Source organism: Salmo salar, chromosome 05 (genome assembly GCF_965601325.2).
Source record: "Salmo salar chromosome 05, fSalSal1, whole genome shotgun sequence".
In the NCBI taxonomy this organism is placed as follows: domain Eukaryota; kingdom Metazoa; phylum Chordata; class Actinopteri; order Salmoniformes; family Salmonidae; genus Salmo; species Salmo salar.
Window position 1 is genome coordinate 58,750,023 of NC_138295.1, and position 72,089 is coordinate 58,822,111.

The following is a 72,089-nucleotide window of genomic DNA, read 5'->3' on the forward strand; positions in this document are numbered from 1 at the left end:
GATGACATGGCTCTATACATGACTGAGCGACGCATTAAGTCTGTTTTTGGTTGGGTACCGGTCAGGTGAGGTGAGGAATGAGGACGGGTGGGGTGCATTATGGGAAAGCGTTCTTAGAAGAGTTCTTTGAAATCCAGCACTCTATATAGTGCCAAATAAGGGTTATTTGGCTTGTAACCATAGCAGATCCCTTTTTTTGTGCTATGTATAACCTTTTTTTTAAAGGTTCTATGAAGAACTTTGTTCATTTAGTATTTAGTAGGATCTCCATTAGCTGCCGCCAAGGCCGCAGCTACTCATCCTGGGGTCTCAACAGGGTTAAAACAGTTACAGCTCAACAAAACACAACAACCGCCATATTTAAAACAATACATCATACAATACATTATTACTCTATTATTACACATTTACAATATAAAATCCACAATACCACAATAGAATGCATGTTAGAGTGTGAGTGCGTGTTTGTGTGTGTGTGTGTGTGTGTGTGTGTGTGTGTGTGTGTGTGTGTGTGTGTGTGTGTGTGTGTGTGTGTGTGTGTGTGTGTGTGTGTGTGTGTGTGTGTGTGTGTGTGTGTGTGTCTCTTCACAGCCTGCGTTGTGCCGTGAGGTGTTGTTTGGTCTGTTTTTACTGCTCACTTGAGTTACTTGATGTGGACGAGAGTTCCATGTAGTCATGGCTCTATGTAGTAGTGCCTCCCATAGTCTGTTCTGGACTTGGGGGCTGTGAAGAGACCCCTGGTGGCATGTCTTGTGGGGTGTCTGAGCTGTGTGTTAGCCGTTTGAACATGTGCTTTCAACATGTCAATACCTCTCACAAAGACAAGTCGTGATACAGTCAATCTCTCCTCTACTTTGAGCCGGGAGAGATTGACATGCATGCTATTGATATTTAGCCCTCCGTGTACATTTAAGGCCAGTCGTGCAGCTCTGTTCTAGGCAAACTGTAATTTGCCTATGTTCTTCTTTGTGGCACTTGACCATACAACTACAATGTTTCAAGATACTTTGAGGTTGTAACATACATTGTTTTAGCCCAATAATGCTAATGCTGGTATTTAGTGAGAGGAAACTAGGAAAGCCTGTATGTCCATGATCTAGCTAGCTGGTGCTGGACAACTATTCAGAACACCAAACAAATGAAAAACAAAAGTCAACCAAAAGCGCTCTAGAATTTGGTAGACTACGCTCAAACCTTTACGCTAAAAACTGTATGGAGTCTTTCAGCATTTGCTTTTTGTTTGATCAGGCAGTGTTTGTTTAATCTTTATTTTATAAGGCAGGTCAATTAAGTACACATTCGTACTTACAATGACAGCCTGACTGACGGTGTGTGTGTGTGTGTGGGGCACAATACCTTTTGATAATATGTGTAAAACATCATTCTCTGAGCACACTGAAATGAAATGTGTTATTCTAGGGAGGAATTGATGCTCATTGTACTGGAGTCTGGCGTAATGGTTGGCCTCCCAGACTCCGAAACACATATATCCCTGGTGACTTGGGTATGAATCCCATCTCAGCTCTTCCTGTCTCCCTTCTATATTCTAACTATCACTGTCCATAAAACTATACAAATATTACATGTAAAAAAAGTATTTCTGCTCATTATTGCTTCTTCAGGGGCATTTTAATGCAAGGTCTTACATCCATTAAGATACAAGCTATAACTTATTCATAAGTCAGAATTGTATTGAATTGAGTGTACTTTGTTACTTACCTTACACTCACGCATCTGTAAACCTGGCTGGCGTATAAACCAGCTACAAAGACTCCACTTCTGTTGATCTCTGGGCAGCTCCTCTGCTGAAATAATCATCTGCACATTTCTACGCTGTATTGAAATCAGTTTCCACCATGGAAATAGTGGTACGACATAAAAATGTGGACAGCGCACCCTTGTGGAGGAACCTTAGTCATTGCATTTCAGGTCCACATTTTGGTTACGGAGTTGGGTGGTCAATTTAAGCGAGGGTTGTTAAACTCATTCCATGGAGGGCCTAGTGTCTGCAGGTTTTTGGTTCTTCCTTTCAATTAAACCCTAGACAAACAGATGTGTGGAGTTCCTTACTAATTAGTGACCTTAATTCATCAATCACCAGACACTCGGCCCTCCTTGGAATGAGTTTGACACCTGTGGTTTAAGCCAATTAATTGAACCTGGTTTGTAATATGGAAAATCACTGTACAATACAGTACCCCTACAAATGATATCGCAATGTAACTAACCACAAACCTACAGTTCTTAATGCTTTACCCCTCATAGACGCTCATATTAGATCACAAAATGACTTCAAACATATTGCACACAAAAAACTCAAGACCGTAATAATTTCACTTGTATTTATTTATACTACTTTATACATATATATATATTATAGATATAGCATAACTATTTATTTACAAACTGCAATCTTGTCAGTAAAATGAGACAAATACAGACATTTCCAAAAAAAACTACAGATGGGAAACAATAGCAATTTTAAAAGTCAGTGCTGTGCTGAAATGCCAGGAGGTAAAGTCAAAACCACCCAGTAACTCCTCACTGGGAGGAAGGTGGGGAATCAGTTAAGGGACACTTCAGTATCATCGTGTTCACATCATGCGCACATGATGTGGGTCTGTGCTGGCATGTGAGATTTTGGAGGTCGACAGTCCACAACACAATGTGCAAAGTTGCGTTGCTGAAAAAGTGTACTATCAAAAACTCCCCAGAAGGACGGGTGGTAGAAGCAGCTGACAATGACAGGCAAAAATAAAATGTTCCAAATATTCAGACAAATGAAATACCCTATGTACACAAAGGACAGTAAAAATGATAATGGAGTTGAACAATTCAAAAATAAAGAAATGACTCCTTCCTCGGAGGGTTGGGAGCGACAATGTCAAGTTGTTCACTTAAGGATAGCCATGCAATTGCAGCAATTATCTGATTAATCAAGCCTTCTTTTTGATATAGATGTTTACATTGAGTCTTGAGGGCTTTTATCAAACATATTGGGTCGAAAACAGTGACCAATTGATATTGCGCGTCGTTTGAAACATCCAATAGATAGTATAATCATCACATTCACACTGCTCGTGAGCAATACACTTTGTAATTAAATGGTTTTAACAAACAAAACCAAGTAGTTCTGCACTTCATCATTTCAAAAAGCCGGTATAGTATTTCTTCATTTGTTCAATTTAAAAATAGAAAGGAAAGGTGCCTCTAACTTGGTAAAACAACAAGCCTCTCACACAGTGTCTGTGCAATAGCTCAGTTCTCAAGCCTTCTCCTATGACTAGAGTACAGTATCTTCTCTTCTTTGACCTTTGTCCCTATCAACATAGTCCAAAAGAAGAACTTCTCAATACATTCTGGTGAAATACACTGAGTTGGTTGACTGCAAACGGTAGGTCCCCAAGGTCTCCCCTTGGTCCTGGTATAGGAGTGGCAGAGGAAGTCAGTCCTGGTTTCAAAGTGTGGAAGGAGGGTATTAGGAGTCAGATGAGCCCTATTGTGAGTGCCCCATTACGAGTGCACTTTGAAGGCCAGCAGTTCTTCAGAGTGTGTGTTGTTGAGGGAGCGCAGCTCGGGCAGCTTCAGCAGCAGCTTGGTGAAGGTGGTAGTCTCGTTGGCGTGGTTCTTCATGATCAGACACCGCAGCGCTCGGATCAGCGTGTCCTGCAGCGCCTCCACTGACTTCAAGTCCTGGATCCCCGAACGATCTGATCACAGAACAGAGCATAAGAACAGTCAGTATTAAAGAAGGCTTTAGGTTTAATCGTACACATAAGTATTGTGTGTTAACACCAGTGGCTGAATGGTATGTACAGGACTGCGTTTTAAATGGCACTTTTAACCAAAGTAGTGCACTATATAGGGAATAGGGTGCCATTTTAGACAGGACCATAATACAGTCAGCCAGCCAGCCAACCAGTCAGACAGAGGACAGCCAGCCAGCCAGAGGACAGCCAGCCAACCAGTCAGCCAGTGATATGAGGACAGTGTGTTTACAATTACAGTGTGTTTAAAAGGACACTGTGTTTTACAAGGACACTGTTTACAGGGACAGTGTTATTTACCGGCGGAGACGAGGACGACGGCAACGAAGAGGCTCATCTCATCCTTGTCCAGCTGCAGAGCGGCCAGCTTCTCGCTGAAGTCACACATGGAGGTGAGCAGCTCCCCGGCCCGCAGCGAGCGCAGCAGCTCCAAGCTGTAACACTTCCCTGTCAGGAAGGTCACAGTGCGCTCGGCCATGTCGAACAGAGAAGCGAAGCGCACCATAAGCACCTGGAGAGAGAGAGGTGGGAGAGAGGGTGTGTTAGAACGGGGGTTTATGGTGACTAGCACCGGGCAACATACTGGCAGAATTCAACAGTGATAATGCCCACCTAACTGGGTTAGAGAGAATTCAATGTTGAGTTAAAATGCACTGATACTCTACCATAACATATTTACAGACTGTAATATATGTAGCCAATTCAACACTCAGTTAAAGAGAGTGCAATGTTCAGTTGGAACACGACAGCCAGAGTTGGGAAAGATCTATTTTTGGTATCAGAGAGTCCAGGGATTCTTACTTCAAACGTTCCGTTTTTGAGAATGCTGACTTGGTCGTACTCGGAGAGGTCTCGGAAGCCCGGGATCTTCTTGGCAAACCCCACCACCTCGCGCACGGCCGGGATGAAACTCAGGGAGAACTCCTCCCAGATCTCCTGGCTGCGCTGGCTGGGGTCCACATAGAGACTAGGAGTGACCTGGGGTGACAAGAGATGAGAACAGGGCCCTCAGTTATGGAAAACAGGATACTGGAGTAATAATGCAGAAGAAACAAAATGGAGGGGATTTAGAGGATAGGCGTTTTTAGGTTTTTTCCATGTGTGCTTTAGGCATGGTTATGGGGTAATTTCAGGTGTGCAGTATACAATGCATTTCTACTGTAACATTTTGTAAAGAGACCTTCAATCTCCTCAATGTTTCAACGAAGGCTAATTAAATCATAAAAGGGCACTCACCAAGTTTGTCTTGTGGTCCTGTAGGCTGTATGATGGTCCACTGTAACCATTGGAGACGGTCTGTACTTTGTGCATTGTGTTGTGGCTCCTGTGATGGAGGCTGTAGGAGTCTTCTGGCATTCTACCACTGGGGGTGCTGTTTAGCTGCGCAGGCTGCTGCTGGTAAACAACTCTCTCTTCCCGGTAGGGACCGTTGGTGAGGTGTTGATGGCTGTTGCAACTAGGTTGGTAACCCCTGGCGTCTTCGTTGCCGCGGTTCCAGCTCCCCTGCAGTTCCTCCATGCGGCTGTCTCTCCTGTCTTTCACAGTTTCCCCGGCGACCGGCGAAGGTGACTCCTCCGGTTCCTCTTTGATGGCCTGTTGCTGCTCACGGCGGTACGCGAATGTGCCCTGGTGACACACCCTGGAAGGAGGAACCTCGTCATCGCCGCTATCCGATGAACAGGAAGAGGTGGAGCTAGAGCTGGTCTCCATGGAGTCTTGAGCGGAACAGGGTGAGGAAGGGTTGGAGCCTGATGAAGACGAGATAGATGAGGAAGAAGAGGCGGGTGAAGAGGAGCTGCCGTCATCGGGGAGCCCTCCCATGGGGCAGGGTGGGCTCTGGGTGGCGTGGAGCGTACTGTGGAGCTGGCTGTTGTTGTTCATCATCATGTTGTTCATGGCGTTCTGCATCTCCAGCAGCATGCGCTGCTTCTCTCTCTTTGGGATGCGGCCAAACCTAACAGCTGGAGAAGGAAATCGAATATAACACACATTAGTACATATATCACTAATAAAGGGCTCAGATATCCCTACAGTCAGTCAATCCATCCAACTTGTAAAAGGAAACCCCTCACACTATTGAGCATTGTATTTCGCTGTGGGGAAAAAAATCTGTTATTATTTTCTATGTACATTTAAAAGTGGAGACTCACAGTCTCTAGACATGCCCACAGCCAGACACTTCTTGAAGCGGCACTGCTGACAGCGGTTCCTGTTGATCCTTATGACGGTGCAGTTCTCCATCTTCAGGCACTTCTTATACCGGATGCTATGCTGGATGCTCCTCCTGAAGAAACCCTGAGAACAATCACAGAAAACATTGTTTGTGCACGGTTATTACCTAGTTGAAACACGAATGACACTGTCAAAACACTTACGACACAGAGCCATTGAATAACATGAACGAAACCTTGGACTGGCAGTGTGGCATTCCATGAGAAGCAGTCAGGACTAGTCTTACCTTGCAGCCCTCGCAGGCGTGGACGCCATAGTGAAACCCCGAGGCCACGTCGCCGCACACCTTACACAACAACACCATGCCGTTGATCTCTGTAAGGCGAAACGCACCGCAATGTTACTACTAATTCACACCTCTCTAACAAATGTACTGTTCCACCTGTACATGATGATGACTCATGTAGACTTGAGAATACAAAATGCACCTATTACCTGGATTAGTGTGGCAACTCATACAATGCATTTCCTATCCTTTGTCATTCTGAATATAGCTAGTATCCTTGCCATACTGAATGTATTTCCAGGGCTGAAATTCACTCACTGGTGATGCTGCTCTTGGCGGAGGTGGATCGCCCAGTCTTGTCTGTGCCGTGGCTACGTGGGTGCTTGGCTGTGGTAGGGCGGGCGATGTCCACCATGATTCCTACTGCCCGGCTTGGCAGTGAGGGATGAGGCGGAGAGGAGCACAGGTAGCCGCTGCTGCAGCTGTCACTCAAACAGGACTCTGGGCTGGAGGCGGAGCCAGAAGAGATGTAGGCTATTACACCACCTGAGGGGAGAAGGAAAAAAAAACACTAAAGGTTAGTGGAATATAAGTCAAATATAAGTCATATCAAAAACATAATATTGACGTGATAATCTTGATGTCTTAATATTTTGTTACAACTAAGAGGGACGTTTTTACCCCATTGTAAGTCAGAGTAAGGTTATAATAGTGATGGAAATAGACCAACTAGGTCAAAGGTAAATAATAAACCATATATAAACATAATATAAGCCATAAAATCTGATAAAACATCTGCCTGTTTGCCCTTGCCACACCCAATATAGAGCAGGACTTATGCCAGACCGTTTACCCCCTTCGTTCATTCATCCTGGTGTTGACCTGTTTTTACTACCTCATTCCTGGCAATTGAATAACACCACTGTTACATAACAAGTTGGCTCTATGGGTGTGTACAGTTATACCAAATAGTACAGCAAAGCCTGCAGTCCCAGCCAGGGTCATACATGTCACCACTATTGAAGAAAATGTTTGAACAAAAACACTTTATTTAAAGGCTTTGGGTCAAATATACAGAGAGGTGTCTTTTATACAGGTAACGAGCTGAGATTAGGAGCACACTCTTAAAGGGAGTGCTCCTAATCTCAGCTTGTTACCTGTATAAGAGACACCTGTCCACAGAAGCAATCAATCAATCAGATTCCAAACTCTCCACCATGGCCAAGACCAAAGAGCTCTCCAAGGATGTCAGGGACAAGATTGTAGACCTACACAAGGCTGGAATGGGCTACAAGACCATCGCCAAGCAGCTTGGTGAGAAGGTGACAACAGTTGGTGCGATTATTCGCAAATGGAAGAAACACAAAAGAACTGTCAATCTCCCTCGGCCTGGGGCTCCAAGCAAGATCTCACCTCGTGGAGTTGCAATGATCATGAGAACGGTGAGGAATCAGCCCAGAACTACACGGGAGGATCTTGTCAATGATCTTAAGGCAGCTGGGACCATAGTCACCAAGAAAACAATTGGTAACACACTATGCCGTGAAGGACTGAAATCCTGCAGCGCCCGCAAGGTCCCCCTGCTCAAGAAAGCACTTATACATGCCCGTCTGAAGTTTGCCAATGAACATCTGAATGATTCAGAGCACAACTGGGTGAAAGTGTTGTGGTCAGATGAGACCAAAATGGAGCTCTTTGGCATCAACTTAACTCGCCATAATTTGCAAATAAATTCATTAAAAATCCTACAATGTGATTTTCTGGATTTTTTTTCTTCTCATTTTGTCTGTCATAGTTGAAGTGTACCTATGATGAAAATTACTGGCCTCTCTCATCTTTTTAAGTGGGAGAACTTGCACAATTGGTGGCTGACTGAATACTTTTTTGCCCCACTGTAAATATGAACTTGATTGAACAAAACATGCATGTATTGTATAACATAATGTCCTAGGAGTGTCATCTGATGAAGATCATCAAAGGTTAATGATGCATTTAGCTGTGGTTTTGGTTTTTGTGACATATATGCTTGCTTTGAAAATGGCTGTGTGATTATTTTTGGGAGGGTACTCTCCTGACATAATCTAATGTTTTGCTTTCGTTGTAAAGCTTTTTTGAAATCGGACAATGTGGTTAGATAAAGGAGAGTCTTGTCTTTAAAATGGTGTAAAATAGTCATATGTTTGAGAAATTTAAGTTTTTGCATTTTTGAGGTATTTGTAATTCATGCCACTCTATACCATTGGATATTGGTCCCTAACAGGTTTTAACATGGCATTATTTATTGTTGTTTGTTGAAACAAGTATCAAACTATATGACACTGACAGCCACATACAAATAAATGTATGAACTCAAGTTTGTGTTAAAAAGAAATCGTAATTCCAGTGGGTGTACCAAGCAAGAAGGCAGTAACTGCCGTCAGGGTCAATTTCAAGATAGGGCTGATTTCAAGGTTTTACTGCTAACCTACAACGCATTATATGGGCTTGCGCCTATCTATCTTTCCGATTTGGTCCTGCCGTACATACCTTCACGTAACGCTACGGTCAGAAGACGCAGGCCTCCTTACTGTCCCTAGAATTTCTAAGCAAACAGAGGCAGGGCTTTCTCCTTTAGAGCTCCATTTTTATGGAATGGTCTGCCTATCCATGTGAGAGACGCAGACTTGGTCTCGACCTTTAAGTCTTTATTGAAGACTCATCTCTTCAATAGGTCCTATGATTGAGTGTAGTTTGGCCCAGGAGTGTAATGGTGAACGGAAAGGCACTGGAGCAACAAACCACCCTTGCTGTCTCTGCCTGGTCGGTTCCCTCTCTCCACTGGGATTCTCTGCCTCAAACCCTATTACAGGGGCTGTCACTGGCTTACTGGTCCTCTTCCATGCCATCCCTAGGAGGGGTGCGTCACTTGAGTGGGTTGAGTCACTGACGTGATCTTCCTGGCCAAATTGGCGGCCCCCCTTGGGTTCGTGCCGTGGGGGAGATCTTCGTGGGCTATACTTGGACTTGTCTCAGGATAGTAAGTTGGTGGTTGAAGATATCCCTCTAGTGGTGTGGGGGCTGTGCTTTGGCAAAGTGGGTGGGGTTATATCCTGCCTGTTTGGCCTTGTCCAGTATTTATGCTGCAATGATTTGTGTCAGGGGCTAGGGTCAGTCTGTATATCTGGAGTATTTATCCTGTCTTATCCGGTGTCCTGTGAGAATTTAAGTATGCTCTCTCTAATTCTCTCTCTTTCAGAGGAGCAGGACCTGAGCCCTAGGACCATGCCTCAGGGCTACCTGGCCAGATGACTCCTTGCTGTCCCCAGTCCACCTGGTCGTGCTGCTGCTCCAGTTTCAACTGTTCTGCCTGCAGCTATGGAACCTTGACCTGTTCACCGGACGTGCTACCTTGTCCCAGACCTGCTGTTTTCAACTCTCTAGAGACAGCAAGCGTGATAGAGATACTCTGAATGATCGGCTATGAAAAGCCAACTGACATTTACTCCTGAGGTGCTGACCTGTTGCACCCTCGACAACCACTGTGATTATTATTATTTGACCCTGCTGGTCATCTATGAACATTTGAACATCTTGGCCATGTTCTGTTATAATCTCCACCCGGCACAGCCAGAAGAGGACTGGCCTCATAGCCTGGTTCCTCTCTAGGTTTCTTCCTAGGTTCTGGCCTTTCTAGGGAGTATTTCCTATCCACCGTGCTTCTACACCTGCATTGCTTGCTGTTTGGGGTTTTAGGCTGGGTTTCTGTTCAGCACTTTGTGACATCAGCTGATGTAAGAAGGGCTTTATAAATAAATGTGATTGATATGAATACAAAATAAACGTGAAAAAGACAACAGTTAACATCTCCAATGATCTGACTACAATTAAGATGGCTCGACAATTAAAAAACGCTTTAGTCATTTTTCAAAGTTTCCATTTATGAGCAGTTACTGCTCTTTTGCTTGAAAGGGCAGAATAATATATCGTATTTTAGTTTCTGTCAAAAGCAAAGTTATTCTTGTAGTCATTTGCTGTTAAATCACGTTATTACAGTGCCTTGCGAAAGTATTCGGCCCCCTTGAACTTTTCGACCTTTTGCCACATTTCAGGCTTCAAACATAAAGATATAAAACTGTAATTTTTTGTGAAGAATCAACAACAAGTGGGACACAATCATGAAGTGGAATGAAATTTATTGGATATTTCAAACTTTTTTAACAAATAAAAAACAGAAAAATTGGGCGTGCAAAATTATTCAGCCCCCTTAAGTTAATACTTTGTAGTGCCACCTTTTACTGCGATTACAGCTGTAAGTCGCTTGGGGTATGTCTCTATCAGTTTTGCACATCGAGAGACTGAAATTTTTGCCCATTCTTCCTTGCAAAACAGCTCGAGCTCAGTGAGGTTGGATGGAGAGCGTTTGTGAACAGCAGTTTTCAGTTCTTTCCACAGATTCTCGATTGGATTCAGGTCTGGACTTTGACTTGGCCATTCTAACACCTGGATATGTTTATTTGTGAACCATTCCATTGTAGATTTTGCTTTATGTTTTGGATCATTGTCTTGTTGGAAGACAAATCTCCGTCCCAGTCTCAGGTCTTTTGCAAACTCCATCAGGTTTTCTTCCAGAATGGTCCTGTATTTGGCTCCATCCATCTTCCCATCAATTTTAACCATCTTCCCTGCCCCTGCTGAAGAAAAGCAGGCCCAAACCATGATGCTGCCACCACCATGTTTGACAGTGGGGATGGTGTGTTCAGGGTGATGAGCTTTGTTGCTTTTACGCCAAACATAACGTTTTGCATTGTTGCCAAAAAGTTCGATTTTGGTTTCATCTGACCAGAGCACCTTCTTCCACATGTTTGGTGTGTCTCCCAGGTGGCTAGTGGCAAACTTTAAACAACACTTTTTATGGATATCTTTAAGAAATGGCTTTCTTCTTGCCACTCTTCCATAAAGGCCAGATTTGTGCAGTATACGACTGATTGTTGTCCTATGGACAGAGTCTCTCACCTCAGCTGTAGATCTCTGCAGCTCATCCAGAGTGATCATGGGCCTCTTGGCTGCATCTCTGATCAGTCTTCTCCTTGTATGAGCTGAAAGTTTAGCGGGACGGCCAGGTCTTCGTAGATTTGCAGTGGTCTGATACTCCTTCCATTTCAATATTATCGCTTGCACAGTGCTCCTTGGGATGTTTAAAGCTTGGGAAATCTTTTTGTATCCAAATCCGGCTTTAAACTTCTCCGCAACAGTATCTCGGACCTGCCTGGTGTGTTCCTTGTTCTTCATGATGCTCTCTGCGCTTTAAACGGACCTCTGAGACTATCACAGAGCAGGTGCATTTATACGGAGACTTGATTACACACAGGTGGATTCTATTTATCATCATTAGTCATTTAGGTCAACATTGGATCATTCAGAGATCCTCACTGAACTTCTGGAGAGAGTTTGCTGCACTGAAAGTAAAGGGGCTAAATAATTTTGCACGGCCAATTTTTCAGTTTTTTATTTGTAAAAAAAGTTTGAAATATCCAATAAATTTAGTTCCACTTCATAATTGTGTCCCACTTGTTGTTGATTCTTCACAAAAAATTACAGTTTTATATCTTTATGTTTGAAGCCTGAAATGTGGCAAAAGGTCGAAAAGTTCAAGGGGGCCAAATACTTTCGCAAGGCACTGTACATAAGAATGTTGACATTATTAAACCAAATGCTTAAAAATGGGCTAAATAAGCCCAGCTAGGAAAATAACTCACCTGTTGCTTGGTTTACAGGAGGCTCAGAAACAAAATCAACATAAATGAATATATTATACTATGTAGCCCTAAATGTAGTTAATGCTCTCGAAGACCTGGCCATGATTACCTAACCAGCTATGACTATTCGCTTCCAAATCCCACCCACATGTGGAGCTGTCATGTCTAAGAGAGCAAATCTAGGTCACCAAAATTGTTTCTTTCAGTTTCACGTGGACCTGCATACAGCCCTCGAGCTTGGACTCAGAACAGAATTATGCAATGATTGCGTCACAGCCTGTTCTTGACCAATGAGCAGTGAGAGTCGAGAAGCATTGGCACATGGCTAGGCAGCTTGGTCCATGTGAGGTGAAGCAAAGCAGAACATTGTAGAGTCAAAACAAAAAAAAACGTAGCACAGTGGCATTCCTAACCAATATACATGGCTTGACAATAAGCAGACCTGAAAAGCTAAATAATCTATTAGAAGGTTTCTAATTGTGGTCCATATATCACTTATAAAAATCACACAACTAAATAAAATGTGGACAGATATTAGCCAGATTTTACAAGCTTTTTCTAGAACAGATGCTTAGAACGACACATTAATTATTGACAGCAACAGTAACACTAGATTTGTAACAAAGTAACACATTTGCAACAAAGTAACTGGTCAATGTAGCAAGAGGTGGACACTTTCAATTACATGACAAGATACATTGTAACATTGTAATAGCACGGATAATAAAGCCGGTCTTACCAGGCTTGATTGAGCCCATGTCTGCAGGCACCTCGATTCTGAGAATCTTTAGAGAAAGCAAGCTATGCTGACTAAATGTCTTGTCAATAACTCGCCTGTTTCACAATGTCAATTGGATGTTTTCTGTAAGGATTGCAAAGTGCTATTATCCTTAGTAGCACCGCGGTTAAATTCAAATTCAAAGCGTCGATCATCTAAATCTCAACACTGTTTCTTATTTTAGTCTCAACTACATTACTGTAGTAAATATTTGTAGCATTAATATAATTATCTGCACTCCACTGTCAGTATCCTGGACAAAACAAATTCTGCTCTTCTTTCAGTCAAAAGGTTCCCGCGACTTTTCAATTGCATCTAATACAACCCGAATAGTTTTTGTATATTTAAAGATCTGTAACAAGATGAGGAACGCTGGACGAACTCCCCTGTCGGATGACTGTTCTGTACGATGACTGTTCTGTACTCAATGTTCTAAATAGTGTGTTAACCATGTGACCCAGTTATCAGCCACTCCCTCTTGCGTGGGCGCTTGAGAGTCACTTTAACCCAGTGACACACTTTTACAGACCAGAGGCAGAGTTAAAGGCTCACTGCATTCAAAAACGTGAATTGCCTGTGTTATACACACAAACACGAACACTGTATATCCACACTATGAGCTTGGAATAATACTGTGAAAATGATAATGCCCTTTTAGTGTAAGAGCTGTATGAAAAGACCATCTGACATTCCAGCCTGTTTTGATGGGATAGACTTGTGGCCTGACTGGTGACGCCAACAGGCGGTAAATTAGTTCATATACAAATAAGAGTTTCAAACCCCTCTGCCAATAACAACTAGTTTTCCATTTTCATCTCCCCACTCAGACCACACCCAAACAGTCCTAGCAAAATGACTGCTTGAGAAATTGCGATTTTCTGAGAAGTTGTTTGTTTTTCATTTGTAATGGACAAAAACAAATCACAGTAAGGTACTTAATTCTTACCCAGAAATGATTTGATAGAGATAAACAAATAGTGGCTGCATTGGACCTTTAACACAATGATAAACATAATCGTGACTGCTCCAAGCCAATCTCTGGACTGCTCTCATGTTGACTGCCTCGCATAACGTGAATCCATAGGCAGTGCATTGTGATATATCCATCCTCCATTGGATAACATCGAGGTTGTACAGAATGCAACATGTAGTTCAGAAATATAACTGAAACGCTACACAAAAACATAACGGTACATAGAGGGTCTACTATTAAGGTCTTATGGCAATCATTTAGAATATGCTAGAAAGCTTAGTCCCCCTACTGGAAAGTTACAATGTGTGCGTACAAATTTCAGCACTGACAACATTAAAAAGCCTGTATCATTCCTATCATATACCTACTGCTCTAGTAGTTAAGTACCACACTGCAGGTAAAAAAAAGTGTCAACCTCAAATGCCAGATGTATTTTGACAGGCAAGAGTTCATTTGATTAAAAGTCATGCAGCTAATACTACTGATGAGTGTACTTGGACTTTAAATGACTGTCTAGGGTCCATGTGAGATGGAAATAGATATGTTATTATTGGAATGACTTGCATAAGTAGTAAATATTTTGGTAAAATTATTGTTTTTATGTATATTCATGCAGCTTAAAATCATCGTCCAACCGAGCATCTAAAACATTGTCCAACAGAGATTGCTTCTAAAATTCTTATGTCCATTTTCAACAAAAATAAATACAAAACCTAGAGTTATTCCTAATCAGATATTGCCATACCAGTTATTCATTTCATGGTTTAAACCTTAGGGCCCAAAGTTACTGTAGTTTCATTCAAATCATTTCACGTCCATTTAGAACAGCTGTTCTTTGTAAAGGATAAAACAGCCACTTATTGGACTGCTGCAAAGCCACAATTGCATGTTGTACATACAGTGCATTCAGAAAGTATTCAGACCCCTTCACTTTTCAACATTATGTAACGTTACAGCCTTATTCTATAATGGATTTTAAAAAATTATCCTCAAATCTACACACAGTACCCCATAATGATAATGTGAAAACAGGATGTTCGCAATTTTTGCAAAAGAAAAAACTGAAATACCTAAGTATTTCATCCTTGAGATACTTCTACAACCTAGGAGTCCACCTGTGGTAAATTCAATTTATTGGACAGGATTTAGAAAGGCACACACCTGTCTATACAAAAGATCTCCCAGTTGACAGTGCATGTCAGAGCAAAAAAACAAGCCGTGAGGTCGAAGGAATTGTCCATAGAACTCAGAGAGACAGGATTGTATCAAGGCACAGATCTTGGGAATGGTACCAAAACATTTCTGCAGCATTGAAGGTCCCCAAGAACACAGTGGCCTCCATCATTCTTAAATGGAAGAAGTTTGGAACCATCAACTCTTCCTAGAGCTGGGCCCGCCCGGCCAAACTGAGCAATCTGGGGAAAAGGGCCTCGGTCAGGGAGATGACCAAGAACACGATGGTCACTCTGTCAGAGCTCCAGATTTCCTATGTGGAGCTGGTTGTCATTCCGGAATGTTCTCCCATCTCTGCAGCACCACCAATATGGCCTTTATACTAGAGGGGCCAGACAGAAACCACTCCTCAGTAAAAGGCACATGACAGCCCGCTTGGACTCTCAGACCATGACAAACAAGATTCTCTGGTCTGATGAAACCAAGGTTGAACTCTTTGGTCTGAATGCCAAGCATCACGTCTGGAAGAAACCTGGCTCCCTATGGTGAAGCATGGTGGTGGTAGCATCATGCTGTGGGGATGTTTTTCAGCGGCAAGGACTGGGAGACTAGTCAGGATTGAGGGAAAGATGAGCGGCGCAAGGTACAGAGAGATCCTTGATGAAAACCTGCTCAGGACCTCAGACTGGGTTGAAGGTTCCCCTAACAAGACAACAACCCTAAGCACACAGCCAAGACAATGCAGGAGTGGCTTCGGGACAAGTCTCTGAATGTCCTTCAGTTGCCCAGCCAGAGCCCGGTCTTGAACCCGATCAAACATCTCTGGAGACCTGAAAATAGCTGTGCATCGATGCTCCCCATCCAATCTGACAGAGCTTGAGAGGATCTGCAGAGAATGGGAGAAACTCCCCAAAAGCATGTGCCAAGCTTGTAGCATCATACCCAAGAAGAACAGAGGCTGTAATCACTGCCAAAAGGTGCTTCAACAAAGTACTGAGTAAAGGGTCTGAATACTGATATAAATGTGATATTTATTTTTATAACGTTTTAAACATGTCTATAAACCTATTTTTGCTTTGACAATATGGGGTATTGCATAGATTGTTTTTTCCCCCAACCTCATCAATGTAATTCATTTTATAATAAGGCTGTAACGTAACAAAATGGGAAAAAAGTCAAGGGGTCTGAATACTTTCTGAATGCACTGTAGTAGAGGCAATGTATCACTAATCCTTCATCTGACCATAACCAAGCACCCTCGGAATGTATGAGCTTGCACTGTTCCTTTAACACCAAATTCCATTGGCTTTTCAAATGAGAGATTACCATGTTATTTTTGCAATAACTAAACACTATTCAAAGTAGAAGCATGGACAACAGAACTGTAAAAAAAAGTACTTCGATTTGTAGCTATTGTGGTACACTGTACTGTAGTTCCATATTAAAAGGTGAATTGGATTAAGGTGAAATCCATGTTTTTAAGGCACTGTTTATGCATTATATTTGAGGGATAGCCTACTATATTTCAGGAGATTAGCTAAGCAGTGGAGTATCCTACGGAGAGTAATAAAATATGACATTACATATTGTTTCATTGTTTTTCTTTATTTTCATATTTGCACAGATAACTTAATCAGGAACCAAAAAAAATATACCAGACAATAAAGTACTAAAAATCTGAAATAGAAATCCCCCCCCCCCACACGGCTGTGCTCTATGTGGCGTACCGCTTCGTCCACTGTTTGGCTGTTCTATCATGCTCGGCTCTGTTTGTCGTGTACTGGGTGGCGATGCTTCCAACCAGGGGATCAGCTGAAAGTGAAAAACAACATGAGGGAAATAACAGTTAGAGGGTGGTGAATCTTGAAACAATTACTTTGCTCAAAGTGATGAATTCTAAGAATTTTTAACTACTTCTGAGTTAAGCCAGCTTATAGTGGTATCATAAGGAATTATAAATGCAATATAAGGCATTGTATGTGGGCCTCAAAGTGATACCCATAATAAAAAATAAAAAGTAATCCATATCTGAGCACAAAATTACACCAAAGAAATGGACCGGTATTTGTTATTTACCATGTTACCAGCAGATTTAATTTGACCCTTCTCAGGAGTCAGGAATACTAATATTTGTTCTGGTATCATATTTCCAGCCTGGGACAGGTGCAGATCTGAAGAGAAACAAGTAAAAGGGGACAAGGAAGCCAGTTAGGCTCCCCGATGGATATCTTACCTGGGTTACAGTCTGTGAGCAGAGAGCAGATGGACAGTAGCACCTTGGAGATCGTGAGGGCGGGGCTCCAGTTGTCCTTCAGGATGTCCAGACAGATCACCCCCTGACTGTTGATGTTACAGTGGTAGATCCTCGTCCGAAACGTTACCTTGAGGAAAAACAAAAGTACAAAACGTACATGCTATAGGCATATTTAACATAACAAGGCTAGAGACTCTAGATCAAAATCTATACGGAACAAAAATATAAACTCAACATGTAAAGTGTTGGGGTGAAATAAAAGATCCCAGACATTCTCCATATGCACAAAAGCTTATTTTGTTGGTTTACATCCCTGTTAGTGAGCATTGCTCCTTTGCCAAGATAATCAATCCACCTGACAGGTGTGGCATATCAAGAAGCTGACTAAACAGCATGATCATTATTACACAGGTGCACCTTGTGCTGGGGACAATAAAAGGCCACTAAAATGTGCAGAATGTTCACCAGAGCTGTTGCCAGAGAATTGAATGTTCATTTCTCTACCATAAATTGCCTCCAACGTCGTTTTAGAGAATTTGGCAGTACGTCCAACCGGGCCTCACAACCGAAACCACATGTAACCATGCCAGCCCAGGGCCTCCACATCCTGCTTCTTAAAAATAAAACATGCATTTAACCTTTATTTAACTAGGCAAGTCAGTTAAAAATGAATTCTTATTTACAATGACGGCCTACACCGGCCAAACCCGGATGACGCTGGGCCAATTGTGATACAGCCTGGATTCAAACCAGGGTGTCTGTAGTGACACCTCTAGCACTGAGACGCAGTGCCTTAGACCGCTGTGCCACTCGGGAGCCCTATGGGATCATCTGAGACCAGCCACCATGACAGCTGATGAAACTGAGAAGTATCAGTCTCTAATGAGGCCCTTTGTGGGGAAAAACCTATTCTGATTGGCTGCGCCCCTACCCAGTCATGTGAAATTCCTAGATTAAGGCCTAATGATTTTATTTCAATTGACTGATTTCCTTATATGAATTGTAACTCAGTAAAATCATTGAAGTTGTATCATGTTGAGTTTATATTTCTGCCTGCCACAAGGAGTCGCTAGAGTGCGATGACCCAAGTAAAACCTCACCCCCGCCAAACCCTCCCCTAACCCAGACAACCCTGGGCCAATTGTGCGCCGCCCTATGGGACTCCCGGGAACGAACCTCAGGCTGTAGCGATGCAGTGCCTTAGACCGCTGCGCCACTCGGGAGGCCCTATACAACAGGCTTTTAAAGGACCAAAGAGTTTTGTCTGCTTCGTGTTTTCATTTTTGCCAAGGAAAAGTTGCAATACTGGTATCGTCCCTGACTTAATTCAAGCGTCAACTACTGAGGCTCAATGTGGGTCTAACCTATATTTACAGAATCATTTCAACACACAAGGCAGAAAATATCTAAATGTGAAAGAAAAAAATCACATCCACAGACTGTTCTGGCACCCAAGTGGAGGTATCCAATGCCCTCTGTTGGTTAATGAGAGTACTTCAACATGTTAACCTGTTAGGGCTAGGGGGCAGTATTGACACGGCTGGATAAAAAACATACCCGATTTAATCTGGTTACCACCCCTACCCAGTAACTAGAATATGCATATACTTATTACATATGGATAGAAAACACCCTACATTTTCTAAAACTGTTTGAATGGTGTCTGTGAGTATAACAGAACTCAAATGGCAGGTCAAAACCTGAGAGATTCCTTTACAGGAAGTGGCCTGTCTGACCATTTCTTGAACTTCTTTTCCATCTCTATCATTTACTAAGGATCTCTGCTCTAACGTGACACTTCCCACGTCGTCCATAGGCGCTCAGAGCCCGGGAAAAAACAGAATGTCGTCATTCCAGCCCCAGGCTGAAACACATTATCGCCTTTCTCAAGTGGCCGATCAAGGGACACTGGGCTTATGCGCGTGACCCCGACCGCCCCCGCCTTTGGGATTTTTTCCTCTGTTTGCCGAAAAGGAGATTCCCTGTCGGAATATTATCGCTTTTCTACGAGAAAAATGTCGTAAAAATTGATTTTAAACAGCGGTTGACATGCTTCGAAGTACGGTAATGGAATATTTAGAATTTTATTGTCACGAATTGCGCCATGCGCGCGACACTTCTTTACTATTTCGGATAGTGTCTGGAACGCACGAACAAAACGCCGCTATTCGGATATAACGATGGATTATTTTGGACCAAACCAACATTTGTTATTGAAGTAGCAGTCCTGGGTGTGCATTCTGACGAAGACAACAAAAGGTAATCAAACTTTTATAATAGTAAATATGATTATGGTGAGTGCTAAACTTGCCGGGTGTCTAAATAGCGAGCCCGTGATGCCTGGGCTATGTACTTAGAATATTGCAAAATGTGCTTTCACCAAAAAGCTATTTTAAAATCAGACATATCGAGTGCATAGAGGAGGTCTGCATCTATAATTCTTAAAATAATTGTTATGCTTTTTGTGAACGTTTATCGTGAGTAATTTAGTAAAATGTTAGCGAATTCCCCGGAAGTTTGCGGGGGGTATGCTAGTTCTGAACGTCACATGCTAATGTAAAAAGCTGGTTTTTGATATAAATATGAACTTGATTGAACAAAACATGCATGTATTGTATAACATAATGTCCTAGGGTTGTCATCTGATGAAGATCATCAAAGGTGAGTGCTGCATTTAGCTGTCTTCTGGGTTTTGGTGACATTATATGCTGGCTTGAAAAATGGGTGTCTGATTATTTCTGGCTTGGTACTCTGCTGACATAATCTAATGTTTTGCTTTCGTTGTAAAGACTTTTTGAAATCGGACAGTGTGGTTAGATTAACGAGAGTCTTGTCTTTAAATGGCTGTAAAATAGTCATATGTTTGAGAAATTGAAGTAATAGGATTTTTAAGGTTTTGAAAATCGCGCCACAGGCTGGCAGTGGCTGTTACGTAGGTGGGACGCAAGCGCAAGCGTCCCACCTAGCCCATAGAGGTTAACAGGGAAATCCTGTCAAAATGCAGGGATGGTAAGTACCTGTACATATGCTGCCGGCTGTGCCTGCTGTGTTCTAGAAACTGGAGGAAAATAAGTCATCCTCATTTCCCCATTCTCAAAGAGAAATTCCATATTGTAATGAAATTATCAAATGTGACAAAACAATCCAAATATAATACAATTTCATTTGAGCAAATTTTTATGAAACGTTTGGATGTGTTTTTAGCACATGGAATTAAACTAGCGAACTAACTAGTGAGCTAACTAGCCAAGCTACAAGCTATGTTTCAAATTGGATATTTAGTTAGTGTTTGTTATGTATCAAATTGCATAGGCTACCTTACAGTCCCCCCTCCTTCTCTGGCAATGACCCGACTCGTACTGGCAAACACACACAAAATATGCACATATGGAGGCACACATGCAAATAGCTCTCTTGCATCTGGAAAATGAGTCTCGTTTTTTTGTTTTCTTTTTCGCTGTGGTGGCAACAATTTAGCAGCAGCACAATATGACAAACACTGTGATCATCGCCGCTCAAATTTTTTGCTGTGTATAGCCTGAAGAACACGCAAATTAATGCTAAGTAAATCTGTCCCATTTATTGCGTGGGACTAAACCAAGATGACCATTTTGTAGTGTAGTGACTGGTAGCTGACGATTGCCCAGTACCTTGGGTGGTTTGAAGGGGTAGTCGGGTGTGAAGGCGATGTCCAGGAAAAAGACCCCTCCCTCGTAAACAGAGCCCGGTGGTCCCAGGATGGTTGACCTCCACTCATAAATGTTGTCTCCTTTGGGACCAGCGCTGGAATTAAATGAGATAAAAAGTTACAGATTATGTTATACTATTAGCCTGGCCACAGATCTGTAAGTGCTTTAGCCAACTCCTTTGTCGTTACCCACCCGGAAAACCAAAGGAGAAGTGTCCCTAATTGGTGTAAACTGGACCACGTTCTTTGTTATTGTTATGGCTCAGGTCGCTTGTGTGTGTACTTCATCTCATTTCCACAAGGGACAAATAACTTAAAGCGGCAATCAGCAGTTGAAAAAATTACAAAGCATTCTCCCCACCCATTTAGGTAAAAAGCTGAGGGAGAGGGCTAGAGAAATGTAACCGCTCAAATTCATAGACAGATATATATATATATATATATAGTTCTGATGGGGTACAACAGTTGAACTAAGCTCATAAGGTTATAGAATAAGTTATGGGTACATTTATTTAATTTAGAAGTCCCAAACTAGATTAATCGATTGTCCCTTTAAAACTACTGCACCTGCAAAAATGTTGTCTGAAACTGTTTAGAGCCTATTATCCCTTGGGTTTGTACTCACATGGTGACCACACAGCTTTATATTGCTTGAGAGAACAGTACATTCTCTCTCAAGCTTCACAGAAGAAACCTCCATTCACAACCAATCCCTGATGACGTGCCTCTGTACCGCAACCCACATTGATTTCCTCAGAGCAGATCAGCCTTCATCCTTGGTACATGCTGAACACGTAGTGGAAATTATCTAGGGAGTGATGACTACAAGGCTGATCCAACACAATGTGGGAGATGTAAAATTCTGCTTCATGTAGATTTCTAAACACCAGCAGCATTTTAAGTCAAAACATTTTGATCAAAATAGAAGGTGCAGCTTTATTTTATCAGCATATGGGACAACATGAGAAATCAGAAAGTAACGCAAGCCTTTATGAATAAGTGGTAAAAATCATTATTGTTTGGAGAGTCGCCTGTAGGTATTGACCATGGCAATACGCAAGACACTGGGGGCGGATTGGAAAAGAGAAGATGAGCTCAAATAAAAACAACCTGCAGTTTGGCGGAGGGTCCAGCGTGATATCTGCCAGCTCTTTCTGAATCCTGCAGAAACAAACATGCCTTCAGATCAATCATTGATTGCCCAGCCATACCTTACACATCTTTGTTTTCTCAGCCATGGACTTCCAAAGGTAAAAAAAATTAAAAATGGCACAGATATTTTGGTCCAATACAGTGAGGCTAGAATATTTTGAAACACAAATAAAGCACAGAGAATATCTTAGTGCTAGCTACAATCATCTAGGAGATTAACCCACCCCTCTGACTAAATGTCACATTGTTGGTGTTGTGTGTAACAACCAGCCAATATTTCATGAGGTTTGGGTGTGTTACCTCTTTGCGCTGGTGGATAGCAGCTTGGAGGTCTTGCTCATACTGGCTTTGGTCTCTCGTTTCTTGCAAGGTGTGTCCTTCGGTTTGTTTTGATTGGAGGAAGAAGACGAAGAGCTAGTGCTGACACACGAATCCTTATCCGACATACCGGTTTGGACAAGAAATTAGAAGGAACCTACAATGCGATTGTGACGCAGCAGTTGAAGAAAAAAAAGCAGTAGCTTTGACAAATGAAATTGCTTTCAAGCCATTGCAAAATTAAATAATGTTACAGTTATGACAGAGCACCTTTGACGTTCTAGGAAAAATAGCTACCTCAACATAGCTTGCGGAGATTACCTAAAAACAAGCCACTTCAACACAGCTATGACTGGAAGTGACTTTTTCGTAGCAGGTTAGGAGAACATACGCAGTAGGTTAGGAGAATTAACATAGCTGGTTAGGATAATTAGGTTAAGGTTAGGAAAAGGTTTAGTGAAAATGCTCTCATAACATGCTAGGAAAAGTTATTTCCGGTCATAGCTGTATCGAAGTGGCATGTTTTTAGGGGGTGCCTAGGCTTAACGGAGATGCCAACAACCTGATGCATCTGGTTTTCGGGGATACAGCTTATTCAACCTAGCTTCCTTTTCTGCTGAAAACCAGATGTGGGAAGTGCACTCAGGCGTTTTATTTTACACCTGCTACGTTAGGTTACGGCAGAGGTTTCCAACAATTTTCGGTTACTGTACCACCAACAGAATTTTGCTCTGCCCAGAGTATCCCCTCATGTGCATTTTACCAGTAGGCCTATGGTCTCATGAGTCTTTAAGTACCCTCTGTGGTTAGGCCAAGTATCCCTGGTTGGGAACCACTGGGTTAGGGAGTCCCATACAGCTTGCTGCTTGGCTAGTGCTCAGTTGAAATAAAGGTAATTGGCTAGCTGCCACCCCCATCCCTGCTCTGGCAATAATGTTGTGATTATGGATGGTTGAGCAAACAATGTTGGACAGCCCTGATATGGCAAGCCTCCATTATTCCCCAAATGTAATAGATCATGAATGATGTGAAAATATAGCTAATTTACCGTCAGCTAATACTAAAAGCTCCCAGAAGGAACAAATGGATCCATGGTGGTGAACAACAGCTAGTTAGTCTGTGCGGCCAACCACCATTTGATGGGAACATTCTCGGGCCTTCTTCACAATAATTAATGTTAGCGAATATCTCTGGTCTGGAGTTACTTGCTATAGCCTATTCGCTCCGGGAGACCTGAAACGTTAAGACAATGATCTCACACATTGATTTGTGTGTAAATTACAGTTCTCCCGGAGCAAAGAGGCGATAGCAGTTTGCTAGTGAGTTCGCCTACAGTAGTTTACGTTTGCAATTGCTTGTGCCAAGTCAAGCTGGTTGGACTAGGTTTTGTTAACTAGGTGGACATTAACAGCTGGCTACATAACCATCTAGCTAGCTAGTTAACGCTAGTCAAACGTCCGACCTGCTGATTTTCTCGCCCCCCGTTATTAGCCGACAGTTTGACTGCCCAGACCTTAGCCAACGTTAAGCTAGAAAGTTGGCAAAAATACTGTAGTTACATCAACGTTTACGCCCACCTCAACCTTTCAACATTCTGAGATATTTAACTTAGCTAACGTTAGTTGGCTAGCTATTTGGCAAACAACGTTACACCATAGTGAAACTAGCTTAGTTACTACTAGCTTGAGCTAGCTAACGTTAGATTTATTTCCTGAGCCAGGCAGTGTCACCACAAATGTGTCTGTTGAGTCGTTAACTAGCCGTCTTTTCCAATACAAAACAAGTTGAATACACTCAGAGAACTTCAATAAATGTTATAGCTCATGAGACATATTCAATATTAAAAGTAACGTCAGCCAAGTTGCAAATTACCTCCTTTGTGTCTGGATCTCCCCACTGCCTGAGCTCGTGCAAATCGCCTTCTGTGGAACGGAAGTGCCGCGGGTGCAGTGGAATCATAATTGCGCACTCACAATAATGAAGGCAAATCGGCGCACAGAGATCATTCAACATTAGGCCATCGTAGACTGATATGACATTTTGATATCATACATTTTAAAAAAAATGCACGAAAAAGCACATGTCGGATGAGGGCCAAGATAAAATTTGGAGTATCACTGAATATGGGGTCACCAAGTCAGGGTGTGTGCGAAGTTCATATATGCAGAAGGCAGATAGGTTCAGAGATGAACATCTTAACGCCTGTCACCAACCACAGGGGGTTCACAGTTACAGAACAGAAAAGTATAATCACAAGCCAACCAGTGTTGTATTGGGTGCTTCATTAATACAAGTGCACAACAAACCACCCTGCCATGCCAGAGTAGCCAGTAAATGTACAAGTCCTGCCTCTTTCACAAGCAGACCTATATTTCTGTGGTCTGCCTCAAAAGCGTTTGAAAAAATACATACAGTACAAACAAAACCAGAGAGCATAGAAGAGCATGACATGTCAATTGATGCAAATCTTCCTCCTGTTCCATGCAGATACCATTGATGACTGGAATAGGAAATTAAAAAACACACAATAACCTAGAGTAAAGTAAAAAGAGGATATAATCTGCATTTTGTTCCTGGAGCCACTATGAAAACAAGGATACATACTGTATAGTTGAGGGACAATGCTCATCAGAATAATAGTCTTTTTTCAATACAATAATTCCAACATTCAGATATTGGAAAATAAAATCCCAATCTACTCTTTGTATAAAAAAAAGAAGCTTTCAAGTCAACAAGGAACAAAGGACAGTTCTTTACAAAGAAAAGGTAGATACAAAGTTTGGGGGGGAGGGGGAGAATTACAGGTATACCATTGCACTTAGTGAGTGTGCTTTGAAAGGCTGGGGAGAGAGGTAGAGAAGTACAGTGGGGGGGGGAAAGGGTAACAGTGGAAAAGTCAGACGGGGATCTATGTGGCGTATCTCTTCGTCCACTGCTTGGCTATTCTGTCATGTTCCGTTCTGTTGGTCAGGTATTGTGTGGCAATGCTCCCCACCAGAGGGTCCGCTGCAATGACAAAAAAAAAGGATGCAGATCAAAGCATACATTAATGAATAGAATTTCACAGGTGTATGGTTTTTGGACTCAGAGAGAGTTTAGAGCATATTATTACATTGTATTAAAAGATGAATAAGGGCTTCTTTTTTTAAAGATCATTTAAATTACATCAACAGGTTCAACAGCAACAGAGCTACTGTCCCTGGGGAAGGGAACGCTGGAACACCACTAGAAGAGCTGCAGACAGTCACCATCTCTGTGTGTAGATGTTTCATGCTGTGAGTCTACACTATCTACACAGAGATGGTGATCATGTTTCATGCTGTGAGTCTACACTATCTACACAGAGATGGTGATCATGTTTCATGCTGTGAGTCTACACTATCTACATGAGAGATGGTGATAATTCGTCATGTGGTGAGTTTACACTACTGCCATCTGTGTGTAGATAGTGTCAACTCAAATGTAATTTAAAAATCAGTCATGAATCACCAACTGAATTGAGAACACTGCAGCTTATGATGTGGACATTGACAGGTCTCTTACCTGGGTTACAGTCTGTGAGCAGAGAGCAGATGGACAGCAGCACCTTGGAGATGGTGAGGGCGGGGCTCCAGTTGTCCTTCAGGATGTCCAGACAGATCACCCCCTGACTGTTGATGTTACAGTGGTAGATCCTTGTCCGAAATGTTACCTGGCGAGTAAAGGAAAATACAGCATTTATACACTGCTCAAAAAAATAAAGGGAACACTTAAACAACACAATGTAACTCCAAGTCAATCACACTTCTGTGAAATCAAACTGTCCACTTAGGAAGCAACACTGATTGACAATACATTTCACCTGCTGTTGTTCAAATGGAATAGACAACAGGTGGAAATTATAGGCAATTAGCAAGACACCCCCAATAAAGGAGTGGTTCTGCAGGTGGGGACCACAGACCACTTCTCAGTTCCTATGCTTCCTGGCTGATGTTTTGGTCACTTTTGAATGCTGGCGGTGCTTTCACTCTAGTGGTAGCATGAGACGGAGTCTACAACCCACACAAGTGGCTCAGGTAGTGCAGCTCATCCAGGATGGCACATCAATGCGAGCTGTGGCAAGAAGGTTTGCTGTGTCTGTCAGCGTAGTGTCCAGAGCATGGAGGCGCTACCAGGAAACAGGCCAGTACATCAGGAGACGTGGAGGAGGCCGTAGGAGGGCAACAACCCAGCAGCAGGACTGCTACCTCCGCCTTTGTGTAAGGAGGAGCAGGAGAAGCACTGCCAGAGCCCTGCAAACTGACCTCCAGCAGGCCACAAATGCGCATGTGTCTGCTCAAACGGTCAGAAACAGACTCCATGAGGGTGGTATGAGGGCCTGACGTCCACAGGTGGGGGTTGTGCTTACAGCCCAACACCGTGCAGGACGTTTGGCATTTGCCAGAGAACACCAAGATTGGCAAATTCGCCACTGGCGCCCTGTGCTCTTCACAGATGAAAGCAGGTTCACACTGAGCACATGACAGCCGTGACAGATTCTGGAGACGCCGTGGAGAACGTTCTGCTGCTTGCAACATCCTCCAGCATGACAGGTTTGGCGGTGGGTCAGTCATGGTGTGGGGTGGCATTTCTTTGGGGGGCCGCACAGCCCTCCATGTGCTCGCCAGAGGTAGCCTGACTGCCATTAGGTACCGAGATGAGATCCTCAGACCCCTTGTGAGACCATATGCTGGTGCGGTTGGCCCTGGGTTCCTCCTAATGCAAGACAATGCTAGACCTCATGTGGCTGGAGTGTGTCAGCAGTTCCTGCAAGAGGAAGGCATTGATGCTATGGACTGGCCCGCCCGTTCCCCAGACCTGAATCCAATTGAGCACATCTGGGACACCATGTCTCGCTCCATCCACCAACGCCACGTTGCACCACAGACTGTCCAGGAGTTGGCGGATGCTTTAGTCCAGGTCTGGGAGGAGATCCCTCAGGAGACCATCCGCCACCTCATCAGGAGCATGCCCAGGCATTGTAGGGAGGTCATACAGGCACGTGGAGGCCACACACACTACTGAGCCTCATTTTGACTTGTTTTAAGGACATTACATCAAAGTTGGATCAGCCTGTAGTGTGGTTTTCCACAAATTTTGAGTGTGACTCCAAATCCAGACCTCCATGGGTTGATAAATTGGATTTCCATTGATTATTTTTGTGTGATTTTGTTGTCAGCACATTCAACTATGTAAAGAAAAAAGTATTTAATAAGATTATTTCTTTCATTCAGATCTAGGATGTGTTTAAGTGTTCCCTTTATTTTTTTGAGCAGTATAGTTTAGAACCCTGCTTCAGCAGCAATACTGGCAGTGGAATAGTCTAAATTGGACAAAATAAAATGTAACAAACAGCAATATGTAATTTCTTTGTTGAGAAGATGGTGACAACCCTTATAACACGGCTGCAGAGTTTTGATATACCATAAAAAAATACCAGAATTTTCATTTGCCTTCTAATTTCCTTAGGCTTTGATATAGCCAACAGGGGGCAGCATGGTGCATTTACCAATATGAAGAAAACCTTTATAATTGTCATGAAATGCCCCAGAAAAAAAACATCCCTATCTCACTATAACCGTTACATATTAGTTTGAGAGGAAAACAATCATTCCTATAAGACTTTCACAGGGATTCAAATAAGGGGTCAAAATTACTTTATTTGGTTTCAAATGTGCTTACGTCAAACCTTTGTACAACAAACATCCACACAAACGTCCCTGTTAAGTTTACTACAGTGTTTCTGATTAACCGTGAGTCTGACATCTGTTTAGGCCGGACACCTGACACCGGTCCAGTCCTCCAATCACCAACATCTAGACAGACTGACCCTGACCTTGCAGAGGAAACTTCTAATGAGCCTTGGCATTTTGAACACACCGAGAACAGGACATTATAAATAACCCCAGAATGGTGCACTCTCTGCCCCACTAACCCTAACAACCAAATCTTATACTTCCAATCTGTCCAACAAGCTTGTCAAACTGGAGTTTCAGTTAGGGGCTTGAAAAAAGCTCTGGTACGAGTCTATAGTATACAGCAAAACTCCAATGGCGCATGTATCATGTGCTATAGTGACGGAAGGACTGGCTACAGATCACAGTGGGACAAAACACTTGAGCCCTCTGGCTACACTGAGCAGAGCTTGAGCCTGTGGATTTGTTTGAGTCTGCTGTCAAACAGTAGAGCTGGTTCTTACACAGCTCAGAGAGAAACAGAGACAAAAAGAGAGAATGAAAGAAGGGGGGAGGAAACAGACAAAATGAGAGAGAGAGATGGAGTCAGAACTCAAAATGAAAGCAAGTGAGAGGAAAATTGGGTTCTAAGAAGCACAAAGAGATATCCAAAAGCACATTTCATACACTTGATAATGACATCCACTCAACAACTGAAAATACTCCACAGGGTACATTTCATGAAAAGGCTAATAAAGAATGAATTGAAAATATGAACTGGTAAAGGCTTGAAGGAGCACACCAGATTTCCAGAAAATCATGTTAGCTGTTGAAATTACATTAAAGCAAGAGTTCTCCACAGAGGAAGAGAGCAGCACAATGGCACTAAAGCTATAAACCATTTGTGGTCAGTGTGGCGGTGGGTGCTGACCTTGGGTGGTTTGAAGGGGTAGTCGGGTGTGAAGGCGATGTCCAGGAAAAAGACTCCTCCCTCGTAAACAGAGCCCGGTGGTCCCAGGATGGTTGACCTCCACTCATAGATGTTGTCTCCTTTGGGACCAGCGCTGAAATAGAAACATGTCAATATGTTTAGCAACTCAGGGAATTGGAATTGACAACCGGCTACTGACAGGGTAGCCTAAAGTAGACAAAGTCTGAGTCCAAGTGAGCAAGAGAGTGAAGAGGAAATACTTGTTTCTGACAAGTTAAAGAAGCAGAGGTTTAGTTAGCCTGAGGTTTAGTTCTGTTCAATGATTATCACTCAAGCTATCTAGGTTGTGCTGCCAAAGCAAATTGAAACATTCTTAAACCCCCCCCCCAAAATGTGCAACATTCAAAGCCTAATATCATCATCCATCCATTGAAATAAACAGTTTGTCAGTTGGATTGAGGAACCTCATTTCACAAATAGAGAACAATAAAAATAAAATAAAAAACGGCAAATTCATACAATATATACACAAAAATGTAATTGTCTCTTGAAGGTCCTTTATTAGATGAGTAGTTATGTTGAATAGGGTGAGGGTCACATCTGTTGGATAGTCTGGTAATTAATGTAATTTCCATATTAAGTCTCCACCCTCCCCCAACAGAAGACTGTCTGGAACACCGACCAGATCTGAAAGCCCAGGACAATGAGGAATTCCTCAGATTTCATGGCATTTCTGTACATGAACTTTAACATCGACCAAACCCACAGGCGCACAAGAGCACACAAACGACTCCACACACACACACACACACACACACACACACACACACACACACACACACACACACACACACACACACACACACACACACACACACACACACACACACACACACACACACACACACACACACACACACACACACACACACACACACACACACACACACACACGACTGCTCACAGACGCTTACACATACTTAGAGATTGGGAGCAGGATTGCAGCAGCACAGAAAATGCATGACTGTCAAAGTCACCAATAGCTTTGTTCATGTTGACAAGCTCTAATAATCTGTGACTGACGTTTCCAAATGGCCATGTCAGAATGAAATGACTAGCAAGTTATGCTTTCTCCACAACATAATAACCTCAAATAGCACAACTTGAGTATCAAACAAGTGTCTGGCTCAGTGCATGCCCATGAGAATGGATCAGTCTCCACAAATAGAATGAAAGGACTAGACACTTCCTCTTTCCTGTAGTGTCAACACATGCAGATTTCACTCATCTTCTTGTTCGAAGCCTTCTTTAATTAGTTCATTATGATCCATTCTTCCCTAGAGACTTGAATATTTTTCAATTGCTTTTTTGTGCCCATAAGAGCAATGCAAATCTGGACTTATCTTGATGAGGCACAAAGGAAATCTGTTTTATACTGATATGATTTGGAAATTACCTAAGCATAGCATCTGGAGACCATGTTGGGCAATATTCATTGCCAGTGCATTGCAACAGGCCAGATGTGGCCTATTAATAGCTAGCTGTAATGAATCTAAGAAATGTTCTGATGTTGCTTAGGTGGGTGAGGTAACCCCTGCACTGTTAATGGAGAAAAATCAGTTGCAACCAGACCGGGAAAACTGTTTTTATGTGGGTGGGGGGAATAAGTTATTTACTCATCTACACATCCCTGCACCAGAGGTAATCTGCAGAATTAATGGGTCATGTTCATGAGGCCCGAAACGGAAAAACGATTAGTAAAATGTGAAGGTTGTATGTGAAATTATCCAATGAGAACTCCTCGTTTTCTTTTTCCGTTGAAAAGGGTTTTGCTACATTGTGCCATTTTGAACACCACACTTTGGCTGTAGGCAATTTCCTTTTCAATACTTACGGAAAATTGCAAATTTAATCAAGCGTCTACATTCAACATGATTCAAGGTGAAAAACTCATTGTAGCTTGATGCAATATAAAAAATATGATACCTCCCACTGTGCCAGATGTGTGATCCTTTTCAAAGCAGCACAGATACAGGGACTCTTTCATGTCCTTTGAGGCCGATCACTTTCGAGCTCAGATGAGATAGATGAGACAGCATGGCAGAGGATCCACTCTACACCACCTCTGTGTAGATCTGACAACACACGGATCTCTGGGTAAAGGCTAAGTCAATAGTTTAAAGTACATGCCACGACTGGAGGTTGCCCGGCAACCCCCCCCCCCACACACACACACACACACCCCCACCAGCAGGGGTTGTGGTGCTTTGTGACGGCTGCCTGAGCGCTGCCTGGGCATTCAGGACCTGACTGACAGTCTCTCATTAGACCAGTGGAGTGGGAGAGCAGGGGAGCACGGTCGAGGCCACAGCATCAGACTGAGACGGAGAGAGGCTGTCTAGGTTTAGGATATCGACTGAATCAGCATCCTGAATGGCTGAGAGGGAAAGGGAGATATTGCTCATCCTTACATCCTGCTTTGGTCATGGGCTGAATAGAGATGTTTTATAGCAGATCCTATTCACCAAGCCCAAAACCATGCAAGGGGTATGATCATTACTGAGCAACTTTAAAATGCACAATGATTTTAATGCTAGTCAAAGGATTGCAATTTAGGATGCCTAAACATTTATAGGGAAAGAATGTGCCTGCGCAAAATCCTACGTCAAGTCACTAGGCGTTAGGAAACAGACAATGCACCAAAATATCTGTTTTTGTCATGTGGCATAATCTAACCCCAGACTGTAATTTCACTGCATCTAGGCCTATAGCTGAATACTGCGATTTCGCAACACTAATAGAGCTCTCCTCGCTCTACTATGGGAAAACTCTTATCCATTAATGCAGACATATCTAGTTTAGTTCAATACACATGACATTAAAACATTGAAATCGCTACGGTTTGCAATAATATCCTCTGTGTGACTCGAGAGTTATAATACATCTGTTGTACATCAGTAGGTTTCTTTGAGTCACTGAGTATTTGGGTCATTTCTTCCAAGAATCTGGGATACATTAGTGTGCGGGTGTCCGTGAGAATCTACCACTAGCCATCCTCTGCGATTACACTCATGTGGGAATGGCTCCGACAGCTGGAGTGCTGCCTCCGCAACAGAACGCAACCAAACAGAATCCCCAAATAAAACCCTTCAGGCCCGATTTACTCTGCTTTCAAACCGCTGTGGAACTCACTTATCTTCTTCGAATTCAAATTTAAAAAAAAACAATGCCAAGCTAAAACATGTTGTTATCTCGTCAGTTAGCTAGGCATGGTCAATTCCTTTTTGACATGATACAACACGCATCTCATGTTTTATCCTTTGATCATGAAATATTCTAAATGGAATAGTACACTGGGAAATCTGGCATACATATGGAAACTGTCAATTAATGGAAGATGGCTATTCATATGACCGCAGAGACAAAACCACTGACATGATCGTCTACATGACGACATGGACAAACCACATACATATCATAATGAACCAAGTTAATTTCGTGTATGCGCTTACATGCACAGAGGACAAAGAACCTATTCTGAAATATGTCTCATTACTGCCTTCATTTTGCTGGACTCCAGAAAGAGTAGCTGCTGCCAAGGCAGCAGCTAATGGGGATCCATAATAAATACAAATGACACCATTACAATATAAAATAGACTAGACTGGCTGACACAAAGGAACCCTTAGAAAATGTCATTTTTATTGCGGCCGTGTACTGCAGGCCTTCTCAATTTATACACCGTTACACTTACACCATTACACACACACACACACACACACACACACACACACACCAAAGTTGTAGTTACTGGAAACTACCCATGTAACAAGCTGTGATCCATAAGTAACGCAGACTAGACATAATTTCCATATATATTGAATGACCTTTCCTTGCAGTGGCTGTGGCTGTGAGAGACTAGTGCACCCTGTGCCCCATTTACCATGGTCTATATTACATGATTCCAGACAATCTAGAGATTGTGCCAACATGCCATAACCTTTATCATATGGTATGGCGATTACAGCAATCTCTGGCAAATCGGTGACCTTCCCTCCCCGGGCTATCTACAGCTCTGGTAGTATCGCCAGCTCTGGTAATTCTCCCTGACATTAGGGAAGAGGTTGAGTTGACGAGCTGATGCAGACAGGTGACCAGCCTGTGTCATGTATCCTACTCATGATGACAGAGACAAGCCCATGACAGTGTTCTACCGCTGCGGACCTCAGTTACAGGGAACATTGCTTGATTGCGTGTGTGTGCGCGACAAAATCCATCAAAACTCAGACCATTCTGGGAGGGCCCATGCCATTCACTTTCAATATTTATGGAATTTAGTGGGGTGTTTTCTGGCAAGCACTCACTGTGTGTAGGAGTGTGTCTGTTCAGCAGAATGTCTAAAATGTTCTCTCTATTCCACCTTTGACATCCGCTGAGCAGTCAGAGACAAGAGAGCACAAAAGGTTATGGGAGTGTAATTTATTCCTCATCGTATTAGCTTGTTGACACAACAAGCTAATAACTGCAGAAGACAGACAGAACACAGAGACAGAAACTATGCCAGCATTTGTAGTTCAGTTCAAGGTCAAACAAACTGTCAATTGGTACAAAATAATAATGAAAATATGTTGCCAGAAGGCAAAGTAGCAACAACCATATTAAAATAAAAAAATGAAAAGGCATTTGGGTATGTGTTCATGTGTGGAGTTGTTAACATACAAGTTCAGGGAACCTTATGGATGTAGAGATTAGAGAACGTACCTTCTTTTGCAGTACCAATTGAACATGTGCTTTGTGCAAGCAGCCCAATCCTCCAGAACTACAATTCCTTAAAAGGATTTAGCTAAAACCTGTTACACCTCAAGCTGTTCAGTATGTTGCTGTATAAAAAGGGTCTCAAAATTGACCGCCACAGCAAAAGGTGTTATATAAAACAGTAACGGAACCCGTAATTGAATGTGATGTGATTCGGTCTTTTTAATGCTGCCATGTGCAAATAGAGCTATTATCTTAATTATTCACCATTCCAGTTAATTTCCCTTAGGCACTTTTCTTTACTAATGGCATAGTCATTCAGTTAAGATCTTGTGTTGCATTGGCGCGGCGGCTGTGGCGGTTATCAGAAAGGGAACTTAATGAAGCAATCTTCGTTTCCCCTGACCGTGAAAGCAAAGCGCCGACAACCAATTACCATGTAGCTCAGCAGCAGAGGTGACACCTCCCTCCCCGGCCTTTCGTCTTTATTTGCACAAATGACATGGTTTGTTTTTAAATCAAGCCTTTTTATTGTTCATCCTTACTATGAATACTGTAATTATTTGCCTGTGATTTATCCTGAAACAATCATTTATGGCAGAAATGGTTGAATATGTGCACGGTTTACTCGAGTCCAAGTGAACCACATACCAATATTTACCCCTAACAGACCATTTCGCATGCTGGCTCAATCAATTTAAACTACCTTCCATTTGGTATTGATGAGAATGTGTACTTCGGAAGGTACTTCAGATACTTTCATGACATCAATAGGTAATCAAATCTTTTCTATTCCCTTTCCTCCATTCTAATTTCTGAAGATGTTTCTGAAAAACAGGGACTTTGATAGGTAAACATTATCTCCTCTCAGCATTGCTGGTGGGTCCCTGAAGCAAGCTTCTTATGCATTGCAAATGTTTATCTCAGGACTCAATAAATAATGTATAGCATATAATCATTATAATACACAGGCTTCGCATACATGAATGACTCAAAATGATGAGTCATTAAAAATAATAATAATCACTTAACCCACAGAGTTTGTGTGTACTGAACTGAAGTATGTCACAACAAACAAAGGAGGCCATACTTGAAGTAGCTACATCAGAAAAGCACTGCTGCTCTCACTCCAAACCCTTAACCATTCAGCCACGACCAGAGGATTTTTCAGTACACATAACCCCCCCCACAAAGCTTCAGCGCCCGGGGCAGTTGCTTGGCCTTGTGGCCAAGGAAATGGACTCGTTACCAGAAGGTTACTGGCAGAGATGAGTGGTGCGGTGTTACTCGTTGGTGAAGCACGATATATATAGCCTGGTTCCCATCTCTATTCAGCTATTACATTCCACTCCTTCGGCAATTCTATCATTAACGAGCTCGAGGAGATCAAAGGATTTGATCCGGATTCGTTAACCCTCACAGCTATCATCCAATCACAGCGTTTTTGCAAATGCAACTGATAGCAAACGGTTCTAATTTACTTCATATATTTGATTGGAAACATAACATTGGGTATTCTGATGTAATACATTTCATTGTAAACATTGGGTATTCTGATGTAATACATTTCATTGTAAACATAAACATTGAGTGTTGGAAGAACAGAGGATTCCCCATTTAAGGCATTTTTACCACCAGCCAATGTGATCACATCAGAGAAGCTGAACAACAATACAAACACAACATGCAACAATTTCAAAGATTTTACTGAGCTACAGTAAGGAAATCAGTCAATATAAATACATTTGTTAGGCCTTAATCTATGGATTTCATATGACTGGGAATACAGATATGCATCTGTTGGTCACAGATACCTTTAAAAAGAAGGTAGGGGTATGGATCAGAAAACCAGTCAGTATCTGGTGTGACCATTATTTCCCATTTCTCCTTCGCATAGACTTGATCAGGCTGTTGATTGTGGCCTGTGGAATGTTGTCCCACTCCCCTTCAATGGCTGTGCGAAGTTTCTGGATATTGGCAGTAACTGGAACACACTGTCGTACACGTTGATCCAGAGCATCCCAAGCATGCTCAATGGGTGCCATTGCTGGTGGGTATGCAGGCCATGGAAGAACTGGGTCATTTTCAGCTTCCAGGAATTGTGTACAGATCTTTGCAACATGGGGTCATACATTATCATGCTCAAACATGAGGTGACGGCAGCGGATGAATGGCACGACAATGGGCATCAGGATCTCATCACGGTATCTCTATTCATTGAAATTGCAATAGATAAAATGCAATTGTGTTCGTTGTCCGTAGCTTATGCCTATCCATACCATAACCCCACAGCCACCAATGGGCATTCTGTTCACAATGCTGACATCAGCAAATCACTCACCCATACGACGTCTGCCATCTGACCGGTACAGTTGAAACCGGGATTCATCCATGAAGACAACACTTTTTCAACGTGCCAGTGGCCATTGAAGGTGAGCATTTGCCCACTGAAGTCGGTTACGACGCCGAACTGCAATCAGTTCAAGACCCTGTTGAGGATGACGAGCACACAGATGAGCTTCCCGAGGAGGTTTCTGACAGTTAGTGTAGAAATTGTTCTGTTGTGCAAACCCACAGTTTCATCAATGTCCAGGTGATACGCCTCAGACCATCCAGCAGGTAAAGAAGCTGAATGTGGAGGTGGTCCTGGGCTGGCGTGGTTACACGTGGTCTGCGGTTGTGAGGCCAGTTGGATATACTGCCAAATTCTCAAAAATGACATTGAGGCAACTTATGGTAGAGAAATTAACATTCAATTCTCTGGCAACAGCTCTGGTTGACATTCCTGCAGTCAGCATGCCAATTGCACGCATCTGTGGCATTGTGCTGTGTGACAAAACTGCACATTTTAGAGTGGCCTTTTATTGTCTCCAGCACAAGGTGCACCGGTGTAATGATAATTTTGTTTAATCAACTTCTTGATATGCCACACCTGTCAGGTCAATGGATTATCTTGGCAAGGAGAAATGCTCACTAACAGGGATGTAAACACATTTGTGCACAAAATTTGGGAGAAACATGTTTTGAGTGCGCATGAAACATTCCTGGAATATTTTATATCAGCTCATGAAACATGGAACCAACACTTTACATGTTGCGTTTATATTTTTGTGAAGTATATTTTTTAATTACTCAAAATAAGTTACCAAAATATATTTCTACTTCTGGAACACGCATTGGGCTAGGCTACTGGTTCAAGAGTTATAAGACATACAGAGAAGATGGAAGAGAGAGGCCAGTGGAGATGCCAATAGAGATGCATGCATTGCGCAAAAATTGAACAGTGAAGACAGAGAAGTTAGAAGTTAATTCACAGGCTGGGGCATTAACAGCGGTGGAAAAAGTACCCAATTGTCATACTTGAGTAAAAGTAAAGATACTTTAATAGAAAATTACTCAAGTTAAAGTCACCAAGTAAAACACTACTTGAGTACAAATCTAAAAGTATTTGGTTTCAAATATACTATCAAAAGTATTAAAACAATTTTTTTTAAAGACTTCAGAATTTTTTATTCCTTATTTAGAGCAAACCAGACGCCACAATTTTATTTTATTTACTGATGGGGCACACACACACACACACACACACACACACACACACACACACACACACACACACACACACACACACACACACACACACACACACACACACACACACACACACACACACACACACACACACACACACACACACACACACACACACACACACACACACACACACACACACACACACACACACACACACACACACACACACACACACACACACACAAACAAACAAAGCATGTGTGTGCAGTGAGTCTGTCAGAACAGAGGCAGTAGTGATGACTAGGGATGTTCTCTTGATAAGTGCATGAATTTCACAAATTTTCCTGTCCTACTAAGCATTAAGAAATGTAACGAGTACTTTTGGTAGTCAGGGAAAATGTATGGTGTAAAAATACATTATTTTCTTGAAATAAAAGTAAAAGTTGTCAGAAATGTAAATAGTAAAGTACAGATACTTAAGTAGTACTTTAAAGTATTTTTACTTAATTTCTTTACACCACTGGTCATTAATCCACCATTTGTATGCTAGTCTACATATTAGGCCTTACCTATTATAGTGAATTTAGGTGATGTGATGAAACTTTGTTGCCCTTTGCTTAAACATGAATAGAACTGGCTGGTAATTTGACTGGTAAATTCATGGGTACACTTGCAATGGCTGTCTGGTGTTGTGATGCAATAATTTCCATAGTAATGTAGAACGTTCATTCAAATGATGTTAACTGATGATGCTCATGCAATGGAATGTATTTTTGGTTCTCTCAGTTGAGTTAAATCAATAAACCACAGCACATATTGATGGGTACTAGGGATTCAAATATCGGTCCATTTTGCTGCCGTCTAACTGACCCTCATTAAACCGGTCAACAAACGGTTACATTTTTTCACAAACAATAAAATGACTTGCCCAACCGAAAATATTATCAGAGATCTGTATACAATGACGAGATGCTTATGTTTCCGCCCTAACAATGGCAGTCATCCCAAGGCGGGAAGGCAGGCGTCAAGTTTAGGCCCAAAATAAACCCATAGAAACGCATTGGGATTATTTTGGACAGATCTTGGCGAGAGTAAAACCTCTCACTTCCTCTCTGATACTATGTAAGCATACAAGGACCGGACATTTTTTGATTAAGCGCATGGAAACATGCAGCAATAGCAAGCCTAAGGCTATAGCCTATTACTGAACATGCAACTCATGTAATGAAGCAGCTAACGAAACATAATTTTCAAACATTTGCCCAAATGCAATTTGTGGAAAACTGTTCTAAACTGCGCACTTAATGCGAGCAGTTCCATATGTGACAGAGATTAAAATATCAGTTAGAAACTTAGAAAGATGGGGAACCTAATAGCAACTATGATGGGTTGCTAAAACGACTAGGATTGTGCCTTTGGCTTCTGGACAACGATAGAAAGTTGATATGAAAACCAATAGAATAAGAGATGCTGCTTAATGGCATGAGAAAGTCTAAAATAATTGCCTCCACGTTTCTATGGCTTGATTTTCGCATGGCTACTTTGAAGCAAGGTAAGACATGCCTCATTATTAGAAGTAAAGTAAAAACGTTCAGGTTTCAAACAATTATACCGCCTCAAGATCACATGGCAAAGTAGTGGGTGACGCTTTGATAGTCAACGGTAGGCAGGCTATATATAGCCTATGCATTCGAATGGCGAATGGGAGGGCGCGCTTTACGAGTTGAGATTTACAAATAAAAATAGCTCTTTTATAATTAATCGTGGCCACCAAAGTTATCACGCGATTGCATTTAGAATTGTTATTTGTTGCGCAATGACTGAGCTTACAAAGGCAGGTTTCACTCCAGTAGCCTAGAGGCCTTTTTAGGAGAAACTCGCGCTGTCTGACAGGTGGTAGGCTATTCCGCTCCTCAAACTAGGCTCTGTATGCTGTGCGCTTGTGATAAACACACTGCACGACGACTAACGAAAATACACACGCGCCAATTTAATTTCACAAAATTATGCAAATTCACCTATAGACCAATAAGCATGACGGGTCAAATGTATTTTCCGTCAGCTAACCGACTAACGGTTAACATCCCTAAAGTGTACAATTCCTGCTTTTACTCTATGGGTACACTTGCAATGTCCGCCAGTCCACCCATGCATGGGGACGCCTGTTCTATTCATTCTATTTCCATGGCAGCACATGCAGTCCGGAGCTGAGGAAAGGAGAAAATGTGCCCCCCCCCCAAAAAAACAAATATATACATTTATTTTGTTTTACTACTGAGACCGCGGTCATTTGCCTGGCCAATTACCGGCATCCAACATTCCATGCCTGTCACAGCCCTATCGGTGTCCTGTATTGCCTCATTAAAACGTTTGTCCAGCTGATTCAATATTTTAGGGCTAGGCCACATTTCTGTGCCGACATGGCAGAAAAAAAAGGTATTATTAATTTATATAGTTCTCAGTTTATTACTCATCTAACAATGGAACTTAATTTACAAGTTGTCACCACCAGCAATCTCAGTTGATTATGATGAACACATTGTACATTTTTGTCTGTACAATAGAAATAACTGAGATGGTAAAATGGAGCCTAATTCCTCTTGGAACTAACGGTCTAGTAATTCGTTGAAACCCATTAAGCTTTGAGATGGCATCCCTGCCAAAATGGTAATGGCATCAAAGAGGAACTGTTTACTTTGGAGTTATTTGTTCCTTTGTCAAGATTTTACTGTTTGCTTACTGTGGATTACCATCCTGTCAGTCTCAATGTCCTAAATGGCTTCGGTGAACCAATTGTGTAATGGCTAGACTTCACTATAGAGTGATGTGTCATGCTTGGTTTCCCCTAGAACATATTAATAACATTTGGGACAAATGTTTGTGGGAAGTGCTGCACAAATGAGGACATTGAGAATCCAAATGATACGCATGAATCAAAACAGGCTGTGTTAGCTTTCAAACAAGTGCCTTGGTGGAGGGCAATAAGGATACATTAACGTGAGATGATGTCTGAGGTCTGGAACAGAGCATGTTACCTTTAGTCACAAAACAAAACGACCTCACTTCATTAGAACATGCCTAGTTCAACAGATGCTACACTATTGTCAATAGCAGATGAGGTGAAACATTTGAAATCATGTACAGGTGTAGGATCTCAGCTTGACCTATATTGTCACAGCAAAATTATCCTGCTGCAAAAGGATTTTAACGTTTCGTCCATAATGTTGCTTGATGAGTGGTTAGGCTATTAGCTGGCCAAAAGTAGCTACATGAAAAGTGCAATACTGTTAATATAACCATGTGTTTGTTTATGTAAATCAATTCTCAGCCACAAAAGACTGATCAAATTAAGATCCTGTATTTGTACTAGGGTTTAATATGTTCCATGTATTTTACAGAATGTTCCATCCCAAGAGTAAAAAACGTATCTCCCGAGGGGGGGGTGGCGCAGTGTCCCTGTGACAACAATTTTGGACCCCCTTGTGGCCCCCCTAAATGTGGAGTATGAAATAATTTTTACATAAAAGTTTTGCTATCGTTATTAGACAGTGGCAACGCGGAACACTAATTTAACCCACACATTTTCTAGAGGGACGGCTTTAGGCGGAACACAACAGTATTGTACCACATGCAAAACGATATGACAACAATAACGTCTAATGTAACTGGCCCCTCTAACAGTACAACTGGCCCCAGCTTGTCCCCCCCCAGTTGAAATGGTCTACAACCGCCACTGTGATTGTGCCGTTATCCAATAGGTGTACATATGATAGGCTATCGCACATTACGCACGACAGAAAAACATAAAAGCCCATAGATGTATGCTCTCTTGGGTAAATAAATGAAACAAGCTCCAGTAATCTTGGACTGTATTATATGGACTGGAATTACGCACCTCGTTCAAACCATGAAGCTGGGAGAGAACACGCAATGCTGGTGGAAGACTTGCACACAGAAACCACAACATAAAACAAAACCCACCCCACACATAGATTATGATAGTGAAACTGATCAGCGATGTGTTTATGTTGTAATGCCATGGATGTTTGCCATCAGTTTATCACTAAACCACCAATACACATCAGCCCACACCCACATTGTAAATACCAATCCCAGACATTATGATAGGGAATTTGATCATGGATGTTTATGTTGTAATCCTATGGATGTTTGGCCATCAGGACACACCAGTTTTACACGAAAATCTAGTTGAATCAGATGTGTCAATCAAAACCCTGCACACCCAGACCCAGTAGCGCTTTGTTCAGGAGGCGGGTTGGTCACCACCACTAACACTGAATTTGATTTTTAAATATAATAGGGTCCATTTACAATTTGTGCTTGACTTGGGATGAAAGAATGCAGGCGCTGTCTTTTCCAAAGTTGGTCCATTAGACTTTTTTCACCGAAATTCACAAATGACATTGTTATTGAGACCCCCGATTGTTCTCCGTTAAGGGTTTATACACTTTTAACCAAATTTCCATTACTATAGCCTACATGAAAAAGTAAGCATTATTGACTGGAAGGCTGCTGTGTCTGATCCCATGTAGACCTACCATATCCTGCCGTTGTGCCCTTGATCAAGGTGCTTAACACCCCCCCCCCCCCCCCCACAAAGTAGAACTGCACTGTCAGTCAAGTTGTCAACACGTGGTCAACCTTTCATCGGGAGAGCTCCTGGGTGTGCAGGCTTGGCTTTTGATTCAGCCCTGAACCACCCAAGTCTACTTATCAAGATCATGTTGAGCAGTCGATGTGGTTAGGCCAGGGCTTGAACAAAAGCCTGCACACCCAGTAGCTATCCTGGAGGATGGTTGCCACTATTGCAACATTACAAACCAATACCTTTGTCTTTATAAAATTATTCCTTAATTCAATGAATCAAATAGATAAGGTAGAATACTTCAAAGCAAGGTATCTAACTAGACATGTTTATATTAGGCTAAAATATTCATGTTTCAGGGGAGATAGATGCACATTATTTGTCGCAATTATATGGCTACTGTTTAATAGAGGGGAATTCCAGCAGATTTATTTTAGGCTATCCACAGTGCCCGTGGAAAGGCAACAATGACATTAAAGCTTAGTTAGTTAACTAGCGAGATAGCCAAGTTAAAACATAACTGGTACAAGTTATCTAGTCAGTCTGTTGCCTGTCATTTTATACCTGCTGCTGAAATGTCGCACTCCCTCTCCTTGGGCAACGGCCCACTCGCACTGGCATACACACAGACACTCACTGAAGGGTCATTCCAATGATGGTTGATATGTAGATTTTTAAGTGAGTGATTGATAATATTTAAAAGTGTGCCTTGATGAATTACATGAACAAAACAATTCTGAAACTAATTTATGACCTAATAAACCCTCATTTCATAATTTGGAGCAGAGCATGTGCATTTATGTTGTCGCATTTTCAATCTGCGCAATCTCAAACAGCCTACTGTCACCCAGAGATTCACAGACTAGCAGCAAATAAACCTGAACAAAGCAGAATCAGAAATTAATGCCCATTCTCCATTGCTATTCAATGCAGATCCCACCATCATTCCACTCTGATTAGCTTGTTTGGCCTCGATGTGTGAATCTGGGCCAGCGATAGGATACTTTGTTTTAGAGGAGCTGGTATGCAATTCCCCCAAAAATGATAGGTGCGTGTACGGCGCTCCATACATCTCCAGCCCAAGTCAAGCACTGATAATTAGTATGCTGATGCATTAGCCTACCTTTCATAATATTTCCCCTAATGTTGTGAGACGTGCGTATTACCTTCTCTTTCGTGCTCAATTGTTCCTTTATTCCTTCCTCGCTCTCAACAGTTAAATTAAATACGCTTGGTTCTCCCCTCATCTTCATCATTGTAATGACATGCTTGAATAATGACTAAGATGCAGATGGCGTTCGCTTCTCTTCACAAACTTAACCGCTAAAGCCTATCGGCATCAAGACATCTTTCTCCTTTCAAACTCCCCACAAGTTATTTTGGCTGCTGTATTTAACTTTCAGCAAACAAGAGCAAGCCTGCATCCCTCTTCGAATAGTATATTAGAACTGCACAAAACAAATGTCCAACAAGCTATTCTAGTCTAGCTTTTTTGGGGCTAAGGGGAGAGAGCTAAGGAGAGATGCCATTGGAGAGGTAATACTGCATGGAATGTATTACCTAAAAGAGGCAGGCTAGGACATCATATACAGTGCCTTGCAAAAGTATTCATCCCCCTTGGCGGTTTTCCTATTTTGTTGCCTTACAACCTGTAATTTAAATGGATTTTATTTGGATTTCATGTAATGGACATACACAAAATAGTCCAAATTGGTGAAGAGAAGTTAAAAAAAAAAAATCAAAAAAAAATAAAGAAAAGGTGCGTGGATATATATTCACCCCCCTTTGCTATGAAGCCCCTAAATAAGACCTGGTGCAACCAATTACCTTCAGAAGTCACATAATTAGTTAAATAAAGTTCACCTGTGTGCAATCTAAGTGTACATACATACATACATACATACATACATACATACATACATACATACATACATACATACATACATACATACAGTGGGGAGAACAAGTATTTGATACACTGCCGATTTTGCAGGTTATCCTGTTCTCCAAAACTCACAGACCAGGCAAGGAGGGCATTAATCAGCGAGGCAACAAAGAGACCAAAGATAACCCTGAAGGATCTGCAAAGCTTCACAGCGGCGATTGGAGTATCTGTCCATAGGACCACTTTAAGGCGTACACGCCACAGAGCTGGGCTTTATGGAAGAGTGGCCAGAAAAAAGCTATGGCTTAAAGAAAGAAATAAGCAAACACATTTGGTGTGTGCCAAAATGCATGTGGGAGACTCCCCAAACATATGGAAAAAAGGTGCTCTGGTCAGATGAGACTAAAAACTGAGCTTTTTGGCCCTCAAGGAAAACACTATGTCTGGCGCAAACCCAACACCTCTCATCACCCTGAGAATACCATCCCCACAGTGAAGCATGGTGGTGGTAGCATGTTGTAGGGATGTTTTTCCATCGGTAGGGACTGGGAAACTGGTCAGAATTGAAGGAATGACAGATGGCCCTAAATACAGGGAAATTCTTGAGGGAAACCTGTTTCAGTCTTCCAGAGATTTGAGACTGGAACGGAGATTCATCTTCCAGCAGGACAATTACCCTAAGTATACTGCTAAAGCAACACTCGAGTGGTTTAAGGGGAAACATTTAAATGTCTTGGAATGGCCTAGTCAAAGCCCAGACCTCAATCCAATTGAGAATCTGTGGTATGACTTAAGGATTGCTGTACACCAGTGGAATCCATCCAACTTGAAGGAGCTGGAGCAGTTTTGCCTTGAAGAATGGGCTAAAATCCCAGTGCCAAGTTTATAGAGACATACCCCAAGAGACTTGTAAGGCAACAAAATAGGAAAAATGCCAAGGGGGTGAATACTTTCCCAAGCCACTGTATATAAAGTGATCTCAAAGTATTGGAAGAGTGACATTTTTGTTTTGCTTTGACTCATTACTCCAGCACTTTCGATTTGAAATTAAGCAATGACTATGAGGTTAAAATGCAGACTGTCAGCTTTAATTTGAGGGGATTGTCATTCATATCGGGTGAACCATTTAGAAACTACAGCACTTTTAGTACATCAGGTTAAAAAAAGTATGTCATGACATTTTTCGGTGACAAAACCAAATACACTAGACAAGGTGAGATCTTTTGTGTCTAAAATGAATTATGCGGCAAATGTCGGTGGAAATGCTTTTCTGCTCAAAAATGGATATAAACCTTCATATCGACGTAAACTTGGAGTAATGCGATGACTTGTGGTCCTCCCACTACAACTTGTCGGGAAAGCATGCAATTTATTAGGCTACAGATGGTTGATGAAATAAATTATGATGAACTTCACATGGTGGTGAAAGTGAAGGTGATGAGCTTGATGATCCTTTCCAATAGATGTCTAGGGTCTCATTCTGGTGACATGATGATTACTGCTTGGCTGCTGTTTGAAAAATAAAAATGATCTTGCCCCTTTGTCCATCATAATCGCACCATGTAGTCTATACAGTGCATTCGGAAACTATTCAGACCCCTTCACTCTTTTCACATTCTTATGTTACCACCTTATACTAAAACTGATCAAATATTTTTTCCCCCTCAATTTTCACACAATACCCCATAATGACGAAGCAAAAACAATTTTTTAGAAATATTTGTAAATGTATTACAAATGAAAAACAGAAATACCTTATTTACATTAGTATTCAGACCCTTTGCTATGAGACTTGAAATTGAGCTCAGGTGCATCCTGTTTCCATTGATCATCCTTGAGATGTTTCTACAACTTGATTGGAGTCCACCTGTGGTAAATTTAATTGATTGGGCATGATTTGGAAAGACGCACACCTGTCTATATAAGGTCCCACAGTTGACAGTGCATGTCAGAGCAAAAATCAAGCCATGAGGTCGAAGGAATTGTCCGTAGAGGTCCGAGACAGGATTGTGTCGAGGCACAGATCTGGGGAAGGGTACCAAAAAATGTCTGCAGCATTGAAGGTCTCCAAGAAGTGGCCTCCACCATTCTTAAATGGAAGACGTTTGGAACCACCAAGACTCTTCCTAGAGCATACCTCCCGGCCAAACTGAGGAATCGGGGGAGAAGGGCCAGGGAGGTGACCAAGAAACCGATTGTCACTCTGACAGAGCTCCAGAGTTCCTCTGTGGAGATAGAACCTTACAGAAGGACAACCATCTCTGCAGCACTCCACCAATCAAGCCTATATGGTAGAGTGGCCAGACGGATGCCACTCAGTAAAAGGCAGTTAACAGCCCGCTTGGAGTTTGCCAAAAGGCACCTAAAAGACCCTCTCAGACTATGAGAAACAAGATTCTCTGGATCAAGCATAAATTTGCTTTTAGGCCGTGGCTACAGATACGGAGTTTTCGCCCATGCCCCGCTTCAGCAAACCCTCTTTCTCAAAGCTTAGGAGCCTGATCATGTTTTGCGCATGTGTTACTTTACGCAAACATTCATTTTTCTAACGTAGCTGCTCACACTACCCCTCCCCTTCATGTTTTGCTCTTTACTCACCCTCTTCTTAGCCATGATGATGTAGCCCGTCTCCACCTCATATTTCTGAACAGTTTAAATAAAAACCCTGCAGCAATTTGAACAAACATTCAAAAACATATATGATGAAGGCTATAACCTTCTCTGTCTGTCGGAACGGATATTGCAGTTGCACAAGCAGGAAGCAGTCCCTATACTTAAGAAAAAAAACAATCAGCGTTGTGTGTGATGATGGCTAATCTTTAACTGCTGCCATATTGTAGTTCCTGTCTGCCTCCTGGTGAGCTTAGCATTGTTTCCACTGCAGTCATTAAGCTGTGGCGCTGAGCCCACTGCAAAAAATAAATATGCGCGAACTGCACCATTTAAAAAGTTCAGCACATGAATGCTAAATGTAACTCGGGTAAATTGTCGGGTAACTTGGGGTAAAACGACACCCTACCGAAAAATAATGTTTGGGGAGTGACTTAGTGTGATAATGCTTTTTGCTAATAGCATACCTGATAATATGGACATCCCCTCGCAACATTTCCCCCCCACTTCACATTTTTGCAGAGGAAACACTGCAGCTTAGCCAATATTCACAATGATGATGAAAAAATAACATGAAATTGCTAATTAGACTGCGTGTCGGTGTCTTGCTGCGTTCCACCTCTGGGCAGCCGAGCATGTATCTGGACCTGTGAAAATAATCTGACAATGGGCCAGTTTGTTTATGCTGATATCGTGGCGAGACGAACTAGCTGCATGCAACTCAGCAGATAACAACTGGCTGGCCTGCCTGTTGGTGTCGCGCTTATGTTTGCAATACTGACAAAGTTTGTACAAACATGTCAATTAATGTATTTTGTGTAAAACACAAATAGCTGCATGAAGCCTACTCTACTCCTGAAAAAAATAACATGAAATCAGGCTTTTGCTTACTGAGGCATGGAAAGCAATAGCTCAAACAGTTGTGTACAACATGAAGTTTGTAGGCTACACCAGTGACCAGACAAAAGCCATCAAGGAGGGGGAGCGGAGCACAGCAACTACGTAGGAATCGGAGTGGGCACTCGGCTATGTAAAATAATACATAAACAATCTTGCACATGCGCAGAAATATCTGTATTTTTAGCCTAGGCAAATTGGGATACAGAAACTCCGTATCCATAGCCACTCTGTATAATTTAACAGTTCCATTTCACATCATGCTGTTCATATAAATAATTAATTATAATTTACCAGTTTCTCGCAGTTATTTATCCCGGGAAATGGGAGTGGGTTTGGACGGGAAATCCTGGTAACATGGTTCACGTTATTAAACCTTAATCTGTAAACATACAGTATTTTGCACCACTGGGAAACAACCATTATCAAAAAGGTCATGAACAGGTTGATATATTATTTAGACAATAGAAGATTTATTAGGTTCATCATCTCTGTGATTGTACAACTTTGAATGCATGAGAACAAATGTCATAAACCATCAACGATCTACACAAACTGGTTTTCAAATAAATGTTCTGTTCCAGAGTCTTTTTCAAGAATCTTGGATATATGCGCTGAAATTCTTGAAAGTTCAGCCGCAAATGACAATGATCAAGTATATTTCACAGAGGCGACTGTGGCGCACATCCCCTCCCCCTCATGAATATTGATAACTTCCCCGCTGTGACCTCGTAGACGTTAAGTCCCCTGGTAAAGCCTGTGAAAAATGGCTCAGAGTTTGTCACTCCCACAGAACCCCAGAGGGCCACAACGCAACACTAATAAGCAGCAGTCACTCAGTCACAGTAGTGGAGATGATACCATCATTTAAAAAGGGGGATGGAGATCAGTGTGGGTATTATTGTTTATTTGCCTCAAGGCTCAGAGAATGCATGTCGACAACAAGTATAGCAACAAGCAACCAGTCAACAACACACAATGTCGTGTTATAAATCCTGCTGAGTGCGGACACTTCCTATTGGGCCTGGCTGCCTGACATCATCAAAAAGTGACATGGTTTGGTTTGGGCATCTTTAAGGGCATTACATCATGCCATTTGGATTCAGAGGCCAGCAGAATCTATTTGTGCTGAAGACTGACAGTGTAAATCATCCAAATTAGAGTGCATCTGGCCTCAAGAGAGACGTGTCCAGTGCTACAGTAGGCTATACGACAATGGCAACATTCAGTCAGAATAAATGCTATTATGTTCCAGACCCTTTTCATTGTTTCATGACATAAACATTGCTGCTTGTGCAGCAATACTTGAAATATCTGACAGTTAGCAAAATCACAATGCCCAAAGCCTATTTGGTTTCAAATCACCACCCTGGACAGTTCTGACCTAGAATATGTGGACAACTATAAATACCTAGGTGTCTGGCTAGACTGTAAACTCTCCTTCCAGACTCATATTAAACATCTCCAATCCAAAATCAAATCTAGAATCGGCTTTCTATTTCACAACAAAGCCTCCTTCACTCACGCCGCCAAACTTACCCTAGTAAAACTGACTATCCTACCGATCCTCGACATCGGCGATGTCATCTACAAAATAGCTTCCAATACTCTACTCAGCAAACTGGATGCAGTCTATCACAGTGCCATCCGTTTTGTTACCAAATCACCTTATACCACCCACCACTGTGACCTGTATGCTCTAGTCGGCTGGACCTCGCTACATATTCGTCGCCAGACCCACTGGCTCCAGGTCATCTATAAGTCTATGCTAGGTAAAGCTCCGCCTTATCTCAGTTCACTGGTCACGATAACACCCACCCGTAGCACACGTTCCAGCAGGTATATCTCACTGATCATTCCCAAAGCCAACACCTCATTTGGCCGCCTTTCCTTCCAGTTCTCTGCTGCCAGTGACTGAAACGAATTGCAAAAAATAAAAATAAAAATATATAAAAAAAAAAAAAAAATACAATAAAATCGCTGAAGCTGGAGACTTCTATTTCCCTCGCCAACTTTAAACATCAGCTATCTGAGCAGCTAACCGATCGCTGCAGCTGTACATAGTCAATCTATAAATAGCCCAACCAATCAACCTACCTCATCCCCATACTGTTTTATTTACTTTTCTGCTCTTTTGCACACCAGTATCTCTACTTACACATCATCATCTGCTCATTTATCACTCCAGTGTTAATCTGCTAAATTGTAATTCTTCGCTACTATGGCCTACTTATTGCCTACCTCCTCATGCCTTTTGCACACACTGTATATAGACTTTCTTTTTTTATACTGTGTCATTGACTTGTTTATTGTGTTATTGGCTTGTTCATTGTTTATTTCATGTTATTCCATGTGTAACTCTGTGTTGTTGTCTGTGTCACACTGCTTTGCTTTATCTTGGCCAGGTCACAGTTGTAAATGAGAACTTGTTCTCAACTAGCCTACCTGGTTAAATAAAGGTGAAAAAAAATATATATATATAATTATAATAATAATAATAATAATAACTTGTTTGATGAGTGACACAAGGTGAGAGAGCTATCACAATAATGTTAGTAAACTGAAGCAGGGAATGACATCTTACTGCCCTCGTGTTCACATGCTGAATAAACACCAACAGGCTCCAAACCGCTTGGAACAAATGCAATTTCTAACAAATATTTAGTAACAGTGCTGATGAAAGACAATGTCATATCATGGACGCTTAGGACTGTTATAAAGCAGAGTACTAGAAAGTGATTAGACAGAAGCCAACGACACATCAACCATTACTTTCAACCTTCCACGATCACCTCGTGATTAAATTTTCAGGCCATCTCCAGAGATGTTTTATTACAGGATGATAAGGCTGGGAGACTCTCCCCTGCTTAAACAAAGGGGATGTCTGACTACAGGCCTCTCAGTGGGGTGAGCGACGAAAGGAAATAAATCAGCCGGCCCGGCTCTGTGTGTAATGTGCCGAGCGAGGTGATCTTTTCAACACAACACACACTGTCTCCTGAAGGGGCCAACAGACAGTGACACAACTTGCAGTGTGAAATAAAATGAATAACCTTTGAGTCAGTAGTGAGCAGTGTGTAAGGCATAAATGATGACATTGACTTTGTCAAGCCTCTTTTTCCATGCAACACAAATTGTTTTTTAGCCCTTATCAACATTCACTTAAAAGGGTGTGATCTACTAAGCTTATATATGGAATTGTTTTAAGATGGTCATACCATGGATCATTTAGCTATTGGATTTAGAATTTTAGGAACCCTTTAGGCATCAAAAATATCAACAACAAAAAAATATTTGATAATATATTGAATTTGGCCTTAACTACCATAAACCATAGAAATGCACTGTATAACACATTCATAAATGGCAAAAAAGACAGTAAAAAAATAAATCATACGGAATAAGGTTCAAGCGTCTGTCCTATATCTAGGAGATATAAGAAAGCTCAGGAAATATTTTAGTTTTGGACACATATTTAACCCCTTATTTTTGTTGGCACAAAACTACCTCCACAGAACCAAACCTTCGTAGAACGAAACCGCTTTCGTGAGAAGACCGATTTTAGGGATGCCTCATGGTCTGACAAACAACGCTATAGCTCGGCAGATGCGGAAGACCGACATAGGCAGATGCGGATTGAGACGCAGCCCATGTGAAATAAAACATATCTAGCTTAAAAAGTGACCGATTTTTGTATTTTGTTACTTACATTGACGTACGGGTGCATCAATAGACTTAAGGATTATTGAAGGAGTCTGTTATACATATTCTATAACCCTAATCAGACCATTATAACAGTGGAAGAACATTTTAATTGGGATGTGTTAAAAAAGCCATATTATTTCAGTTATTAGGGCCAGGACGATACCAGTATCGCGATACTCATTAGTATCGTGGCAAGGAAACAAAACACAAATGGGATTTAACTTCTTTAGGAAAACAGCCCCGATGTTGAAAACAAACATTATGTTGTCATTTAGTCACATGTACAGTGAGGGGAAAAAGTATTTGATCCCCTGCTGATTTTGTACATTTGCCCACTGATAAAGAAATGATCAGTCTATAATTTTAATGGTAGGTTTATTTGAACAGTGAGAGACAGAATAACAACAAAAAAATCCAGAAAAACGCATGTCAAAAATGTTATAAATTGATTTGCATTTTAATGAGGGAAATAAGTATTTGACCCCTCTGCAAAACATGACTTAGTACTTGGTGGCAAAATCCTTGTTGGCAATCACAGAGGTCAGACGTTTCTTGTAGTTGGCCACCAGGTTTGCACACATTTCAGGAGGGATTTTGTCCCACTCCTCTATTAAGGTTTCGAGGCTGACGTTTGGAAACTCAACCTTCAGCTCCCTCCACAGATTTTCTATGGGATTAAGACGGGCTAGGCCACTCCAGGACCTTAATGTGCTTCTTCTTTAGCCACTCCTTTGTTGCCTTGGCCGTGTGTTTTGGGTCATTGTCATGCTGGAATACCCATCCACGACCCATTTTCAATGCCCTGGCTGAGGGAAGGAGGTTCAAACCAAGATTTGACGGTACATGGCCCCGTCCATCGTCCCTTTGATGCGATGAAGTTGTCCTGTCCCCTTAGCAGAACAACACCCCCAAAGCATAATGTTTCCACCTCCATGTTTAACGGTGGGGATGGTGCTCTTGGGGTCATAGGCAGCATTCCTCCTCCTCCAAACACGGCGAGTTGAGTTGATGCCAAAGAGCTCCATTTTGGTCTCATCTGACCACAACACTTTCACCCAGTTGTCCTCTGAATCATTCAGATGTTCATTGGCAAACTTCAGACGGGCATGTATATGTGCTTTCTTGAGCAGGGGGACCTTGCGGGCACTGCAGGATTTCAGTCCTTCACGGTGTAGTGTGTTAACAATTGTTTTCTTGGTGACTATGGTCCCAGCTGCCTTGAGATCATTGACAAGATCCTCCCGTGTAGTTCTGGGCTGATTCCTCACCGTTCTCATGATCAATCTTTCTGATTGAGAGGGGGTCAAATACTTATTTCCCTCATTAAAATGCAAATCAATTTATAACATTTTTGACATGTGTTTTTCTGGATTTTTTGTTGTTGTTATTCTGTCTCTCACTGTTCAAATAAACCTACCATTAAAATAATAGACTGATCATTTCTTTGTCAGTGGGCAAACGTACAAAATCAGCAGGGGATCAAATACTTTTTTCCCTCACTGTACTTACTTTCAAGCTATAGCACATAATATTTTACATACAGCAGATTTTTAAAAAGGACCAAAGAGTCTGGTCTGCTTCGTTTTTTCATTTTTGTGTACAGAAAAACATATTGCTATACTGGTATCATCCCGGCCCTAGTTGTTATGGGATTAGCATGAATATGCAGCCCTGGGATACACAGAGAGGATAATCTTTAAAACGCCTAATTGTTTTCCAGGCAACTAGTTATTTCTATGGCTGCGTACATTTCTGTTAGTGATTATTTTACTTTAAAATTATGCCGCCTTTAATCACTCTGCCTGTGTAGCCTAAAGCAAAATAATTTCCAACGTGACAACCTCATTTTTCAGAGTCCATTTTAACAGATTATTTGAAGTCCTTGAGTAAAGAGCCCATACTCAATATCTCATTTACCCTTCAATAACTACATTTTGAATTAGAATGAAAAGGTTACCTATATATATATATATATATATATATATATATATATATATATATATATATATATATATATATATATATATATATATATATATATATATATTCACCATTCCAGCAAGGGTGTTACATGAAACTCAGTTAAAGTGATTAGTTCACAGCTCCACACACACAACTGTCTGTTTAGCGCTGGATGAGTCAGTCATGGCCATTTCTCTTTGTTGTTTTAACAGGTGCATATAAAATGAACACAACCAATCTAAAATGGCCAAAAAGCAGCAGTTGCCTTGCGCCTGGCCTCCATTTTCTCTGGTAATTTGCATTTGAATGCTGAGCCTGAGGTAATTACCGTGCTGTTATAAACAGGGGAGGAGAATCAATGACAACGTCACTTTGTGTTCTTTAAGTTAATAAGGCCTCTGCACAACATCCCCCAGGGATGCCTTTTGTCATTCAGCGGCTGATGCACGTGGTCGGTCTGCCACTCGCTAGCTGGCCACCATATCTCTACCTTAAAGGACAAGCAGCAGAACACAATAACCATTGTCTGTTTGTGACAATCAAAGCTTTTTAAAATCACGTTCTCTTTTCCCTTTTTAGATGGGCTTTAAACTGAAATCATATGATCTAAAAGGGTACGTTTCCTATACGGTTAGATAAGTAGGCCTACATCTTGTGTTAGGTAAAAGAACAAACTATAGAAATGTTGTGAAAAGTGCTAGCGTAAATCACTCTTACGTGTATGATAAACATCTTTATCATAACAAGGAAGTACCACCGTAATACCTGACCGCCTATGTAAAACCAGAAAAACTGAAGTTCATTCTTCATTCTTAGAACCAAGAATCCTTAACAGAAATACAGTATATCCTGAAATCCCAAGGCCATAACATTAGCAAGGTTAATAAACATAAATGCTGGTAGAGAGCAATCTTTCCTTACCTGCAGTTTGGAGGTGGGTCGAGTGTAATTTCTGCAAGTTCTTTCTGAATCCTGAAAAACAATGATACTCTGTTTTAATCTTTGTGGCAATGAATATCTCTAATCACATAACTGAAAAAGCTCCCAGAGTGCATTTGACCCCAATGTGATAATGAAATGCACAAATATCATGTTGTTAATAAATCCATAGAACATGATGATACAGGTAGACCAGACCACAAATTGCAGTCATATGAGTTAACGTATAAAAATCTACATTTACCAAATGCCAAGGCAGTCCATTGTAGGCTTATTATGTCTAGGGTTGGGCCGATATATGATTCAATTGAATATCGTGATATTTGACACTGACGATATATTGTGACGTGCAAGACGATATCGTGATGTGCAAGACTAGAAAACTGTGCAGTTTTATCAATGTGTTTAAAATGTCTAAATAAATGAAGCCCCCCCCCCAAAGAAATGCTAAGATTATTTAATGAGAATGCCACTATATTGTAAATAAGCACAAACATTATACAGTCTGGAATGATTTAGTAATTAACGGCGCAAAACTATTATATCAGATATCACAATATTTAGATTAGCATATCGTAGACGAGGTCTCCCCAAATATCACCCAACTCTAATGGTGTCACACAGTGCCATACTGTTGTTAAACTGACTTTTCCATGAGGAAGCAGCATAAGGGACATTACAAACGTGATGAGGCAACCTCTGGGGTTAATAACATCATATAAACATCTTCGTATAAAAAGGATGACAAATCACGATGACATGTAATGATTCACACACACAACAGTGCAATTTAACCCATCAGTCATAATGTTATGTCACATCCATCTGTGTTGAACCAGGCATGGGGGAAAACGCCATGGAAACACATTACACCATCACTGACATAACTGCACCCCCTTTAATCAACAGAGACCTGTGGTGTCCAGTGTTGCGGTCGTAATACTAAAACCCTGGGTTTGAGCACAGTGGACTGTCTTATAAGTGTGCTACACATCAGGAAGATGTTCCAAATATCAGGGGTAGTTATAAAAAGCGCTGTAGCCTCAGCCAATCCCTGGCTCAGCTGGTTGCATTATTCTATCATCACCTCGCATCAATCTGTGTTTCCAATGGCAAGGCTAGGTGGGCGGCAGTGGGAATGCTGTTCGTGACAACACTAACCACACAGAAATGTGTTATGAATGAAAGTATGGTCATCATCGTTACGGCTCAGGCCACCTGACCTAGCTAAGGAAAGCGCTATGAATATCCTATAACCAAGGATAAGCAGGCCAAGTCCAGAGTGTTTCCTGGTCAGCTCTTATCATCACACGGCCAGGAAAGACTCAGGGGCATAGTCATCATAGTATTCTGCCTGTCAGATAAATGACGGGCATTACAGTGTCATGATGCGATAGATGCAACAAGGTGACCTTTCATTACATATGTTGTATGGATTAAATCTAATGGATATATTAATTGCATGAGTGTGACTAGAATACTGATGTCCATAGGACCAGTTAGCGTTATATACAATGAGCCTACAAAACATTAGGAACACCTGCTCTGTCCATGACAGACTGACCAGGTAAATCCAGGTGAAAGCTGTGATCCCTTATTGATGTCACTTGTTAAATCCACTTCAAAATCAGCATAGATGAAGGGGAGGAGACCGGTTAAAGAAAGATTTTTAAGCCTTGAGACAATTGAGACATGGATTGTGTACGTGTACCATTCAGACAGTGAATGGGCAAGACAAAAGATTTTAAGTGCCTTCGAACGGGGTATGGTAGTAGGTGGCAGGCACACTGGTTTGAGTGTATCAAGAAATGCAACGTTGCTGGGTTTTTCACACTCAACAGTTTCCTGGGTGTATCAAGAATGGTCCACCACCCAAAGTACATCCAGCCAACTTGACACAACTGTGGGAAGCACTGGTGTCAACATGTGCCAGCATTCCTGTGGAATGCTTTCGACACCTTGTACAGTCCATGCCCTGCCGAATTGAGGCTGTTCTGGGGGCAAAAGAGGGTGCAACTCAATAGTAGGAAGGTGTTCCTAATGTTTTGTACACTCAGTGTAACTCACCACCCTGAGGATAGGAAGGTGCTCAAACCTGCCCCACTTAAATACCACTAAACTGAGCCAGATTCAAGGTTTACCTCTTGGCACTGGTTGAGAGTTTGGCAGCTGTTTTACTGGAGATCTTAGTCTCCTTCTTTTTGGGCTGTGCTTGTTCCCGCTCCTGTTCTGGGGGGACTGATGATTCTCGTTGTTCGATATCCGAGCTCCCCCCACTGGTGCTGGGGCTATCGTCCGGTCTCTGCACCTCGCTGGACATCCTGGCCCTGGGAAACAGACACCAAACAGCACAGCTTTATCTTTCATTATGTTTTCTATACAAAATAAATGAGTGGTGTAATGGTATGTTAGCGTTCCCAGGCCTTTTAAAAAAAGAAAATACTTTGGGGGGGGGGGGACTGCCGGGGTTCCAAGGTTGCACAGTCTATCATTTTACTAGTCATTGTGCTGTTTTGCAGGTTAAGATTAAGATGCCATTGCCTACCATTGTGCCCTTGAGCAAGGCACTTTGGTCAATTGACTGTATTGGTCAATTGAACATAAGGTCCAACCGAAATTTGACTTCCGCTTTTAACACAACCCCTCCGAGAAGACACACATACAGGTTTTTGGGGGGAGAGGTGCGGGGGGCTGCCACACTGGGCGCCCGGGGAGCTGTTGTTGTGGGGGGTTAAGTGCCTTGCTCAAGGGCACAACAGCAGGCAATGGCATCTAGGATTTGATTTGATACCAGAAACACTCCGGTTGCCAGCTCACTTCCTGCCGGACCCCAGATACAAACTGACAACCCTCCAGTTGCTGGCTCATCTCTCTAACCACACAACAGCAGCTACCTGCCTCCATTGTGTGGTTGAGTAGAACAGAATATTTGATTGTCCTAGCAGGAGGACATTATTTTCCCAACAGGGTAATTATGTAAATCTGCTGGTTCGTCAATATTTTTGACAAACTACTAAGATCTCAAACTCATTCATGAAGATCCAATATTACTGTGTTAACAAACCACCTACACATTTTTGGAGTATGAAAGAACAATGCTTTCGAGATGTCTTGACTTGAAGAGTCAAGTGTCTCAGGCCTACTGACAATATAGTCTTATGTAAAACAATGAATTAATTATCACCACATGAACCTTTTGAGTAGTTGACCACATCGATTGATTGAACATAGACCGAAAGAGACACTAGCCGATTAAACTCAACTAATCGGGGAGTTGATTTCAGTAGGCTGAAGAGACACTAGAACGGTAGACTTGTGCCTCTACAAAGGCATCAGATGACAGAGATATCGCCTTAGGCTTTGATGACAATAATGTGAGGTAATTTTTTTATCTATCACGATCAGTGATATCAGTTTATATTGTTTCGAATAAAAGCCTGGGGAATAGGACTAACGTTACGGTGAAAGATGCAAACGGTTAGTAGTGCTTAACCGCTATCTTTCCCGGGGGTGTTATGATAAGGACATCAACGCTATTTGTGTATCAACTTGCAAAACCTGTGTGAGCTGGCAACGTTGGGGAAATTATGCCAATTCTGAAAATTTATACAGTTACATTTATCAAAGATGACGCGCATGTTGACTATGGGCCTCAATAAATAGGACACAACAATGTATCACTTTCTTCTGTTGTTGTTTCGGACCCAGCTGAGCAATTGGTCAACACAATTTGAAAACCTCCCCCCGTCGACTGAAAAAAATAATAAACAAATAGCATGTGCCCGCGACACAAATAGGGCTGTCAAAAAAACAATGCATAACAAACATCAATAACACTGCAGGGAAAAAGTAGCACCCGCTGTGCCATGTCCTGCTATGGGGAATTTAAATGAAGAGGCCTGAGCGTTTAAAACTCCGCAAAATATGCAGAGAACATCACGTTTTAGAGATTCTTCGACAAGGCATCAAGGGCTCGTCAAGGCCAGTCGACGCGAGGGCCAAATGAGCGGCTTGGAAATGTGTGAATCCAACGTTTCTCAAGTGTCCACAATAAGCGTTGAGCTGCTCAGGCACAAAGGGAGGCACGTCCCACACCCCCTCATTGGAAAATGCCACTTTCACGGGACATTTACTTAGTTTCTGTACACATACCATGGACAGTAACATGCGTGCAAAAATATTACCTGGCAGCTGACCGTCGATGCTGTATTTAGATTTAAAATCCCACGTGAAAAGTATATCCACACACACACGGCCGTCTGCTCGCACTCGTGTCCTTGCTATTTAACTGAAGGTAGCAACCGAAAAGCGATGACAGAAAACTGAAGAAGCCGGACCGCCTCCACGCGCGCTCTCATGTTGCGCGCGCCGCTCGTACACGTATGATGATGCCAGTCGCCCTAGATGAAACAAATCTGTATGCTTCATCACGAAACAGTTGTAATATTCAAAACAGCAAAGATAGAATTGAACTAGTCAAACTACTCAATGTTGGATGTCGGCTATCTGAAAATGATGGACCCTGCATGTCGAATGAGCAAGGTAGGCTATGACAACGTGAGTGTACATCAGGAAACTCAACAAGGCATGGCATAACACCCTGGGCTGGGTTTCCCAAAATCATCTTAGCACTAAGATCATCTCAATTCTATTGAAACTAAATGGACGAAAGATGATCTTAGTGCTATGATGCTTTTGGGAAACCCAGACTTGGTCCACGCATAGTTGTCCATGGGCAACATAACTTTAGTGTAATGGGGATGAATAGTGTATGTGTATATCAGTGGAGCTCCTCAAAGGAGGAAGAGCAGGACCATCCTCCTCATTGAATTTCAAAATAAATAAATAGTAAAACTATACTAAATATATTCACATCACCAAATAATTTATTAAAACACACTGTTTTGCAATGAAGGTCAACAGTAGCTTCAGCAGCACTCTGTAGGGTAGCACCATGGTGTAGGCGGAGGACAGCAAGTTTCCGTCCTCCTCTGGGTACATTGACTTCAATACAAAACCTAGGAGGCTCATGGTTCTCACCCCCTTCCATAGATTTACATAGTAATTATGACAACTTCCGGAGTATGTCCTCAAACCTATCAGAGCTTTTACAGCATGAACTGACATGTTGTCCACTTAATCAAAGGATCAGAGAGTGAATCTAGTACTGAAAGCATAAGCTACAGCTAGCTAGCACTGTAGAGCGCAAAAAAATGTGCTGAGTAGTTGACTCAAAGAGAGAAATTACAATAGTAAACAGTTTTGAACAAATTCATTTCTTCCAAAATTAAGGAGAAGTAAGAGAGAGAGTGAGCGAGAGAGAGAGAGCTAACTATATTTTGTAGTATATCACTTTCACTTACTTAGCTAGTGTAGAATGCAGCTAGTTAGTTTAGCCTATTCAAACACCCGGCTCAAACAGAAAGGGATCCTATGTTAGCTATGGCTATCCAACATTAGAACTCTTCCAAGTCAAGGTAAGCTTTTGTTTTTAGAAATGTATTGCCGCTGGGGTAACTGCTAAACTGCTTGCTGCTGACTGTACACTGTACTGCATGATTGTAGCTGGTTCACTAACACAATTTAAATTCAATGTGTCTAGTGCAGGCCTGAATCACTTCATTGAATATATCTATTGTTCCCTGGACAGCAGATAGACGGCAGTATAGCGCAGCTGTTGAACAGAAAGGCCGAAATAGAACATTTACCAAAATAGAATGCAACTGCTCAGCTACAGCGAGCTAACGTACCTCCGGTGGCTAAGAGAAGGATATGGTCGATTCAAGAAGAACACAGAAAGTTCCAAGAGATGGACAGACAAGTATTTTTTTTTGTACTGCATGATGGGACTGGCTCACTTTGTCTTATTTGCCAGAAGGAAGTCAATTGTTTTAAACAAGAAAATTTAGAGCGCCATTTCCAGTCACACCATGCCCACTTTGACTAAACATATCTGCCACATAGCAACTTCAGAAACAACAAAATAGCGCAACGCAAAGGACAGCTCAAAGGACAAGAACAAATGATGGACAGATCTAGCACTGTTGCAGAGAAAACGAGAGGCAACATATGAGATTGCTTGGATACTCGCGAGAAATAAGAAGGCCTTCACAGATGCGGAGATTGTCAAATAATGTTTTTGGGGCGAAATATTGTATGCTGATTTCACAAACAAGGAAGCTATTTTAAAGCAAATTAACGCATAGAAGACATTGGCGAGGACATCGGTAAGCAACTGATTACTGACATATACGTGGCGCCGTGTTTAAGTATTGCGCTTGGCAAAAGCACTGATGTAAGTGACATTGCCCAATTTTGTGTTTGGGTCCGCTTCCCTCAAAACGAGTCATTCAGAGAGGAACTTTTATGTTTACTGCCCCTTCAGGGACAAACACGAGGAGAGGATTTTCTGAAAGTCCTTGTTACATTTTTTGCTGATAATTATATTGACTCGTCGAATCTGGCATCTGTGTGCACTGACGGCACCCCAAACATGCGAGGGAAGGAGAAGGGACTCATAGGCCGGATGAGAAAGAGAGGATATTCCCGAATTTGTTACATTTCATTGTGTCATTCATCAGGAAGCACTTGTGCCTAAACTCAAAGACTGTGACTTACAGAATGTGATGCAGCAAGTCATGCGCGTGGTGAACATTATTATTGTGAAGGCACTGAATCACCGTCAATTCTGCGAGTTGCTGGAGGAATACCAGACAGAATACGGCGACTTGATATTTCACAATGAGGTGAGATGGCTGTCTTGTGGCAGAGTTTGGAAATATTTCTCTCCTCCCTCAAATCCATGAATTTGTTGCAAGCAAGGGGAGAGATGAGCCAGAGCTGGATGATCCACAATGGATATTAAAGCTGGCTTTTTTAACTGACATCACTTGCCACCTGAACATGGTGAATCTCCAGCTCCAAGGGAAAGCTAAAACTCTGGGCAAAATGCTGCGTGTGGTCACAGCATTTCAAAATAAAATCTCCACACTGTTCATAACTGACAAACAGTTTGTTCATTTCCCAAAACTCAGAGCAGTCACCACATCCTACCCAGCCATACTGCAACATTTTAGCTATGATGCATTTGTGCGTGTGTTGGAAGAGTTGAAGTTGGAGTCAAGATTCAAGGATATCATGGAGTACAAGGAGTTTTCAACTTCATTAAGAACCCCTTTCATGTGCCAGTGTCATCTCTGACCCCAGTCATCACAGCCCTCTGTCCTGACCGTGCTGGATTAGAAAGTGAGATAGTGAAGCTGCAGGCAAATGACACATTGCAAGGTGAATTAAGATCAGGTGTTACCTATTTCTGGAGCCTTGTGTCAGACACAGAGTATCCACTTCTGAAGCAGTGTGTGCAAAAGGTGACATCCTTTTTTGTCAGCACGTATTCATGTGAAGCAGCATTTTCAACAATGTATATTTTGAAACAAAAACAGAGAAACAGACTGACCAATGCACACCTGGATTGCCTCTAGGATAGGATAGCAACAACCGACTATACATTTAGAATGAATTCAGTCCAGGAGAAGAAGGGGACATTTTCGCTCATCCAACTATTGAGTTAACCCTTAATATGGGTCTTATACATGTGAGGTAGCCTATTTGATGTGTGTATGTACAGTTGAAGCCGGAAGTTTACACTCACCTTAGCCAAATACATTTAAACTCAGTTTTTCACAATTCCTGACATTTAATCCAAGCAAAAATTCCCTGTCTTAGGTCAGTTAGGATCACCACTTTATTTTAAGAATGTGAAATGTCAGAATAATAGTAGAGAATGATTTACTTCAGCTTTTATTTCTTTCATCACATTCCCAGTGGATCAGAAGTTTACATACACTCAATTAGTATTTGGTAGCATTGCCTTTAAATTGTTTAACTTGGGTCAAACATTTCGTGTAGCCTTCCACAAGCTTCCCACAGTAAGTTGGGTGAATTTTGTCCCATTCCCCCTGACAGAGCTGGTGTAACTGTCAGGTTTGTAGGCCTCCTTGCTCGCACACACTTTTTCAGTTCTGCCCACAAACTTTCTATATGTTCTGTGGGATTGAGGTCAGGGAAGTTTACATACACTTAGGTTGGAGTCATTAAAACTTGTTTTTCTGTCACGTCCTGACCAGTATAGGGGTTATTTTGTAGTTTGGTCAGGACGTGGCAGAGGGTATTTGTTTTATGTGGTTCGGGCTGGTTGTGTTAGTTGTAGGGTGTTTGATTTAGTATTCTGGGTTTTGGGCACTGTTCTATGTTTATGTATTTCTATGTTCAGTCTAGTTATTTGTATTTCTATGTTTAGGTAATTGGGGGTTAAACCCTCAATTGGAGGCAGGTGTTTTCTTGTTGCCTCTGATTGAGGGTTCTATAAATAGGTATGTGTTTGTTTTAGTATTTGTGGGAGATTGTGCTTGGTATAGCTTTGTTGCCTTACCTGGCCTGGCCTGGCCTGGCCTGGCCTGGCCTGGCCTGGCCTGGCCTGGCGTGGCCTGGCGTGGCGTGGCGTGTCGTGTCGTGTCGTGTCGCGTCGCGTCTGTTTTGGTTCACCTTCTTGTCCGTTAAAAATAAAAAGATGAGTGCACATTTCCCCGCTGCGTCTTGGTCCGCTTTAACCTACGACAACCGTGACCGAATCTCCCACCAACCAAGGACCAAGCAGCGGGGTAAGGAGCAACAGGATAATTATATGGACTATCTGGGGAATTGGACATGGGAGGAAATTCTGGATGGGGCTGGACCTTGGCATCAGGCTGGGGACTACCGTCGCCCTCCGGAGGAAATAGAGGCAGCCAAGGCGGAGAGGCGTCGGTATGAGGCTTTGTACGCGCCGATGGAGAAGCACGAGAGGCACCCCCAATACTTTTTTTGGGGGGGGGCACACGGGTAGTTTGGCTGGGCCAAGGGTGAGCCCTAAGCCAGCTCCCCGTGCTTTTTATGGGGAACAGGTGGAGTGGAGAGCGCCGAGGTATGCGGAAGTGCACACGATCTCGCCCATACGCACGCACAGTCCAGTGCGAGTGATCCCAGCCCCTCGTAAGTGCCATGCTAGAGTGGGCATCCAGCCTGGTACGAGGATGCCTGCGCAGCGCATCTGGCCACCGGTGCGCCTCCTAGGTCCAGGCTACCCTACGCCCGCTCTACGCACGGCAACCATCAGGCCCCTGCACAGCCCAGTTTGCCCTGTGCCAGCACTTCGCTTGTGCAGGGCTACTAGTTCCATCCAGCCAGGACGGGTTGTGCAGGAGGTGTGATCGAGACCGCCAGTGCGTCTCCATGGCCCGGTATATCCAGTACCAGCACCACGCACCAGGCCTCCAGTGCGTCAGCCCAGTCCTATTCAGCCTGTTCCTGCTCCTCGCACTAGCCTTGAAGTGCGTGCCTCCAGTCTGATACCTCCGGTACCAGCAACACGCACTAGGTTTCCAGTGCATCAGCCCAGTCCAGGATGTCCTGTTCCCGCTCCTCGCACTAGCCTTGAAGTGCGTGCCTCCAGTCTGATACCTCCAGTACCAGCACCACGCACTAGGCTTCCAGTGCGTCAGCTCAGTCCAGAGTATCCGGCAACAGTACCCCGTCCAGAGTATCCGGCAACAGTGTATAGTCCGGAGCCGAGTGAGTCGGCCTGCAGCCCGGAGCCGAGTGAGTCGGCCTGCAGCCCGGAGCTCCCAGAGAAGCTCTACAGCCCTGAGCATTCTGCAGGGGTAGACAGGTTGGGTGGGGGAAGTAGACCTGAGCCTGAGCCACCTCCAGTATAGGTGGGTTGGGGAGGGGGGTAGCACAGGAGCCATCGTTGACGGCAGCCACCCTCCCTTCCCTCCCTTTAGTTAGGGGTTTATTTTTTTTAATGTTTTTTGTTGAGGTGCATTCAGGGTCTGCACCTTTGGGGGAGGGGGGGGGGGGGGGAATGTCACGTCCTGACCAGTATAGGGGTTATTTTGTTATTTGTAGTTTCGTCAGGACGTGGAAGAGGGTATTTGTTTTATGTGGTTCAGGCTGGTTGTGTTAGTTGTAGGGTGTTTGATTTAGTATTCTGGGTTTTGGGCACTGTTCTATGTTTATGTATTTCTATGTTCAGTCTAGTTATTTGTACTTCTATGTTTAGGTAATTGGGGGTTGAACCCTCAATTGGAGGCAGGTGTTTTCTCGTTGCCTCTGAGGGTTCTATAAAAAGGTATGTTTGTTTTAGTATTTGTGGGAGATTGTGCTCGGTATAGCTTTGTTGCCTTACCGGCCTGTTATTAGTCGTTGTGTACGTGTTTGTTTTGGTTCACCTTCTTGTCTGTTAAAAATAAAAAGAAGATGAGTGCACATTTCCCCGCTGCGTCTTGGTCCGCTTTAACCCACGACAACCGTGACATTTTCAACCACTCCACAAATTTCTTGTTAACTAACTATAGTTTTGGCAAGTCGGTTAGGACATCTACTTTGTGCATGACACAAGTCATTTTTCCAACAATCATTTCACTTATAATTCACTTTATCACAATTATAGTGGGTCAGAAGTTTACATCCAATACATACAATTGGCTTTGGGGGTGACCAGAGAGATATACCTGCTGAATCGTGTGCTACAGGTGGGTGCTGCTATCGTGGCCAGCGAGCTGAGATAAGGCGGGGCTTTACCTAGCAGGGTCTTGTAGATGACATGGAGCCAGTGGGTTTGGCGACGGGTATGAAGCGAGGGCCAGCCAACGAGAGCGTACAGGTCGCAGTGGTGGGTAGTATATGGGGCTTTGGTGACAAAACGGATGGCACTGTGATAGACTGCAGCCAATTTATTGAGTAGGGTATTGGAGGCTATTTTGTAAATTACATCGCCGAAGTCGAGGATCGGTAGGATGGTCAGTTTTACAAGGGTATGTTTGGAAGCATGAATGAAGGTTGCTTTGTTGTGAAATAGGAAGCCAATTCTAGATTTAACTTTGGATTGGAGATGTTTGATTTGAGTCTGGAAGGAGAGTTTACAGTCTAACCAGACACCTAGGTATTTGTAGTTGTCCACATATTCTAGGTCAGAACCGTCCAGTGTAGTGATGCTGGAAGGGCGGGCAGGTGCAGGCAGCGATCGGTTGAAGAGCATGCATTTAGTTTTACTTGTATTTAAGAGCAGTTGGAGGCCACGGAAGGAGAGTTGTATGGCATTGAAGCTCGTCTGGAGGGTAGTTAACACAGTGTCCAAAGAAGGGCCAGAAGTATACAGAATGGTGTCGTCTGCGTAGAGGTGGATCAGAGACTCACCAGCAGCAAGAGCGACATCGTTGATGTATACAGAGAAGAGAGTCGGCCCAAGAATTGAACCCTGTGGCACCCCCATAGAGACTGCCAGAGGTCCGGACAACATGCCCTCCGATTTGACACACTGAACTCTATCAGAGATGTAGTTGGTGAACCAGGCGAGGCAATCATTTGAGAAACCAAGGCTATTGAGTCTGCCGATGAGAATGTGGTGATTGACAGAGTCGAAAGCCTTGGCCAGGTCAATGAATACGGCTGCACAGTATTGTTTCTTATTGATGGCGGTTAAGATATTGTTTAGGACCTTGCGCTTGGCTGAGGTGCACCCATGACCAGCTCTGAAACCAGATTGCATATCGGCGAAGGTGTGGTGGGATTCGAAATGGTCGGTAATCTGTTTGTTGACTTGGCTTTCGAAGACCTTAGAAAGGCAGGGTAGGATAGATATAGGTCTGTAGCAGTTTGGGTCAAGAGTGTCCCCCCCTTTGAAGAGGGGGATGACCGCAGCTGCTTTCCAATCTTTGGGAATCTCAGATGATACAAAAGAGAGGTTGAACAGGCTAGTAATAGGGGTTGCAACAATTTCGGCAGATCATTTTAGAAAGAAAGGGTCCAGATTGTCTAGCCCGGCTAATTTGTAGGGGTCCAGATTTTGCAGCTCTTTCAGAACATCAGCTGACTGGATTTGGGAGAAGGAGAAATGGGGAAGGCTTGGGCGAGTTGCTGTGGGGGGGTGCAGTGCTGTTGACCGGGGTAGGGGTAGCCAGGTAGAACGCATGGCCAGCCGTAGAAAAATGCTTATTGAAATTCTCAATTATAGTGGATTTATCGGTGGTGACAGAGTTTCCTATCCTCAGTGCAGTGGGCAGCTGGGAGGAGGTGCTCTTATTCTCCATGGACTTTACAGTGTCCCAGAACTTTTTTGAGTATGTGTTGCAGGAAGCAAATGTCTGCTTGAAAAAGCTAGCCTTGGCTTTTCTAACTGCCTGTGTATATTGGTTTCTAACTTCCCTGAAAAGTTGCATATCATGGGGGCTGTTCGCTGCAAATGCAGAACGCCACAGGATGTTTTTGTGTTGGTTAAGGGCAGTCAGGTCTGGAGAGAACCAAGGGCTATATCTGTTCCTGGTTCTAAATTTCTTGAATGGGGCATGCTTATTTAAGATGGTGAGGAAGGCGTTTAAAAAAAAAAATAACCAGACATCCTCTACTGACGGGATGAGGTCAATATCCTTCCAGGATACCCGGGCCAGGTCGATTAAAAAGGCCTGCTCACAGAACTGTTTCAGGGAACGTTTGACGGTGAGGAGTGGAGGTCGTTTGACCGCTGACCCATTACGGATGCAGGCAATGAGGCAGTGATCGCTGAGATCTTGGTTGAAAACAGCAGAGAAAACAGCATATTGAAGCAGCATCTCAAGACATCAGACAGGAAGTTAAAGCTTGGTCGCAAATGGGTCTTACAAATGGACAATGACCCCAAGCATACTTCCAAAGTTGTGGCAAAATGGCTTAAGGACAACAAAGTCAAGGTATTGGAGTGGCCATCACAAAGCCCTGACCTCAATCCCATAGAAAATTTGTGGGCATAACTGAAAAAGCATGTGCGAGCAAGGAGGCCTACAAACCTGACTCAGCTACACCAGTTCTGTCAGGAGGAATGGGACAAAATTCACCCAACTTATTGTGGGAAGCTTGTGGAAGGCTAGCCGAAACATTTGACCCATGTTAAACAATTTAAAGGCAATGCTACCAAGTACTAATTGAGTGTATGTAAACTTCTGACCCACTGGGAATGTGATGAAAGTAATAAAAGCTGAAATAAATCATTCTCTCTACTATTATTCTGACATTTCACATTCTTAAAGTAAAGTGGTGATCCTAACTGACCTAAAACAGGGAATATTTTACTTGGATTAAATGTCAGGAATTGTGAAAAACTGAGTTTAAATGTATTTGGCTAAGGTGTATGTAAACTTCCGACATCAACTGTATATGCGAGAAGAAATTGTATATACAACAAGCTGTTTGTATGTGGCTGCTATGAAAGTGAACTGTGTTTGTGTGTGATCAGGGGTGTGTTCATTGCGCCGATTCTGTTGAACATTTTTTTTTTAAACGGAACCAATCTGAACGAAACAGGGATAAACATACCTGAATTTGTCCAGTAGTAACTCTCGTTTGCAACTGTTGGACTAATGATTACACCCTAGATCAGCTAAATGGAGGCAAGAGTGTGCAAGGCGGTATCGAATGTGTCACTGTCTCTCAACTTGATTACAAAAAAGGATCTCGCCATGTGCACCTACGTTATAAACTTTCATTCACAGGCTAGGTTGTAGCAACCTTGTGATGGGTACAGGGGAAATTGTAGCATCATGTAGTAGACTCAACGTATCGATTTTACATTGAGCTGGTTGAATGGAATATGAATGACAGTCGTCCAATATGCTGTAATAGAAACAAGGCCATGTTCATTCAAATGTTTAAGGTTTGAATTCAAGCAAAGTCTTTCCCTGCAAAAATAGCCCAATACAACACACACTGTCATACAGGGCAGAGCTTCTCCTGTGCAGGGCAGAGCGTCTCCTGTATGGACAGGGAGATACTTCATGATGACACACTAATGGATGGACTGTGCATTCATTCCCCATGTGATCCAAACTTATTCAATCAAATAATTCACTGCAGCCCTCCCATGCAATGCCTCCATGTTCCTCCCTCATTGAATGTTTATGAATTCCGATCCTCATTCTAATGAAGGCCTTTTGGATTACCCTTCACAGCCATTAGATCAACATAACAATAGCCTTCGTGCCATGGAAGGTCCTGACAGCGACCTAAGGGCCAGCGTGTGAATAGAGTTGGCTGCAGCACAAGCACTTCCCGAGTCTCCCCCTGAAAGGGCTCAAGGTCAGCTCTGCACTGTGCTGAGGGCCTTTGTGATGGAAATTGCAGTGTATAAGTTTAAACCCAGAACAATTGGGAATTTCGTCTTCCATGTTCCTCAGGTCCCCTCTCCTCCCCGAAACCAATGGAGAAGGAATGCTGAATGCTCTGAGTCTCCTGGGCAGTTCACTGTTAGGTCCTACTAGGCTTGCCTTCAGATTGGCTGGCTCTTGAGTTCGTGGCTGGTGCGTTTTTGTGTGCGTTGAGCAGTTGAGTGGAGTGACATTAGATTCACCAAATTCAACACAGATGTTGTGCTGCTTGAGAGAAACGCATTCAATTAGGTCCGTCTGGGCGCATGTGTCAGTGGATTGGATGGGGTGTAAGTAGCATTTAACTACTGAAACTGTTGAGCAAATGTAGGCTAGGCCTATTTGGAAGTAGAATCAATATTTGATATATTGAATTGTAGTTTGTTATAGGCTACAGGTCCACTGATAACACAATCACTAAATTAAATAAAAACGTCATAACATCTTTATAGAGAGTTATTAAAGCTACAACATATTCAACATTGCATTAGCTACAGCATATTCAATACCTTCCGCAGCCAAGCATGAGGAACAAGTAAGTATTGTGTCATAAAATGTCCAAGATCTGACCTGAGAGCTGCTCAATTATAAAGGCTTTTTTTTTACCCCCTTTTTCGTGGTATCCAATTGGTAGTAGTTACTGTCTTGTCTCATCGCTGCAACTTCCGTATGGACTCGGGAGAGGCGAAGGTCGAGAGCCATGCGTCCTCCAAAACACAACCCAACCAAGCCGCACTGCTTCTTGACACAATACACATCCAACCCGGAAGCCATCCACACCAATGTGTTGGAGGAAACACCGTACACCTAGCGACCTGGTCAGCGTGCACTGCGCCCGGCCCGCCACAGGAGTCGCTAGTGCGCGATGAGACGAGGATATCCCTGCCAGCCAACGACACTGGACCAATTGTGCGCTGCCCCATGGGGCTCCCGGTCGCGGCCGGCTGCGACAGAACCTGGGCTTGAACCCAGAATCTCTGGTGGCACAGCGATGCAGTGCCTTAGACCACTGCGCCACCCAGGAGGCCCTAAAGGCTTTATGTTGATGGTGCACACGTCAGTTGTTATCCAACATTGACATGTTGAATCTATATGTTGAATCTATTTGAAGGCCCTATCCCATGGCAGACACAGTGATCAGATCCTGGCTGACATAAAAGGCATTGAAATGGCTCAGCATCCTGAGATTCAGTGTGTATTAATCCTTTGCTGGTGTTGAACACACGGCGAGGCTATGACACCTGCCACTGGGGCCTAATCAACTCTCCTCTCTTGCACTGACTCACTGTCTTCTGTACTGTTCTCCTCATGCCTGTATATCCCCATGTTATTCTGTGGTCTAATGCCACACTGACATCCGTGACATTTCTGTCATTTTAATGTCATGGTGATGTGGTGAGGACAAGGGGAGAGGAGGCCAGGGGGCTGTCTGTCTGTCTGTCTGTCTGCTACTCCTCCATCCCAGGGACTGGCAGCAATTCAGGCTGAGAGACACTGATTGGACAGGGGCAACACTGGGACAGGAAGCCAGGGACATGCCAAGGTCACTCAAGCACACATCATCTTCTTCTCTCAGAGGGTGACTATCAATAGGAGCTTCGAGGTGTTTCTATTATCAAAGGACCTGTAAGCAGAGAGACCAAGGTGTTTTGGTGTATTGTTTATTGATTATATTCAGGGGTTGAATTTGGACTCTTCACCAGAAATCTATTCAACGGCATCTGTTTTGCCCATCCAAAGGCAATGAAATGTAGTCTTATTATCTTATTATGGGAACCCAGACAGAGAGTAAAGTGTTTTGAGAGTCTCCTTTAACTCTTATAGAAGGAAATGACATGACTATTATCCACACGTAGATTGATCAATTCTCCTATAGCATTACAATGCCAACATTGGTCTTACAGATTCAGCACTTTTGTTCACATCAGGCACCACTATAACCCTGTTTGAACTAATCCTGATCCTGATTAAGTCAGTGTAGATAGATTCTCATCCTTGTTCAGGAGATTGACTGAAGTCGGTAGTTTAGTCCTATACCTGATCAGTAAGCCTGCAGACATCACAGCCTTCTCATTTCAGAGTTGGCTGCTCCTGTTGTGAGAGCCACAAAGAATTCCTTTCAAAAAAACTTTCACCCAGCCCACCTACCTATCACACCCAAGCCCACTGAAACCAAGAAGAGCCTCTCCGAGACAGACTTTAAACTTTTCCAATAATCACATAAGGCCTTGGACTGTGTAGAAATCATCCAAGTGTGCAAGAGTGCTCTTTTGTGGTTGTCTTGTCCTATTTCAGGGCAAATTGTGTGAAACCGGTTCTCTTCTCAGCCACAAAATGGAGCTGGACACCTGCCAGTTTGTTCCTTTTGCACTCAGCTCTCAAGAATGATTGCCTCTGTTCAGAAGAAGAAAAACAATTGACAAACATTTTCAGGGGTTTGTGATTTTTGAATTGTACTTGTGTATCTGAACCAATACATATTTTTGGTTGCTTTTCTATTATGTAAGCATCAATCCAACCATGGGAATGCCATAAAACATTTCTTATCTCTAATGAGGTTTAGCACAACGAAAATGTGCATCATTCAAGGCATCCATACTTTAAACTGTCCAATAATCTTGATTTTAGATATCCACAATTATTATTGAATGTTAAATGAGCAGCTAAATCTATGTATGGACATTTCCATCTAAAAGGACCCATGAGCACCAACATGTGAAGTACATAGGAGTATGTGAAATTGGGTGTCAAATGAAAGGTAAGAGTATATTTTTGGGAAATGAAAGCATGCAGTGTCTTCGGAAAATACTCAGACCCCTTGACCTTTTTCACATTTTGTTACATTACAACCTTATTCTAAAATTGATTTATTTAAATTTTTTATCCTCAGCAATCTACACACAATACCTATGAAGACAAAGCGACAACAGGTTTTTAGAAACGATTGCAAATGTATTAAAAATTTAAAACAGAAATACCTTATTTACATAAGTATTACGACCCGAAATTGAGCTCAGGTGCATCCTGTATCCATTGATCATCCTTGAGATGTTTCTACAACTTGATTGGAGTCCACCTGTGGTACATTTGATTGATTGGACATGATTTGGAAAGGCACACACCTGTCTATATAAGGTCCCACAGTTGACAGTGCATCTCAGAGCAAAAACCAAGCCATGAGGTCATAGGAATTGTCCGTAGAGCTCTGAGACAGGATTGTGTCGAGGCACAAATCTGGGGAAAGGTACCAAAACATTTCTGCAGAGTTGAAGGTCCCCAAGAACACAGTGGCCTCCATCATTCTTAAATGGAAGAAGTTTGGAACCACCAAGACTCTTCCTAGAGCTGGGCCCGCCCGGCCAAACTGAGCAATCGGGGGAGAAGGTAGTGCACTGGGCCTATACTAGTCCTGTATTAGCGGACCAATGTAGCCGTCTGAAGCGCAGGCAAAACATACTTTTATGCGCCCACATCAGTAGCCAGCAGCATATAATGCACAACTTGGCAGTGGTCACACATCAATCACTGACTATTCAAACACAATCAGCAGTGTTTTGTTTTGGAATGACAACAATCACAGCTGATTGGTGCAGTGTATGTTGGTCAGAATCCAAAGAGATCAAGATCTCATTGGCACTGACACAGCTTAGTTTCCTCCAAAGAAAGGAGAGAGAAATGTTGAGATGGAATACCAGTTCCACAATCTTTTAAGTGATAACAGGGTATCAAATGAAAACATGCATCAGTATGGATTTGCCACGGAACGTAAATATTACTGTATGTATTGATAATGGAATCAGTACTCAATAAAGGATCCTTAATAAATGGTCCAAACTCACGATAGGACAGTAACTCTATTCCTTGAAGACCAGAGTATTGATTTTCCCATAGCGGCCTATAAAATACGGACCTTGTGGCAGTCGTAAGGATGGAAATGTTGCAGGATCAGGCACAGTAGTTATGCTTTCATTTGTTGAAAATGATGGTCCATAGATGCAATTGGCAATATGATTTAAAAAAACATGTATTTATAAACTTCTCAATTTGACATAAATATTGGAAA

The 72,089-nt window shown here is 42.5% G+C and overlaps 3 protein-coding genes across 3 annotated transcripts; all 3 read right to left on the reverse strand.

The window, feature by feature from the left end:
- Positions 1-3,055: 3,055 nt before the first annotated feature.
- Positions 3,056-13,149, reverse strand: LOC100136378 (nuclear receptor subfamily 1 group D member 2). The gene is made up of 8 exons (XM_014200712.3): positions 12,700-13,149; positions 6,544-6,771; positions 6,226-6,314; positions 5,918-6,062; positions 5,004-5,728; positions 4,569-4,745; positions 4,068-4,278; positions 3,056-3,710 (listed from the first exon to the last, which is right to left on the reverse strand). The coding sequence occupies exons 1-8, from the start codon at positions 12,716-12,718 to the stop codon at positions 3,514-3,516; spliced, it is 1,791 nt and encodes a 596-aa protein (XP_014056187.2). The 5' UTR covers positions 12,719-13,149; the 3' UTR covers positions 3,056-3,513.
- Positions 13,150-16,470: 3,321 nt separating this feature from the next.
- LOC106605267 (ubiquitin-conjugating enzyme E2 E1) lies at positions 16,471-24,295 on the reverse strand. Its single transcript, XM_014200714.3, has 6 exons — positions 24,169-24,295; positions 22,279-22,453; positions 21,937-21,987; positions 20,789-20,921; positions 17,118-17,265; positions 16,471-16,696 (listed from the first exon to the last, which is right to left on the reverse strand). The coding sequence occupies exons 2-6, from the start codon at positions 22,422-22,424 to the stop codon at positions 16,599-16,601; spliced, it is 576 nt and encodes a 191-aa protein (XP_014056189.1). The 5' UTR covers positions 22,425-22,453; positions 24,169-24,295; the 3' UTR covers positions 16,471-16,598.
- Positions 24,296-25,067: 772 nt separating this feature from the next.
- LOC106605266 (ubiquitin-conjugating enzyme E2 E2) lies at positions 25,068-58,129 on the reverse strand. Its single transcript, XM_014200713.3, has 6 exons — positions 57,998-58,129; positions 55,955-56,140; positions 53,796-53,846; positions 28,921-29,053; positions 25,840-25,987; positions 25,068-25,302 (listed from the first exon to the last, which is right to left on the reverse strand). The coding sequence occupies exons 2-6, from the start codon at positions 56,131-56,133 to the stop codon at positions 25,205-25,207; spliced, it is 609 nt and encodes a 202-aa protein (XP_014056188.1). The 5' UTR covers positions 56,134-56,140; positions 57,998-58,129; the 3' UTR covers positions 25,068-25,204.
- Between the last annotated feature and the right edge of the window lie 13,960 nt (positions 58,130-72,089).

What these genes read in the sequence shown, in the direction of transcription:
- LOC100136378 (XM_014200712.3), bottom strand. An exon ending in ACGCCTGCGAGGGCTGCAAG is followed by an intron (nt 6,063 to 6,225) that starts GTAAGACTAGTC and finishes GATTGTTCTCAG; the next exon opens with GGTTTCTTCAGGAGGAGCAT. An exon ending in AGGACCACAAGACAAACTTG is followed by an intron (nt 4,746 to 5,003) that starts GTGAGTGCCCTT and finishes TTGTCACCCCAG; the next exon opens with GTCACTCCTAGTCTCTATGT.
- LOC106605267 (XM_014200714.3), bottom strand. Translation starts at nt 22,424, where the DNA reads ATGTCGGATAAGGATTCGTGTGTCAGCACTAGCTCTTCGTCTTCTTCC. An exon ending in ACCCCTTCAAACCACCCAAG is followed by an intron (nt 17,266 to 20,788) that starts GTACTGGGCAAT and finishes TTTTTCCTCAAG; the next exon opens with GTAACGTTTCGGACGAGGAT. An exon ending in GCTCACAGACTGTAACCCAG is followed by an intron (nt 16,697 to 17,117) that starts GTAAGATATCCA and finishes TTTCACTTTCAG; the next exon opens with CTGATCCCCTGGTTGGAAGC.
- LOC106605266 (XM_014200713.3), bottom strand. Translation starts at nt 56,133, where the DNA reads ATGTCCAGCGAGGTGCAGAGACCGGACGATAGCCCCAGCACCAGTGGG. An exon ending in GACCCACCTCCAAACTGCAG is followed by an intron (nt 29,054 to 53,795) that starts GTAAGGAAAGAT and finishes TTTCTATTTCAG; the next exon opens with CGCTGGTCCCAAAGGAGACA. An exon ending in GCTCACAGACTGTAACCCAG is followed by an intron (nt 25,303 to 25,839) that starts GTAAGAGACCTG and finishes TTGTCATTGCAG; the next exon opens with CGGACCCTCTGGTGGGGAGC.